This window comes from Argopecten irradians, chromosome 5 (genome assembly GCF_041381155.1).
Source record: "Argopecten irradians isolate NY chromosome 5, Ai_NY, whole genome shotgun sequence".
Lineage (NCBI taxonomy): Eukaryota > Metazoa > Mollusca > Bivalvia > Pectinida > Pectinidae > Argopecten > Argopecten irradians.
The window spans coordinates 18,284,369-18,351,019 of NC_091138.1; the positions used below are offsets into that span (position 1 = coordinate 18,284,369).

The 66,651-nt window shown below is 36.3% G+C and overlaps 2 protein-coding genes, 1 long non-coding RNA gene and 1 pseudogene across 3 annotated transcripts; 3 read left to right on the forward strand and 1 right to left on the reverse strand.

The window, feature by feature from the left end:
- Positions 1–7,134: 7,134 nt before the first annotated feature.
- On the reverse strand, positions 7,135–9,268 carry LOC138324299 (uncharacterized; annotated as a pseudogene).
- Positions 9,269–19,994: 10,726 nt separating this feature from the next.
- Positions 19,995–47,558, forward strand: LOC138323087 (nose resistant to fluoxetine protein 6-like). Its single transcript, XM_069267434.1, has 15 exons — positions 19,995–20,772; positions 27,543–27,691; positions 30,498–30,597; positions 31,404–31,500; positions 33,180–33,358; positions 34,872–35,039; positions 35,926–36,019; positions 42,523–42,615; positions 43,106–43,268; positions 44,154–44,233; positions 44,455–44,574; positions 45,110–45,236; positions 45,929–46,115; positions 46,703–46,845; positions 47,300–47,558. Exons 1-15 carry the CDS (start codon positions 20,133–20,135, stop codon positions 47,417–47,419), a joined length of 2,460 nt encoding a protein of 819 aa, XP_069123535.1. The 5' UTR covers positions 19,995–20,132; the 3' UTR covers positions 47,420–47,558.
- LOC138323093 (uncharacterized) lies at positions 36,026–42,476 on the forward strand. Its single transcript, XM_069267441.1, is given in 4 exon segments — positions 36,026–37,963; positions 38,447–38,596; positions 38,924–39,124; positions 39,638–42,476. Coding segments are annotated over 4 exon segments (2,127 nt in total). The 5' UTR covers positions 36,026–36,834; the 3' UTR covers positions 40,285–42,476.
- A 2,210-nt stretch (positions 47,559–49,768) lies between the features above and the next one.
- Positions 49,769–51,594, forward strand: LOC138323094 (uncharacterized). Its single transcript, XR_011208523.1, has 2 exons — positions 49,769–50,721; positions 51,391–51,594. It is a non-coding gene; the product is annotated as an uncharacterized lncRNA (long non-coding RNA).
- The last annotated feature ends 15,057 nt before the right edge of the window (positions 51,595–66,651 follow it).

The window sequence follows — 66,651 nt, forward strand, 5'->3', positions numbered from 1 at the left end:
AACTTGAAGTAAAATTAGAAGCTCAAACTTTTCAATGGTGGTAATGGTGTAAAGTAAGTAACTTCTGTAACTGAAGAAAAATACTAAATCGTCTGTTCCTGCTTTTGATAGTGAAAAAATACTATTTGTCAGCGGTGGAGCATCTTTAACTGACGCTTAGGTTTTCATAATTCTTATACATGTAATATAAATATATATATATATAAGCTTTTGACTATACCTAAATTAGCCAGTTGTCTCCCTTCCATCAGGTTCATACAATGCCTGTTGCTCTTCTGGACAACCTGTTATTGTACATGTTAGAAAAGTGACTATCAATATCGCCTTCCATGAACAGCTCTCAGACAACAAAACAGACTTAGCTCATTTGCATATGATAAGCATGTTTATACTTAATACTGTGAATAAAGTTACTGAAGATAGAATAAATTATCCACATTTCTGTTAAATATAAGTTAAAGGGTTTTGAGATCACATTTTAACTTGAACTGGATTATGTATTATTGCCTTGTACTTCGCCTTATCACTCTGTTCGAAACAAGGACAACATATATAATAATTGTATTGAACTTAATAAGAACAGATCTACAACAATTTGAAGACTTTGAAATTTAAAATAAAAAAAAATTAATATGAGAATTGATTTTTGCTTCAAGGTTGCCCAAGTACTTGTGTTCCATTTTTCTGATGCATGCACACAGTGATTAAAGCAGTCATTCATTTATCAATAATAATTAAACAAAATACTAATACAATCATGTTTTGTGTAATAACAAGCTGAATTAAGACACATTTTTCAGTTCTTCAGAAGGTTGGGGCCTGCAATAATGAAATAAAATAGTATGTATTATACATCACAATAATATAGTAATAATACAAACTCATAGTTTGCCAGGTACAGTACTGTATCAGGGATCAAGCCTCTCTTGTGTAAACATACATACCCTACATGACGTACTTGAAAGTGAAGGGAATGGGTGTTTTTTTTTAATAGTTAGGACATGGTTGCGTACAATATGTAGATATGTCAGTACACCTGAGATCCATATATATATACATTTGTAGAAGAAAATAGAAAATGTATACATAGCGGCCAGACAGGGATTCAAACTTGGAACCTCCCAACAATAGCTGACTGAGCAACTTGTAATTGGTCACCGACTATCGATCCAGTCTTATCCTGCTACACATGTGCCTGATCATTGTTGATGCTTATGAGATTTGTATAATGACTGTATAATTATGTATGTCTGCAGTTCAAATAGTTATAAGACAAAATTATCAAAAGTTCCCAGTTTGCTCTTGCTTGTGTGAGATTTAATCTACTATTTTTTAGCCCACCATCATCAGATGGTGGGCTATTCAAATCGCCCTGCGTCCGTGGTCCGTCGTCCGCCGTCCGTCCGTAAACAATGCTTGTTATCACTATTTCTTAAAAAGTACTGCAGGGATTTTGTTCAAACTTCACATGGAGGTTACCCTTGGTCCCTAGTTGTGCCTGCAGGTAGGGCGTTAGAATTGTACCTGCTGCCCCTATTGCATGATCGTAAAAGGCGACTAAATTTAGGATCTTATCTTTTCTCTTCTTCCTAACTGACTTTATCTTTCCTAATGCCTCCCTTGGCACCGCCTCACTTTTGGCCTTGAGTTGAGCGTTCGCCCCAGTGAGGAAGGCTCTGGGTTCTGTCCCCTGGCCGAGACACACCAAAGTCTATAAAAGTGGTAGTTTCTGCTCCTGCTTAGCGTTCAGCATACAGGGAGTGGGACGACTGGTTCGCCCGTTGTCAGTATAATGTGACCGGGTGGGGTGTGTTGCTTGGTGTCTTCGGCGGCATGCTTCAGTGATATAGCACTATAAAAAGGGCAACAGTTCCACTATACAAGAAGACACAACACAAACATACCGCAGTCTCCCAGTACACTCACCTCGCACAACATACACACAACACACCGCATACATGGGAGGCCGTCCTTACATGGCCATAGCTGTTAATAGGACGTTAATAAATCAAACAAACAAAATAGTTGTGCCATACAGATTTTGAGGCTGATCGAAAAAACAAGATGGCCGCCAGAGAGCCATCTTTGATTTTGGCAGTTAAAGTTTGTTATCGAAATTTCTTGAGAACTACTAAAGAGATTTTGTTCAAACTTCACATGAAGGTTACCCTTGGTCCCTAGTTTTGCCATACAGATTTTGAGGCTGATCGAAAAAACAAGATGGCCGCCAGACAGCCATCTTTGATTTTGGCAGTTGAAGTTTGTTATCGATAATTCTTGAGATCTACTGAAGGGATTTTGTTCAAACTTCACATGGAGGGTACCCTTGGTCCCTAGTTGTGCCATACAGATTTTGAGGCTGATCGAAAAACAAGATGGCCGCCAGACAGCCATCTTTGATTTTGGCAGTTAAAGTTTGTTATCGAAATTTCTTGAGAACTACTAAAGGGATTTTGTTCAAACTTCACATGAAGGTTACCCTTGGTCCCTAGTTGTGCCATACAGATTTTGAGGCTGATCGAAAAAACAAGATGGCCGCCAGACAGCCATTTTTGATTTTGGCAGTTGAAGTTTGTTATCGATATTTCTTGAGATCTACTGAATAGATTTTGTTCAAACTTCACATGGAGGGTACCCTTGGTCCCTAGTTGTGCCATACAGATTTTGAGGCTGATCAGAAAAACAAGATGTCCGCCAGACAGCCATGTTGGAAATGGTTAAAGATGCTCCACCGCTGACAAATGGTATTTTTTCACTATCAAAAACAGGAGCAGACGATTTAGTATATTTCTTCAGTTACAAAAGTTACTTACTTTACACGATAACAACCCATGAAAAGTTTGAGCTTCTATTTTTACTTCAAGTTAAAAACACGAAAAATAATTAATTGCATCCCGAAAAAATTCTGTGGCACTATATTTCTAAATGGAATGAAGTACTGATTGCACATGCACGCCACCACAGGCGAAATAAATTATTTTACATTATTTTTTGTGTTAATTTGGCATATTTATACACGATTAAGCACCAAATATTGTTCAAATGATGAATATCATTTCTACTCTGTCGGCGGTGGAGCATCTTTAAAGTTTGCTATCGATACTTCTTGAGAACTTGTAAAGGGATTTTTTCAAACTTCATATGGAGGTTACCCTTGGTCCCTAGTTGTGCCATACAGATTTTGAGGCTGATCGGAAAAACAAGATGGCCGCCAGGCAGCCATTTTTTATTTTGGCAGTTGAAATTTGTTATCGATATTTCTTGAGATCTACTGAAGGGATTTTGTTCAAACTTCACATGGAGGGTACCTTTGGTCCCTAGTTATGCCATACAGATTTTGAGGCTGATCGGAAAAACAAGATGTCCGCCTGGCAGCCATCTTTGATTTTGGCAGTTGAAGTTTGTTATCATTATTTCTTGTGAACTACTGAAGGGATTTTGTTCAAACTTCACATGGAGGTTACCCTTGGTCCCTAGTTGTGCCATACAGATTTTGAGGCTGATAGAAAAAACAAAATGGCTGCCAGGCCGCCATCTTGGATTTTGATAGTTAAGGTTTGATATCCCTATTTCTCAAAAAGTACTGAAGGGATCTGTCTCAAATTTAATATGTAGGTTCCCCTAGGGCCCACGTTGTGCATATTGCATTTTTGGACCAATCGGTCAACAAGATGGCCGCCAGGCAGCCATCTTGGATTTTGTTATTCAAAGTTTGTTATCGCTATTTATCAGAAAGTACTGAAGGGATCTATCTCAAAATTCATATGTAGGTTCCCCTAGGGACCTAGTTGTGCATATTGTAATTTGGGACCGATCGGTCAACAAGATTGCTGCCAGGCAGCCATCTTGGATTTTAATATTCAAAGTTTGTTATCGCATATATTTCTCAGAAGGCGTCAGAAAGTACTGAAGGGATCTGTCTCAAATTTCAAATTTAGGTTCCCCTGTGACCTAGTTGTGCATATTGCATTTTGGGACCGATTGATCAACAAGATGGCCGCCAAGGAGTCATCTTGGATTTTGATAGTTGAAGTTTGTTACCGCTATGTCTTAAAAGGTACTGAAGCGATCTGTCTCAAATTTTATATGTAGTATGTTGAAAAAGTTTAAAAAGTAGAGGAAAGATCCATCTTTCCTTTGTCAGATATAGATCATTCTTTGGTGGGCGCCAAGATCCCTCTGGGATCTCTTGTTTTCTATTAATTTCACAAATTAAATTTTAATTAATCACTAAAAGGCAGCAAGATTTACATTATAATTTAAAATGGGTTACCAAAATATTTTATATGTAAATATAAATAAAAACAATAATTGATAGTTATTCATTTGATGCATGTTACATTTTAAAGAAAGAATTTTACCAAAGTGCACTGTATGTATTTCAGTTGTTGATGTTACATGTTGTCGCACAATCTACTGATTTTGTTATGTGGAAGATCGACAGTAAATAAACTTGAATTGAGACCCCATCAGGATTCGAAAAAAAAAAACAACTACGAAAATGTTGTTATACACTTTGAGAGACATAGGGTAAAATGGTTAATTTCTCAATTAAAGCATAAAATCATTTAATTGTTGCAGCTAAACAATAATAAATATCGACCAATTATCATTTTCGTCAATCTAACAATGCGCACCTGTTCGATTTGTCAACCAGAAATTGAAACCGTCATGCGGTCGATCATGTTATGAATATGAAAGGCTCAATAAAACACTAAAAAATGACTGTGACGCACAAAATTACTGATCAATCTTGTCAATAGTAGTGATATTTATCGTAAATACCAATTATTTAACTATATAATGCATAAAATATTACTATTTAGGGTTATATCTCTCGCTGATCCGATTTGGGTACTCTTCTGTTGAAATACCGGAAGTTCATCTGTCAATGTTTGTGACGTCATAATTCACGCGCGCACGCGACTATGACAGTGTGGAGCTGTCTGAACTTCGTCACGCATACCCTTTTTATGAAAAAACACGATATGTAAAAGTTCAGTTGTAATATTCAATTTGCCTTCATGACATAACTAAAACAAGAGGCCCAGAGGGCCTGTATCGCTCACCTGGTTTGTAATGCCAAGTAATGTTCTGAATACAGGTTCATTGTTTCTTTTCTTAAGGAATTTTAATATTAACCTCTAAATCCCCTATTGGGCCCCACCCCTCCTGCGCCCAGGGGGTCAGAGCCAAAATTTATACAAGTTCTGTTCCCCTTCTCCCAAGGGTGTTTATGGCCAAATTTGGTCACAATCCCAGCAAAACTCCAGGACAAGTAGCGATTTATAGGATTTACCTCTATTTCCCCTATTGGGCCCCACCCGTCCTGCCCCCGGGGGATCAGAGCCAAAATTTATACAAGTTCTGTTCCCCTTCCCCCAAGGATGTTTGTGGCCAAATTTGGTTACATACCATTCAGAACTCTATGACTAGTAGCGATTTAAAGGATTTACCTCTATTTCCCCTATTGGGCCCCACCCCTCCTGCCCCCGGGGGGTCAGAGCCAAAATTTATACAAGTTCTGTTCCCCCTCCCCCAAGGATGTTTGTGGCCAAATTTGGTTACAATCCATGCAGAACTCTATGACTAGTAGCGATTTAAAGGAAATGTTGACGGACAGACGGACGACGACGGACGCCGACGGACGACGGACGACGGACGCCGCGCCATGACATAAGCTCACCGGCCCCTGCGGTTTAGAAAGAAAAAAAAATGTTGTTTTGGTGATTCGATTTGGGTACTGTGACCTTAATGTGCCAAAATAATTTCGTGGTCATATGACCAAATCAACGTTTCCTATCGCCTTCCCAGAAGAGTTCAGAAATTGTATCCCGAAATCGGCGTATTGCATGATCGTAAAAGGCGACTAAATTAAGGATCTAACTAATTTTCTGATTCCTTACGTCTGCCTTGACGCCATTTCAGTGAGCGTTCGCTTTTGTTTGTTTGTTTGATTAATTAACGTCCTATTAACAGCTGTGGTCATGTAAGGACGGCATCCCATGTATGCGGTGTGTTGCGTGTATGTTGTGCGAGGTGCGTGTTTTGGGAGACTGCAGTATATTCATGTAGCGTCTTCTTGTATAGTGGAACTGTTGCCCTTTTTATAGTGCTATATCACTGAAGCATGCCGCCGAAGACACCAAACAACCCCCCCCCCGGTCACATTACACTGACAACGGGCGAACCAGTCGTCCTACTCCCTGTATGCTGAGCGCTAAGCAGGAGCAGAAACTACCACTTTTTGTGTCGCCTGCAACGCAAGGACGACACTTAGGTATCACTATGTCGGCGTCCGGGAAACGGTTTCCGTGCGATAACTTAAGTATTTATTGTCCGATTTCAACCAAATTAGGTTAATAGCTTTTATATAAATAAGATTTATATAAATATATAATATATATTATATATATTATATATAATAAGATTTTTTTAATAAGATCTCGGATGAGTTCGATAATGGTCAAAATCCGTCAATATTTGCAAGAGTTACGGGACTTTAAAATCGTCAAAACGGAAAAATCCATGGTTTCCGCTCGATAACTTAAATACTTATTGTCCGAATTCAACCAAATTTGGTATGTTGCTTTATATTAATGAGATCTTAGATGGGTTCGATACTGGTCAAAATCTGCCAATATTTGCAAGAGTTACGGGACCTTAAAATAGTCAAAACATGGCTTCCGCTTGAAAACTTTAGTATTTATTGTCCGATTTCAACCAAATTTGGTATGTTGCTATTTATCAATGAGATCTTAGATGGGTTCGATACTTTTCAAAATCTATCAACATTTGCAAGAGATATGGAACTTGATTACTTCACCTAAATTATTAACAATATTTTCAACTGTAAATAACTATTTTTTGTGATGCTGTGCAGGCGACACTCCACTTCCGTGGAATTCTGGTAGAGACTTTGGTGAGTCTCGGCCAGGGCACAGAACCTTCCTCACAGGGGCGAACGCTCAACTCAAGGCCAAAAATGAGGCGGTGCCAAGGGAGGCATTAGGAGATCCAGTCAGTTAGGAAGAAGAGAAAAGATAAGATCCTAAATTTAGTCGCCTTTTACGATCATGCAATAGGGGCAGCAGGTACAATTCTAACGCCCTACCTGCAGGGCCATCCCTTGTGAGGTAGACTTTTCGCCCGTTGTCAGTACAATCTGACCGAGTGGGTACTTTGTGTCTTCCGCGGCATGTTTCAGTGATATAGTACTAAATTTAAGAAAAAGGCAACAGTTCCACTATACAACACGAACATACAAGCAACACACCGCATATATGGGATGTCGTCCTTGGATGACCCTGCCTGTAAATAGCACGTTAATTTAATCAAACCAAGAAATCATGATGCATTTACACATAAATGTAAATATATAGACATGTTATAAAAAATATCAAAAACACACTTTCAAGTGTTCTGTCTTTTTCTTATCAATAGAACTTACCTTTTCCATGGAAAGTTTCAAATTCCTCCTGAAGAGTGTGTATCCATAATTCGTGCAGCTGTTGCTGAGGTCCCCAAAGCAATGTCGGCTTCTATATTTAGAAGCATATCCGTCCGGGAATTCATGAATAGTGACCACATGGCAAGCTATTTTTTTAAGGTACCTGGCCCGAAGGGCCGGTGAGCTTATGTCATGGCGCGGCGTCCGTCCGTCGTCCGTCGTCCGTCCGTCAACATTTCCTTTAAATCGCTACTAGTCATAGAGTTCTGCATGGATTGTAACCAAATTTGGCCACAAACATCCTTGGGGGTAGGGGAACAGAACTTGTATAAAGTTAGGCTCTGACCCCCGGGGGCATGAGGGGCGGGGCCCAATAGGGGAAATAGAGGTAAATCCTATAAATCGCTACTTGTCCTAGAGTTCTGCATGGATTGTAACCAAATTTGGCCACAAACATCCTTGGGGGTAGGGGAACAGAACTTGTATAAAGTTTGGCTCTGACCCCCGGGGGCATGAGGGGCGGGGGCCCAATAGGGGAAATAGAGGTAAATCCTATAAATCGCTACTTGTCCTAGAGTTCTGCATGGATTGTGACCAAATTTGGCCACAAACATCCTTGGGGGAAGGGGAACAGAACTTCTATAAATGTTGGCTCTGACCCCCGGGGGCAGGAGGGGTGGGGCCCAATAGGGGAAATAGAGGTAAATCCTATAAATCGCTACTTGTCCTAGAGTTCTGCATGGATTGTAACCAAATTTGGCCACAAACATCCTTGGGGGAAGGGGAACAGAACTTGTATAAATTTTGGCTCTGACCCCCCCGGGGGCAGGAGGGGCGGGGCCCAATAGGGGAAATAGAGGTAAATCCTATAAATCGCTACTTGTCCTAGAGTTCTGCATGGATTGTAACCAAATTTGGCCACAAACATCCTTGGGGGAAGGGGAACAGAACTTGTATAAAGTTTGGCTCTGACCCCCCGGGGGCAGGAGGGGCGGGGCCCAATAGGGGAAATAGAGGTAAATCCTATAAATCGCTACTTGTCCTAGAGTTCTGCATGGATTGTAACCAAATTTGGCCACAAACATCCTTGGGGGAAGGGGAACAGAACTTGTATAAATTTTGGCTCTGACCCCCCGGGGGCAGGAGGGGCGGGGCCCAATAGGGGAAATAGAGGTAAATCCTATAAATCGCTACTTGTCCTAGAGTTCTGCATGGATTGTAACCAAATTTGGCCACAAACATCCTTGGGGGAAGGGGAACAGAACTTGTATAAAGTTTGGCTCTGACCCCCTGGGGGCAGGAGGGGCGGGGCCCAATAGGGGAAATAGAGGTAAATCCTATAAATCGCTACTTGTCCTAGAGTTCTGCATGGATTGTGACCAAATTTGGCCACAAACATCCATGGGGGAAGGGGAACAGAACTTCTATAAATGTTGGCTCTGACCCCCCGGGGGCAGGATGGGTAGGGCCCAGTAGGTGAATTAGAGGTAAATATTCGAATTCCTTCAGAAAAGAAACAATGAACCTGTATTTAGAACATTACTTGGCATTACAAACCAGGTGAGCGATACAGGCCCTCTGGGCCTCTATTTTTTTAAGGTAGTTGGCAATCTCTGTCCGAGCATGGTGTACAAAATATTGATCGTGTTGTTGGTCTGGACTTGAACAAAGAAATGTTACGTAATTATTTCAGAATTTTTCTCTGTTTTGGATACGCAATCGTACTCAAAGACCGCATGGCAGTAGATAATGAAAACATGAATTGGCATTTCCTGTCTTTAAACTGCTTTCATGATTTTCTACATTTAGTTTTCTGAGAAATCGGGTACGCGCACGATATTTCCAACGGGCAAAATTCTGACTAAATGCACTATTAGTAATTTTCTGCTCTACCTCCAAAATAGTTATTTTTGTATAAATTATTGACATAATATTAATATTTACAAAAAGTATGTCTTAACATGTTTCACGGGTTTTTGCCTAGCAACGGCCCTAAGTAACCAGGAAGTGTTGGTATGCGATTTTCGCAAATTTCACAGTTTAAATCATGAGTAATATTTTACAATGCAGTTAAGTATCTTATACATATTTATCAAGTATCTTTGTTGTGATCATCATTTCAAAACGTACTATTTACAAGAAAAATCCTAGCAACTCTTTGATTACCTAGCAACCATCTTTATATTTCATTAAGGAATCAATATGAACATCACATTCAATAACTAAAACCCGCAAATGACAAATAAAGAATCAACTTGTCAATGCATGCATTCCCTGAACCCTAAATGACAATAATATACACCTGGATTTAAACAAGACTGTCTGCTATTGTTAATATACCCTGAAATCTCGATACACACCCGCACTTCATACACGCAACACACCGCATACATGGGGGGCTGTCCTTACATGACCCTTGTTGTTAATAAACAAACATACCGCAGTCTTCCAAAACACACACCTTGCACTTCACACACGCTACACACTGCAAACATGGGAGGCGGTCCTTACATGACTTTGGCTATTAATAGGACGTTAAAATAATCAAACTAATAAACAAACATCCTATTAACAGCCAGGTGTATGCAAGAACGTGTAAGGTTTGTTGGTGGTGGAAACCCAGAGTACTCGGAGAGAAACCACCGACCAGCAGTCAATAGCGGAACTTTTCGGGAACCGTGGCCCTGAAGGTAGACGTTAGAATTGTACCTACTGTCCCTATTGCATGATCTTAAAAGGCGACTAAATTTAGGATCTTATCTTTTCTCTTCCTTACTGACTATCTTTCCTAATGCCTCTGTTAGTACCGCCTCACTTTTGACCTTGAGTTGAACGTTCTGGGTTCTGTCCCTTGACCGAGAAACACCATAGTCTATAATAGTGGTAGTTTCTGCTCCTGCTTAGCGCTCAGCAAACAGGGAGCGGGACGACTGGTTCGCCCGTTTATAGTATAATGTGACTTGGTGTCTTCGGCGGCATGCTTCAGTGATATAGCACTATAAAAAGGGCAACAGTTACACTATACAAGAACATGAATATACCGCAGTCTCCCAAAACACGCACCTCGCACTATATCACGCAACACACCGCATACATGGAAGGCCGTACTTACATGACCATAGCTGTTGATAGGACGTTAATTAATCAAACAAACAAATTATAGTGCTATATCACTGAAGCATGCCGACAAAGACACCAAGCAACACACCCCACCCGGTCACATTATACTGACAACGGGCGAACTAGTCGTCCCACTCCCTGTTTGCTGAGCGCATTGCAGGAGCAGAAACTACCGCTATGATAGACCTTGGTGTGTCTCAGACAGGAAACAACCCAGAGCCTTCCTCACAGGGGTGAATGCTCGACTCAAGGCCAAAATTGAGGCGTAGCCAAGGGAGGCATTAGCAAACAAAGTCAGTAAGGAAGAAGAGAAAAGATAAGATCTTAAAATTAGTCGCCTTTTACGATCATGCAATAGAATAGGGGCAGCAGGTACAATTCTAACGCCCTACCCACACAACATACACACCGCATACAAGGGAGGCCGTCCTTACATGACCATAGCTGTTAATAGGACGTTAATTAATCAAACAATGAAGGCAAGACCATACCAATCTATACTGGGGTGACGTGACCTTAAAGTATACATCTTCAAGGAAGTACTGTGATTATGATCTCGGAATAAAGTTTTCTGGAGTCTTACAATTTGTAGTTGTTTAGTTCACTAGTCACATTTAAGGCATGGATGATGGTCCATATTTTGTTCTCTCTTAGAACATTAAATGTCATACGGAAAATAGAGAAAATTAGTATCATGATTTAAAATTGTTTCCAGAGGAATGGAGAGGAAAGGATATCTTTGCCAATAGCGGGAAGCTGTGCTGGATCACTAATAAGAATGTTTTCCTCCAAATGACAAACTTATTTTTTGCTATATTCAATCAAATGTTGTTTATGGCATGGAAGATCTTCTGCTCCAGGAGGGAAAATTCATCAATGATGATGAGGTTGGTATTGACCAATGTAGTACACTGCAGTTCCTTTTTCAAGGTATGAATGACAGCTAATATCTATTTTGGAGAAAATAAAACAGTTTCTTCATTAATGAGAAACGCTGCCACGCCAGTTGCAGCAAACTTTTTTAGTTATGACATGTTGATGTTTGGTCATTTCAACAACTGCATCCAAAAGGTATGATTTGCCAGTACCAGCAGGCCAAACAGTACAGGCCAGTACTTACTGGTTTGGCAAGTGATCCTTAAGCCAGTTAAGTGCCTTCAACTGTGTAAAGGAAAAGGTAGTCAGTATCTAGGATAGATCCATTGGGATATGATTTGGTTTCAAGTCGCCAAGGTCTGTCTCGGGGTTTGATTCATTATGTCCAAAACTTCATTTCTATATAAAGCTTAAGGTTTGCCCTCAGCTACTTCATTCTAAAAGATATCTGCCTCTTCGGAGTCTATCCATCCTGAAGAGACTAATTTTTTGGCGATGTCTTTTACTTTTTCCATATTAAGCCCTGTTGTTTGGCTACCTGAAGGCTTTTTATTAAATCTTCGTTATTTGTAGCATTTCTCTATAAGCACATTCCTCAGTGAAAGAGCGAGTTTCATTTTCGAGAGAAACGATGTTTTCTGCTGTTTCTCTGGTCAAGGATAAGTTGAGGACAAGCTTTTGTTCATAAAACTTCTCTTGTTGATCGCTAAAGGGAATGAGTAATCTCCACCGGGGAACAACTTTTTTACCTTCTTTCGTTTCAGAAGATGTCTTCCTTTTTTGTCGCAAAATTTTGTATTTGTTGTAGGTTTATTACCTTCATCCTCTGTCCGCTGGTTTCCCAAAATTGTATCTGTATTGCCTACGAAATCTGGATAAATTCATGCCGCAGTCTCCCAAGGCATGCACCTCGCACAACACACCGCATATATGGGAGGCCGTCCTTACATGACCATAGCTGTTAATAGGACGTTAAATAATCAAACAAACAAGCAAATAAATTGATGGCTACTCTCTTATTAGATGAAGATTAATCTGGATCAAGGTGGGAGGCCGTCCATACATGACTCTGGCTGTTAAAAGGACATTTATATAGTAAACTACACCAAACCAATATCATTAACTATATTTCTATAAACCTTGTAGAAAGATCATTCTTGACGCTGCACAATACCCATAATAGGACGATCAGTTTGTTTGTTTGATTAAATTTAACCTCCTAAAGCCAGGGTCATGTAAGGACGGCCATGTAAAGACACCAAGCTACACACACACACGGTCACATTATACTGACAACGGGCGAACCAGTCGTCCCACCCACTCCCTTAATGTTGAGTGGTAAGCATGAGCATAAACCACCACTTTTATATGGTGGGTCTCGGTCCTATAGGGCGAGCACTCAACAGAAGGCCAAAAGTGAGGTGGTGTCAAAGGGAGATGTTAGGAAAAAGAAAAAGAGGTAAAAAGAGCATCAGTTCCTGAATAACTTGAAGATACAAAATGAAAGTACCGCAGTCTCCCAAATTACGCGCCACATACGTTTATATACATACGCTAAACACCGTATACGTGGAAGGCCATCTTAACATGATCCTAGTTGTTAATATGACGTTATTTTTAGGTTTTTTTGTTTGTTTGTTTGAGTTTTACGGCCCATCGACAACTAAGGTCATTTAGGGCCAAACTACAAGTCATGCATTAATATCAGGATAAAAGATCAGGGTAAGAAAAGGCAAGTAAGGACTAAAACACAGATTGTAAACGTTTATTTGATAAAAAAAAAAAGGTTTGCATGGGATAAAATAGTTTTGGCTAAAACACATGAGAAAACTCATGCACAATGTTGATGAAACGATGAAATGTTGAGTTGATACGATGATATGATGAGAAAACGTTCATATTTTGTTTAAAATACCTATCTCTTTGAGATAATTGAAAATACGATTATGTCTCACGGCATGAAACAAAGTGTACATGTCGGAGACATCATAGTACTTATCTCGTATGTGTTTAAAATCAATACAATGCAATAAAACATGCTCCACTGTGAGAGGAGAATCACATGCATGGCATGTAGGAGGATCCTCCCCTCTCAATAGATAGGAGTGTGTAAAATATGTGTGTCCAATTCGGAGCCGAGAGAGAACAACTTCCTCTCTGCGGTCTCTCCGACTGGACAGGTTAGGATTAAGTGTAGGTTGTATTTTAAACAGTTTATTGTTTGTTTCGGTAGACCACCTTTGTTGCCAATGGTGTTTAATGGCTGACTGAATGTAAGGTTTGATGTCGGTGTATGGTAGTTTCAAATGTGTTTGTGCTAGGCGAAGAGCAGTCTTAGCTGCTTTATCGGCCTTTTCATTTCCCTTTATACCCACATGGCTGGGAATCCAGAGATAAGTAATTTGAGTTTTAGAAGACAATCGAAATGTTCGGATCAAAAGATTTTGGATTAATGTGTTTCTAATTGCCTTTTCAATGCGGTGTTCTTCGATATGGTCAGGCGCCAGACCGATAGCACATGCTTCCGCAGAGAAAATGGAGGCAACATCCGGGAGTCGGATATAGGAGCAGTGATTAGATGTACAGCATGCTGCCGCAACATTATCACCATCTTTTGATCCGTCAGTGTAGATCTGAACATGGTCAGGGAAAGCCCTAATGCACTCCGAAAGGAGGATTTGTGTTCTTCGGGTAATGCACTGGATTTTGCCCTCTAATGTAGAGATAAATTGATATCAGGTGTTTGAATGAGCCATGGTGGTACATCCGATACGGTGTACTCGTCAATGGTGTCGAAATTTACATTTAGTTCCAGCAACAATTTTGAAATTCTGATGCCAAATGTTGGTGTGAGCTTTTGATTTTGTGTAAATATTTCTTGATGTTGTGGATTGAATACAAGGTTAAATGCGGGATTTTGGGGGTTGGATTTCAGTTGAGCTGCATACTGTAAGGATAATTTATTTCGTCGATCGTCTAGAGATGGCTCATTAGCTTCCACATGGAGACTCTTTATTTAATTAGGAAAACAAACAAATAAGCATGGGTGACTAGCTGATAATAGTTAAATAGATTTATTGACTTAAATACCCAAAAAGTGTTTCAAACATAGCCTTCTATTTTGCAGGTGATGTTTTTTATTGCGAGCGTAAAATCACACATCCTTACGTAAGAGAAACAAAAAAATACCCCAGAAAGGCGTTCAAGCATGGCACAGGTAAGTCACCACGTGCACAGAGACTGGACAGTGTTCTAATGGACGATTATTCTGAATATCGAATCAAGTCTATTGTAACAATAACAATATAATAATAAACATCCTTATATTTAACAATGAACACGCTTAATAAAGTCCAAAGTAATTTCACATTTAATGTATTTATTGAAAGTATTTATTACAATACACCAAGGGCGTAAACCATCTCCTTGCAATAGTCCAAAGGATAATGAGCGGAAGTGCTACATACACGGGGACACCTGTTGCCGAGGATGATGGAAATTAAGGTTAGGAAGTAGTAAGCGAGCACTTTATGTCTAACAGACATACAATGTATATCTAGTTTACTAGTGTGTTCTGTATAATGTGACATGGTGGGGTGTGTTGCTTGGTATCTTCGACGGCATTCTTCAGTGATATAGCACTATAAAAAGGGCAATAGTTCCACTATACAAGAAGACACAACATTAATATACCGCAGCCACATTGCACAATATACACGCAACTCACCGCATACATGGGATACCATCCTTACTTGACCCTGGCTGTTAATAGGATGTTAATTTATGAAACAAACAATCTGAAGACCGTATGATTATTGTGTGATCGGGAGCCATTGTCCATCTACTGAAGCAGACTATTAAATACACCGAACAACACACACCACCAGGTCAAATGGACAAACCAGTCATTTTTCTACAGTCATTTTTCTACATTACTGTTTAACGGTATTCAAGGAAAAACATTTTATAGACTGTTGTGTCCTGACAAGGGGGCATAACCAAAATCCCACTCGCCGACGCACACCCAATTAATGAATAAAAGTAAGACGATTACAAATTCTTTGTACGCATTACTTGTCATATTTTCAACAATGATTCATTCCCTTCGACCATACAAAACGTATTTGCTATTACGGTAGTCAAAATAAACACTAATTATTCGAATTATTAGCCTAAAAACTTATTTTTAAAGGTTTCGCGATTAATTAATAATAAACTTAAATCATATCCTTTCACAAAAGTTATATTATGTCGAGGTCATTGCCTCCAGTCATATGATAAACACGTGCCCTCTTGTTTACGTAGTCATATGATAAACACGTGCCCTCTTGTTTACGTAGGGCTTTATCCCATTCCTACGTTGTCAACTTAGCCAACATTCGGAACAGTATTGGGTTTGCTTCATCACAATATACTTACACACAAGAAAATACGACAGTCGAGCAGGGAAAAGCAACAATCCAAAATTGTCAAAGGAAAGATATGTATTTATTACCTACTTCTACTTTATTTGATCTTGATTTTGTATATCAACGTATTCTATTATTTTTATGAAACCAGTGATGGTCCATGGCCAAAACCATGGCATTTTGACATGAAACCTGTGAACTGTGAAAGTACCATCTATTTGAAGTAAAACTCGTCTCGAATAGCATGTAAATCAGTCAAAATTATAATTCGATCAGGACAGAAGCACAAAGGCGGAAACGATAAAAACAGATAACAAACAATAGGATGTAATTATTTTCCGCTTTATTGATATATAATTCTTTTTAAATCCGCTTTATTAATATATAATTCTTTTTAAATCTGGGTAAGTCACACCCTAAAAATAATGAAAGAGTGATCAAAATGGCTACATGTAATAAACGTCTATACATGAAGACACTCCATATTACACCAAGACATACACTGGAGGTTTGATTGCACTGAAATTCCTAAAAAATGTTATACAAAATTTAACTATAAATAAGATATTAAAACAATCTAGCTAGTGTTAACATTATAGTTATGCTATGGAAAATTATCATGTTTAAAATATATGAAAGAGACGACCACCTGAACCCAATATAGTAAACTAACGTACAAAAGCAAGTGGTGGTTGTCATTCCATTTTGAAGTCAAGGGTTATCTCGACCTGACGCCTCAAGTAGTTTTATCACGTGAATAAGGTGTAATTTTAGTGATACAGTTCTCCGCCGCCATATAAGGACATCAGATATATCAGATATATCCCTTATCTAAAAGTTGTTTATACAAATGTAAAGTATGACTCAATCGACCAAATAAAGCAATGTCCTATTCTATCTGTTTCTTTATAAGGACATATGTACCTAGACACCTTCGTCTAAATTTTTTTTTTATTTCTAACATAATTTCTTTTTCTTTACGTGTTGCTTGGTGTCTTTGGCGGCATGCTTCAGTTATATAGAACTATAAAGAGCACGAGTTGCTCTATACAAGAGGACACTACACGAATAATACCACAGTCTTCCAAAACATGCACCTCGCTCGTCAAACACGCAAGATACTACATACAGGGAAGGAAGTTCTTAAAGGATCATGAGTGTTAACAGGACGTAAACACGATAAACCAAACAAAATAATAAAGGAACAAAGTAAACAGCTCAAGTGAAGATCACAAGGACAACACGAATACATCAAAGTAATACTGCAAACACCTATAATACCGCAATATACATTTTTAGCCCACCATCATCAGATGATGATGGTGGGCTATTCAAATCGCCCTGCGTCCGTGGTCCGTCGTCCGTCCGTAAACAATGCTTGTTATCACTATTTCTTAAAAACTGCTTCAGGGATTTTGTTCAAACTTCACATGGAGGGACCCCTTGGTCCATATTTGTGCCATACAGATTTTGAGGCTGATCGGAAAAACAAGATGGCCGCCAGGCAGCCATCTTTGATTTTGGCAGTTGAAGTTTGTTATCGATATTTCTTGAGAACTACTGAAGGGACTTTGTTCAAACTTCACATGGAGGGTACCCTTGGTCCCTAGTTGTGCCATACAGATTTTGCGGCTGATCGGAAAAACAAGATGGCCGCCAGGCAGCCATTTTTGATTTTGGCAGTTGAAGTTTGTTATCGATATTTCTTGAGAACTACTGAAGGAATTTTGTTCAAACTTCACGTGGAGGTTACCCTTGGTCCCTAGTTGTGCCATACAGATTTGGAGGCTGATAGGAAAAACAAGATGGCCGCCAAGCGGCCATCTTTGATTTTGATAGTTAAGTTTTGATATCCCCATTTCTCAAAAAGTGCTGAAGGGATCTTTCTCAAATTTAATATGTAGGTTCCCCTAGGGCCCTTGTTGTGCATATTGCATTTTTGGACCAATCGATGAACAAGATGGCCGCGAGGCCGCCATCTTTGATTTCGATAGTTAAAGTTTGTTATGACTATTTCTCAGATAGTACTGAAGGGATCTGTCTCAAATTTCATATGTAGGTTCCCCTAGGGACCTAGTTGTGCATATTGCATTTTGGGACCGTTCGGTTAACAAGATGGCCGCCAGGCAGCCATCTTGGATTTTGTTATTCAAAGTTTGTTATCGCTATTTTTCAGAAAGTACTGAAGGAATCTGTCTCAAAATTCATATGTAGGTTCCCCTAGGGCCCTAGTTGTGCATATTGTGATTTGGGACCGATCGGTCAACAAAATTGCTGCCAAGCAGCCATCCTGGATTTTTATATTCAAAGTTTGTTATCGCTATTTCTCAGAAAGTATTGAATGGATCTTTCTCAAATTTCACATGTAGGTTCCCCTAGGGCCCTAGTTGTGCATATGCATATTGTGATTTGGGACCGATTGATCAACAAGATGGCCGCCAAGGAGTCATCTTGGATTTTGATAGTTGAAGTTTGTTACCGCTATTTGTGATCCATCTTTCCTTTGTCAGATATAGATCATTCTTTGGTGGGCGCCAAGATCCCTCTGGGATATCTTGTTGTCGTCAATATAACGCATAAAACGTATACATTCGCAAAGGGGTCTTAATGTGCAATCATATATACGTTGTATGCGTTTGAGTTTCCCAGCTCGACTTTATAACTTCAGTGCAACAGCCGATTCTGGGCACTAGAAAGTGTAAAACGAGAGTCAGTTCACTGATTCGTATACCACGTCATTTTCCAGTGATGATAATAGAATATGAATGTTATAACTTTAAGTGTTGAACAGGCGTTTGTCATACAGGGTTATTGAAAATCTAAAAAAATTAGCTAAAGGTAATCATAAATAATGAGATAGACGTGAAGAGTATAAAAATAACGGTTTCCATCCGTTTTGTTAAACCACTGCATAGACTATGATAGTTTCCCGATGACTTAGTTCATGATTAGATACATAGAATGACGTCAGTATAAAGTGATTCATTTTTAAGTATAGTTTCCTCAGTGCCGAGGTCATTGCCTTTAATATCCGTCATATATACGTACCTTAAACTTCTATCTCATTCCTCCGTTGTCCGCTCTGACAACTGTCGGAACAGTTTTCGTCTTTAATTGTAATCTTTACTCCCACAGACAAAAAATGTACGGAAGCCGAATTATACCGAATATAGGTTTACATACAATAAATACCACTTTCATACTCGTTTTCAAGATCAATTTAGACCAATATGCGACTTTTGATAAGAATTTCTTTTAATTAATAGGAATTCCACCTGACTCGAGTTCGTTCCCTTGGCCGAGACACATTTTATTATATAAAAGTGGTAGTTTTTTTAATTTCGCTGAACGCTCAGCATGAATATAACCGCACGACTGGTTTACTAATTGCAATCTGACATTATCAAAGATCTAAATATGTCTCGATGATCTCTACGGTATGGCCATGGCGCTTAAGGGTGGGTGAATAAGAGAACATTTGACATAATTTGAAATGACTACGTATGGTTGGGCCTTTTTTGGTTTCCAAATCCATGAAATTTTCAAAAGTATTTTTCGTGATTAGTTTGTTGTAATTTAAACATTTATCAACTATAATGTTTGTAATGTAATTTTGCAGCTGAAGTTACCATGGTTACCATCTAAAATACGTTACAATTTGGACAATTTTGGCACTTTATGCCAATTATTTTGTTTATGAACCTATAGAGTGCTTCCTTGAATATACTTTAATAATTTAATTTTATAATATAATATTTAATGAGAATATGTATGCATTTCCAATACATCTTTAGGAGAAATAAAGTTAGTTAAGGATGCGCTCCATTGTTTCTATAACAAGAACAAATTTCCACATTTTCATAATTTATCCATATTTCGAGTGGTGACCATGGCAAGTGAAACTGATCTTTTATAACTAGATTAGGAAAGACAAATCCAACAATTTAAATACTGAATAACGGTTTTGAAAATAAAACACAACACAAATATAACATACCGGGTATCCTCCTGAACAATGGATACTTACACACACACACCATATTGCATAGAACCTGATAAACCAAACCCTACATGGTCATTTCTCGGCCATCGTACACCATGTAAATGTCATTTGAAGCGTTATCACCTCTGAGTTAGTTCATATTTAAATATAGATATATGTAACCGTACTTGTTGTCTCATTGCCTGTTGGTGCAGACGGCTGTAACCGGAGTACATCAACAACCGTCGTTTATCCGATCATGGTAATTGTACCCGAAGAATAAAATATTGGGAAAATGACATTACATGTAAGAACCATATTCGCTTGTTTTCTAGTGTCAGTACTAAGTAGTGTCGTTAACGGCATAGGAACAAGTGATGGAAGTACAAGTAAATCTGGACGTGTAGTCAGCCAAAGTACTTTTCCTAGTACAGCACCAGTGATACCAACGAATACGGGAACAACATACCAGGCTGCTGCATCTTCAGCAAATAAAGGAACCACAAACCCGGCTGCCGCGTCTTCAGCGAATACAGGAACAACCTACCTCCCGACTCCGGGGATTTCCCAGGCAACTGTGAATAATGACACATCAAACCCCTCAGTTTTTGTCGAAAATATACAAAAATTTCTTGAAAATTTTCAGGTCTCCAACACGATTCAGAAACAAATAGGTAGCTTCATTAAGGCTAACAATGTGTCGTTCCCTATATCAATTATGACACCAGAAAATCTACAGAATGTACTTAAGTTTCTAGGCCCTGCTTCCAGCAACCTTCAAGGCCTTTCTCAGTTTGCCGGACAGCTCGTGAACATTCCCAATGAACTACGGAATTCCACTAATGATTTGGAACATGACATCTCTCCTCAATGTTACGATCATCTACAGTTCATTGTCTCGGAGCTAATGAAAAGGGAACAATGGGCGATCAAAAGTAAGTATTTCCACAAAACAATGTCAATCCACATAAATTTACCTATTAGTGATCGTTTACATGTTCCGTGTTCAACAGAGGAGAATCTTATGTAGAATGTTAATAATATTGTTTAAGGTTTACCTGTTTGCCTGTTGTCACTATAATGTATGCTACGCATACTTTGTTGTCTATGACGGCATGCTGCAAGAAGATAGCAACACAAAGGGCAATACAAGTAAATATACATAAAATAAAACAAGAATGTTTACAGTGCAAAAACGCTGGTAACGTGAAAAGGTAAGGGGTCACCTGCTCCAATAGGCCCTGCAGGTAGGGCGTTAGAATTGTACCTGCTGCCCCTATTGCATGATCGTAAAAGGCGACTAAATTTAGGATCTTATCTTTTCTCTTCTTCCTAACTGACTTTATCTTTCCTAATGCCTCCCTTGGCACCGCCTCACTTTTGGCCTTGAGTTGAGCGTTCGCCCATGTGAGGAAGGCTCTGGGTTCTGTCCCCTAGCCGAGACACACCAAAGTCTATAAAAGTGGTAGTTTCTGCTCCTGCTTAGCGTTCAGCATACAGGGAGTGGGACGACTGGTTTGCCCGTTGTCAGTATAATGTGACCGGGTGGGGTGTGTTGCTTGGTGTCTTCGGCGGCATGCTTCAGTGATATAGCACTATAAAAAGGGCAACAGTTCCACTATACAAGACACAACATGAATATACCGCAGTCTCCCAAAACACGCACCTCGCACAACATACACGCAACACACCCGCATACATGGGAGGCCGTCCTTACATGACCATAGCTGTTAATAGGACGTTAATAAATCAAACAAACAAACAAATCCAATGTATGCAGTGTGTAGCGTGTGTAAAGTGCGAGGTGCGTGTTTTGGGAGACTGGTATTTTCGTGCTGTGTCTTTTATAGTGGAACTATTGCCCTTTTATAGTGCTATATCACTGAACAATGCCGTCGAACACACCAAGCAGCACACCCCACCCGGTCACATTATACTGACAACGGGCGAACCAATCGTCGCACTCCCTGTATGCTGAGCGTAAAGCAGGAGCACAAACTACCACTTTTAAGACTTTGGTGTGTCTCGGCAAGGGGACAGAACTGGTTCGCCCATTGTCAGTATAATGTGACCGGGTGGTCACCCATCTTAATTTAACTTTGTATGTAGATTAACATTGGAAAGATATCGGACTTAATTTCGGAGTTATTGCCCTTTGTGATAATAAATATGGAACCTTAAATATGTGAACAAGATAGTGTGAGTTAGTATGCACCAATCTTAATGCAACTGTGTATGTAGACCTATTAGATCTATGTTCCTATTTCATGAACAAAAGACATCAGTTGGCTAGTAAATGACAACCAATTTGTATCAAATATCAGGTGACAGTTAAGGTCCATGGGCTTCTTGTTTATATATATACCCGTCACATTTACATGGTAAAAAATAGTACTTTTCGTAGTACTCCTTTATACTTGCCTATATTTCGCTATAAAAATTAGGAAAAGGGGGGTTAGGTGAGTCTCGAAATAATCTATACCCACATAGTTCTAAGAATGGCACTAGAATAAGTCGCACTGGGTGTAAAGTAAACGTCGCGTTTTGCTTTTGATACCATGCTCTTATCGGGTAAAGTCATCATATAACAATCACAGAACGAAGGAACGGTAATTGGAATATGGATTCAGCGGATTTTAGGTCACCTGAGACGAAGTGACCTATTCTAATCGCCTTTTGACCGTTGTCATCCGTTATGTGTTTGTAAACAATTTACATTTTCGACTTCTTCTCTAAAACAGCTGAAGCAATTTCAATGAAACTTTGTAGAAACCTTCTAAGGTATAAGGCCAATCAAAATTGTGAATTATATGACCCCAAGGGGGCTGTGGGAGGGACCAAAAGGGGTAAAATTGACTAAAATTTCAAAAATCTTCTTCTCCACTCACAGATTTGGTAGAATCAAAACCTCTTCATAGAAAGAAAGGTCTCGAGGCCCTCCACAAAATTTGTGAATTATATGACCCTGGGGTCTCATGTTTCCCCCTGGGGAGGTGGTCAAGTTTACTATAGTTTATATAGGAAACACACATTTATGAACTTTATTTGCTTATTTTTCATTGGAAATAAGTCAAACTGGGTTAGAATTATTAGCCAGAAGGGCGGGGCCAAAACTGGTCATATTGGGTTACTATTCAAATATCTTTCTTCTGATTTCTTTTTTCAAAAATATTATTTTATTCAGTAATACATGTAAATAACAATACATTTCCCATTCACATATCTAGGGCTCTCATTCAATTTCCATATTTGTTATATTTTAGATCAAATTTATCTCGCTCTTCTCTCTTACCTAATAACAGATGTATTAAGAATGTGCGCTTGCATACATTTCAATCATTCGTCTCATCCACTCAAAAAAATTATATGCAATGAAGTCAATTTAATTAACTTCCACAACAGTTTAAAAATATATCAAGAGAGACAACTCTTACATAAAATGGTCAGAAGGGAGACTTTCATTCCGTTTCATTCGGGAAAAAACCAAACACATTTACTCATAAGGAACACCATATTCACCTAACTTGCACCACTCTCTGCTCTTTTATGAGGATATTTTCAACATTCACACATAATAACAATACTTATTGTTACAGTAATACTGCATAGTAAATTGGATTGTTTGCGTAATTAAATAATAATAATGATGATCAATATAGAAGGACATATGAAATCATTATTTGAAGGATATTTTATAATAATAATGATAATAATTACAGGAGGACACAAAAATCATTCTTTGAAGGACATTATGGTAAAAATATATTCCAAATTAAAATGACATACTGAGTATAGAAAAGGTAAACCTTTCAAAAATTAAAAGTTATAGTCCTATTTTGAAAGAAAAAAATTGTGCAAAATTCACAGTATGTTATATTCTTCTGAATTCACAGATTCGTTAGAACCAAATACTCTTCATAGATTGAAAGGTCTTAAGGCCCTTTACAAAACGTGTGAATTTCATGGCCCTGGGATCTCAGATTTTCCTGACCGACCCCGTTGGGGCAGAGGGGCGGGGCCAAAATAGCTAAAAGGACCTCTTTCACGAACAATGGAATTTTGCCCATGAACCAATTTTATTGAAATTAAATGTAATATGTAGCAATATAAATACAAACCCTTGAAATACGTTAAAAAATTCAAAAGGTCCCAGGGGCCTGTGCTATGGCCAAATTAATGTTGCCCAGTAGAGGTGTATGATAGGGTTCCCTTTTTGATCCAAAATGGTATAAAAAATAATGTTTTATGTCATAAAACTGTATTATTTTCTGAAGAGTATAAATAATTACATATTATGATCACAAATATGTAGGCAATATGGGACAAATAAAATTTTGGGTGTTATTTTCGGCCATGTCAATTATTAACAATGGTGATTCACCCACTTCCAGTTTGAGTGCACCAAAAATATTTTCTAAAAAATTGGCTCATTACCTGAAGTGAATATTATGAAAATTTCAGAAAAATTGTGGACCGGTAAATTTGTTGTTTAAAGGTTATAATATAGCATGGTCTATTTTTAGTAACGTTACATAATGTTAAGAATATGCTTATTTTGGATCATTTATCACGAATCTAACGGTGTCAACATTAATGTATAATCCAATACTCATCTGTAACGCTTGATATGATTTCAAATTGATTTATTTAGTGATACTTTGTAGAAAAATTAAGTTTTACATAATCAAAATTACAAAACATTTGGGTGTTTTATGACACCAATGAGCTGTTTTGCATTTGAAGTAGCTTCACTAATATGTCCTGTTCTAATGATTTAATTTGTTATTATAAAGCATATTTACAGTGAAGAGAGTGATTAAAATGGGATTCTGTAACTGTGTGGTTTGAGAGGGAAGAGTTACCAGGTTACACGGGTCATGTTACAAACCTACAGTAGTTCAATTATTTGTAGGGCTAACACTTCTGATTAACATTTATGTTGATTCATGCTAAAAATGTAAATCTCATCACTTTAACATATCGTTTTAGATTTTAAGTTTATTTTTTTTCGGGAAACTCATTGATGTATCATTTCAGATTTAGATACATTAATGGCAAATACTTCTTTAATCATGCAAAAAAACTAACTGAATGTAGCAGTTTTAATAATGAAAATAGACATTACCTGTAAGTAGATCATCAAAACTTGATTTATCTTTATTGTCAATAATCATATTTGAATTCCATGTTAGTATTATTATATAATTAGAAAATTAAACAGCTTTACTGAGTAATAAGACACAAAAGAAAGGCTTCGATCACAGTACATGAACATGGTGTATATCACCGTGGTAAAGAGTGTGTGGCGATGAAACCGTTTTATTCAATACTATATAAACTGACCTTGAGTTTAGAATTATATGAGTTTTATAAGTAATTGTAAAGTAATCCGTATGGACAAAAACATCTCTAAAAATCTTAATTGGCGGATATGGTATTAATCGTACAGAGATAATGGAGAAACAGTCAAACAGGAAATGAGAGTGTCTGATCAAACTGGAAATCATTTAAACGCATGTATTGCATATACTTTATGTTACTTAGCTTTGTGTCACGTATAAATTTATTTATTTGGATCCCCCTGACATGTATAATTCATGTTGTGATAACCAAATTTCTTATAAAATCATTTTTTACCTGAAATGATAAACCTTATGCCATTTTGATTGATAGTATGATGTGTTTACGATACACAAAGCTAATTATGAAAAATAAAACTGTGGACCTCAAAAACTTTTGACTGTTTCATTAACCATAATAGATGCTGTTATTTTTTCAACTGAAAAAAATCTTAGTTAACTTTTATGGAATTCATGAAAATTCTATAGAAAATTAAAAAAAAAAACTCGAAATCAAACTTCAGTTGATTGATCACAAAATGTTCTGAACAATCTAAATATTAAACTGCTAAGAAATACTTATATGGTAAAATTAATACATTTTTGAACGAAAAAAAATCATATATCAATTTGTCTATGTTTTTTTAAACAAAAACTTGTAATGGTGTGATTTGGTGCCATTGCCAACACTTTGAAAGCACAATATTTTGAAGAAAAAAAACACAACAATATACTACATATATGCACTAATATACGGGATGTGTGAAAATTGGTAAAAACTTAATTCTCTTACTTAATAATCTACTCCCACCCATTTTTTTCTAGATTTTGTTATTATTTTACTTTACATGCCTTTCAGCTGTAAATAAAAATAACATTTCTGAGAATGCAGTTGCAATCATCATCTAGCTTGAAAAGTGAATGATAATGCCCTAAATATTCCGAAATACTTTGTTACTGTGATTCAATATTTTGATTATTCTACAATATATAGGTTATAAAATCATATATTAATTTAAATCTAATGTAACTAATGAGTATTAAATAAGATTAAGAAATTAGTTTCTTTGTTTTCTCAATTTTATGATTGAAAAGGGCCGTGGTGCAACCACGGTGTAATACTGCTAAAAAAGACCTTGCCTCATTAAGACCTTTAAACGACAAATTTACCGGTCCACAATTTTTCTGAAATTTTCACAATATTTACTTCAGGTAATGAGCCAACTTTTAAAAAAAAATATTTTTGGTGCACTCAAACACGAAGTTGGTGAATCACCATTGTTAATAATTGACATGGCCGAAAATAATACCCAAAGTTTCGATATTTTCGATCTTTAAAATTTAGCCAAAATTTTATTTGTCCCATTTTGCCTACATATTTGTGATCATAATATGTAATTATTTATACTCTTCAGAAAATAATACAGTTTAATGACATAAAACATTATTTTGATAACTTTTTGGATCAAAAAGGGAACCCTGTCATACACCTATACTGGACAACATTAATTTGGCCACAGCACAGGCCCCTGGGACCTTTTGAATTTTTAAACGTATTTCAAGGGTTTGCTTTAATGTTGCTACATGTAACATTTAGTTTTAATAAAATTGGTTCGTGGGCAAATTTCCATTGTTCGTGAAAGAGGTCCTTTCAAAAATCTTCTGAATTCACAGGTTTGATGGAACCAAATAATCTTCAAAGATTAAAAAGTGAATTTATAAAATCACTGACACTGACTGACTTCTAGTTTGGTTTTGTTGTTTAATGTTGGCAAAGCAATTTGGAATTTTAAGCATAAGGTTCGGTAACATAATACACTAACTGTCAAAATTATAAACAAAAAATGAAAATTCTAATACGAAGGTTCAACTTTAAAGTTTATTCAAATTAGTAAATACGTTTTACAGATTTGAACCAACTTTGCAATGTTCTTTCTGTATCAGTACTCAGGTTACCGTCAAGGCCTCTTGGGCATCTTGTTAATCATAACAATAGGTTTCCGTCAACAAAATATTTACGTACATTTTTTGTTGACGAAAACGTACTACATGTACTATAGCATCCTTATAACAACAGGTTTTTGATGCAAAATTTGTACGTACATATTTTGCTGACGAAAACGTGTTACTAGTAACACAATTTCGTCAGTGCGCTTTCGGCCATCATCTCATATATATTGCATGAACCTAATTAAATTCTGGAAACGACTGATACTATAAAGCACCTTTTGTATGTGGCGTTCCTACGAATTTCGCGTTCAAAGGATATTCCAGGACATTTAGCTTCTTGAAAAAAAGCATGTCCTTCCTGATGTATCTCCTGATTGTACGTCAATTAGTGAGATACCAAATATTTCCTGTTACAGTGATAGATGCCACAGGGAAACTGTCGTCTGGATTGATGGACGGGAACCTGTTCTGGTCAGGTTCATATGACGAGTGTCTGAGTGTGAATGCTGCCGAGAAGTTTGATGGACAATACTGTACAGCTACTATCTCCCTCGCATCCATTTTGGTAAGTGATAAATAACCGTTATAAAGCGCTGAATTTGTACTTGTACACAAAACATTTATTTCGCTGCGTATACTTTTTTGTTTGATTTATTAACGTCCTATTAACAGCTAAGGTCATGTAAGGACGGCCTCCCATGTATGCGGTGTGTTGCTTGTATGTTGTGCGAGGTGAGTGTACTGGGAGACTGCGGTATGTTCGTGTTGTGTCTTCTTGTACAGTGGAACTGTTGCCCTTTTTATAGTGCTATATCACTGAAGCATGCCGCCGAAGACACCAAGCAACACACCCCACCCGGTCACATTATACTGACAACGGGCGAACCAGTCGTCCCACTCCCTGTATGCTGAACGCTAAGCAGGAGCAGAAACTACCACTTTTATAGACTTTGGTGTGTCTCGGCCAGGGGACAGAACCCAGAGCCTTCCTCACAGGGGCGAACGCTCAACTCAAGGCCAAAAGTGAGGCGGTGCCAAGGGAGGCATTAGGAAAGATAAGTCAGTTAGGAAGAAGAGAAAAGATAAGATCCTAAATTTAGTCGCCTTTTACGATCATGCAATAGGGGCAGCAGGTACAATTCTAACGCCCTACCTATACGTCTTCAATAACTAATTAATACACATAAAGAATCTCGTGAACACTAGTTACTTCCTCTTTTCACCTGCAATGTTGACTTATCCTGTAACAAACACTGACATTTTCAGAAATACACCTACCACAGATGTATTTTGCAGTATTAAGAATTTTAGCACGATTCGACGGACTCACTCCGAGATGTAATCAATTAATCATATTACTTCTATTCGCGAGTATTGACTCGCATAACAAAATGCATTAAACGAAGACAGTAAAAATTTCACGCATTTTTCCATAGATTACAAAGAAATAATTAATAATCATACAAACAAGAGGCCCATGGGCCTTAACGGTCACCTGAGTTAGAATTTATAATGAAACAAATAACGAAACAAATTAAAGACATATAAACACCATATGCTGGGCCTTGAAGTTGGTCAGTGATTTATAAATTTGAATTTTAGACTATGAAGAGTATTTGCTTCCATCAAACCTGTGAACTTAGAGGTATTTTTTGAAATTTTAATCATTTTTACCCCTTTTTAGCCCCGCCCCTCTGCCCCCAGGAGGTCGGCCAGGACAAAAGTGGATATGATATTAAAATGCTATCTCAGGCTAATAATTCTAACCAAGTTTGACTCATTTCCTATGAAAATTGAGCAAAAAATGTTCATTAATGTGTTTTTCCTATATAAACTATAGTGAACTTGACCCCCTCCCCAAGGGGAAACAGGACATTCCAGGGTCATATAATTAACAATTTTTATAAACAAACTTTAAGACCTTTTCATCTATAAAGTGTATTTGATTATACCATTTCAAGAATTTTAAAAGAATATTTTTGAAGTTTTAGCCTATTTGACCTTTTTTGGCCCCGCCTCTCTGCCCCCAGGGGGTCGGCCTGGACCAATATGGATATGATATTAAAATGCTATCTCAGGCTAATAATTCTAACCAAGTTTGACTCGTTTCCAATGAAAATTGAGCAAAAAATGCTCATAAATGTGTTTTCCCTATATAAACTATTGTAAACTTGACCCCCTCCCCAGGGGGAAACGTGAGACATCAGGGTCATATAATTCACAATTTTTGTAAAGGACCTTAAGACCTTTCTATTTATGAAAAGTATTTGATTCTACCATTTCCAGAATTTCAGAAGAAGATTTTTGAAGTTTTAGCCTATTTGACCCTTTTTTTAGCCCCGCCCTTCTGCCACCAGGGGGTCGGCCAGGACCAATGTGGATATGATATTAAAATGCTATCTCAGGCGAATAATTCTAACCAAGTTTGACTCGTTTCCAATGAAAATTGAGCAAAACATGCTCATAAATGTGTTTTCCCTATATAAACTATAGTAAACTTGACCCCCTCCCCAGGGAGGAAAAGTGAGACCCCAGGGTCATATAATTCACAATTTTTGTAAAGGACCTTAAGACCTTTCTATTGATGAAAAGTATTTGATTCTACTATTTCCAGAATTTCAGAAGATTTTTGAAGTTTTAGCCTATTTGACCCATTTTGACCCCGCACCTAAGGCCCCTGGGGGTCAGTCATTGAAAATTTGTTAATAGGATTAAATGGCCTTCTCATACTGATAATTCTGACAACATTTGACTCATTTCCTATTACAAATGACCAAATAATGCGCAAAAATGTGTTTTCCCAATATAAAATACAGTAAAATTAACCCCCTCCCCAGGGGGAAACTAGAGACCCCAGGGTCATATAATTCACAATTTTTGTAAAGGACCTTAAGACCTTTCTATTTATGAAAAGTATTTGATTCTACATCTATGAGTAGAGAAGAAGATTTTTGAAATTTTACTCAATTTTACCCCTTTTGGCCTCTCCCACAGCCCCCTGGGGGTGGGGACCATATAATTCACAATTTTGATTGGCCTTATACCTTAGAAGGTTTGTGCAAAATTTCATTGAAATTGATTCAGCAGTTTTGGAGAAGAAGTCGAAAATGTAAATTGTTTACGGACATACGACGCACGACGACGGACAAAAGGCGATTAGAATAGGTCACTTGAGACTTCGTCTCAGGTGACCTAAAAAGTTACTGCAATAATGTTATTGTTATGAAATGTCATACTGTTTCTGTAATTACCCACTAAAAACCTTTAACCTCAGCATTTTAATCATGTAAGCAGGTGTATTGAGTATGTATATTATAATCGCCTCCTAAAAATTCATAACTTTGTTATTTTACAATTTTACAATCAAATAGGGGGACCTATTCCCGATGGCGGCGGCAGCGAACTTACATCTGGGCGTGTGTATGCCGGATAGCTGTACTGCTATGGAAATCAACACCGTTTTGAATACCAGTAAGTCCGTTTAGCTACAACTATGCAAGGCGTATGGCTTTAAAAAAATTTAAAAAAAAACTTTTCTCTCACCGATCAAAGTATTCTATGTGGCGTATGCACTTAATACGAATAATGCAGTCAATATCAGAATTTTTATGTTAAAATATATATTAAATGTTTCACCTTTCTTAATTTTGATAAGTCCACTTTGGTAGAACGTGTTTTTTAGCTCGCCTATTCGAAGAATAGGGGGAGCTAATGTTGTCACCCGGGCGTCAGCGTTGGCGTCCCATTTCACGTTAAAGTTTTTGAGCAAGTTTCTCTTTCGTCAATTGTTTAGGCTTAAGTCATCATAAATGTTTATGATTTTATTTTCCTAATGTGTATGGATGCTGAACGTGATAATACAACCAATTTGGGGCCCTTTAGGGTTTTTTTGAGTCTGTTAATTTGTCATATTTCCACGTTAAAGTTTTTGAGCAAGTTTCTATTTTGTCTATTGTTTAAGCTTAAGTCATCATAAATGTTTATGATTTTATTTTCCTAATGTGTATGGATGCTGAACGTGATAATACAACCAATTTGGGACCAAACTATTTCCATGTTTAAATAGTAAATACTTGAACATCAACTTCTTCTGGATAGGCGAGCTTTGCTGTTCTCCAACAGCTCTTGTTTCATTTCATTTCAACAAATTTTATTGACAAAGATGTTACAAGTCAAATGGATTAAATAACAGGCAAAGCCTATATAAATTCTCTCCAATCAATCAGCTCTTGTTACTGTTAGATATTGTCTGAGTTATATTTGGTATTATTTTTTAGCTCTGGGTTTATTGCCTCTGGGAGAGAATAGCCTCCAAACTTCCGCAACTGTATGTTCAGAACGTGCCGAGTACGACGATTTGGCTATAGGAGGATTGTAAGACTTATATTCATATATATATATATAAACAAAATAAGTCAAATGTCCATAAAAACCACCCAATGAACGGGTGGAATGTGGTCTTTTTTTAGTCAGGTGGTTTTTAAACATAGGGAAGATTGTGTTGAAATTGTACCATTTTGGCACCTTGCAAGGCGGGAGTGTCCTTAATTCGTAGTTGCCTTGATACAGAGCTGGTCGAATGGCAGATTTGACCGTATATGTGTAAGTCATCGTACAACAAACCAATCTTGTTAGTGAATACAACTTACAACAGTTATTATCAATAAGTATGCATAGTTACCAATATAGGTTCATAGAAAATCAAATACTATCCAACAAGTATACAATTAATTGTCGATAATGGAAAATCTGCCAAAGAAAACATTTTTGCCGACTTGAAATTTGTGAGTTAGCATGGTAACTACGTTGATTTGGGGTGCAATTGGGTGAGTTGGCCTATGCCTTTAATTAACGTAGTTTCATTAACTCTTTAGCGAAATTTTATTTTGTTATAACAAATTATTTCTTCTGGTCCATGGAGTTTGTTATAGCAATATATCACTGTATCACAGAAGCAAGCCATCGAAAACGCCAAGTCAACGGACGAATATTTGTCTCATACAATACATTGTGCTAATCACTGATATATTTGTCCTCAAACATTACAATGTACTAATCTCTGTGATATATTTGCCCCCCTATGGCAAAATGTACTAATCTTTGTAATATATTTGTTCACCTACAGTACAATGTATTAATCTTTGTGATATATTTGTCCCCCCTACAGTACAATGTGCTTATCTCTCTGACCTGATATTTGTCCCCATACAGTAAAACGTCCTATCTTTATGATCCCATGTTTGTCTCTATACAGTACAATGTGCTAATCTCTCTGACCTGATATTTGTCCCCCTACAGTACAATGTGCTAATCTCTGTGATCTGATATTTGTCCCCCTACAGTACAATTTACTAATCTCTGTGATCTAATATTTGTCCCCCCCCCTACAGCACAATGTGGTAATCTCTGTGATCCGATATTTGTCCCCGTACAGTACAATGTACTAATCTCTGATATGATATTTGTCCCCGTACAGTACAATTTATTAATCTCTGTGATCCGATATATGTCTCCCTACAGTACAATTTACAAATATCTGTGATCCGATATTTGTCCTCGTACATTACAATGTACTAATCTCTGTGATCTGATATTTGTCCCCGTACAGTACAATGTACTAATCTCTGTGATCTGATATATGTCTCCCTACAGTACAATTTACTAATCTCTGTGATCTGATATATGTCTCCCTACAGTACAATTTACTAATCTCTGTGATCTGATATTTGTCCCCCTACAGTACAATGTGCTAATCTCTGTGATCTGATATTTGTCCCCGTACAGTACAATGTACTAATCTTTTGTGATATATTTGTTCCCCTGCAGTACAATTTGTTTATCTCTCTGATCTGATATTTGTCCCCGTACAGTACAATGAACTAATCTCTCTGGTCTGATATTTGTACTAATCTCTCTGATCTTACATTTGTCCCCGTACAGTACAATGTACTAATCTCCATGATCTGATATTTTTACTAATCTCTGTAACCTGATATTTGTCCTCGTACAGTACGATGTACTAATCTCTGTTATTTGACATGTGTCTCCTATAGTACAGTATGTGGTGTGTTTGGTGTCCTGATGCTCCTATCGACTCTGTTCGATGTTTTGTACAATCACCACCAGAGGAAATCTACCAAGACAGTCCCGCATGAGAATGGAACTTCTCCGGAGAGTAAATACCAGGTTAATGGAGATGTGGCTGAGAAACCAAAAACACCAACACAACCAGGTAATAGATACATTTCTGACTGCATGATATGTAAACCAGATAACCGTAACACGTATGATAAATGATAACAACAATGGCACTTGTTATACGGTGACAACAGAAATGTTGTTTTACATTAACGTTTTCCTGAACATTAAGATATAGACATGTTTTATTTTTTCTGATGGGGTGCATTACAGTATCCACACGCCTCGCTGTCTTACTCCGTTAGCACCACTATTGAATGGCATTAAATAATGCTCATATTTCAATCAATCAAGCTGGTCTTCCATTATCCGTTTTTCCAAAAGGTGTTAAATTTAATTTGAATTTTACATGGCATACCTAAAATATTTTACAGATATTTCGTTAAAACTGAAAAAAAAGACATATCTTCACTTGTGGAGAGGCAACGAATAGTAGCCATTTTGTTATTATGACTTCGCGAAACAATTTTCTTACAAATTAACGCATTCAGCCACATCGCTAATATGACTTTTCATGGTAATTAGATTTATAGTTGAAACAAAACCCATTCTTTTCACAAAGAAAACAGGGAAGAAAAATACGAAGAATAACACGACGCTGGTTAAAATATTAAATTATATATCAAATAGAGAGAGATAAAGGGGCTGATCGCCTCGAAAATTTGACAATTTTTGTCCACACAGTTGGAATTACTTCTTTGTCTCAAATAGAAAAGGAAAAGATAATAAAGGAGAAAAAATTTTTTTTGAAAGTTTAGTGAATTTGGCTCTTTTTGTCCCTGGTTCGGTGTCGTGAGAGTTATACTGACCATTTTGTGTTCACCTGTGCATTTTGAAAATTAGGTCAATATCAGTTTTGGAGAAGAAGTTAAAAATGTACCAGCAAATCATAGGAGTAATATTTAAAATGAAAATAAAATCATTTGCCTTAAAGATGCTCCACCGCCGACAGAGCATAGATGGTACCCGTCATTTGAACAATAATTGATGTTTAATCATGTATATATATATGTCTAATCAACTCAAAAAATTATATAAAATAAATGATTTTGCTTTCGGTGCATGCGCAATCAGTATTGCATTCCAAATAGGATATAGTGCCACGGAAGTTTTTCGGGATGCAATTAATTATTTTTAATATTTTTATCTTGAAGTAAAATAAAAAGCTCAGACTTTTCAATGGTGGTAATGGTATAAAGTAAGTAACTTTTATACCTGAAGAAAAATACGAAATCGTCTGGTCTTGTTTTTGATAGAAAAAAATATCATTTGTCAGCGGTGGAGCATCTTTAAAACCATGATTCTTTTTAAAAATCATTGTCTTTACCTTTGTTGGGACAAGCTACATGTATTTGGGAATGTGCTAACTCTACTAACCATTACTAAGTAAGGAATGTTATCCTATATTATTCCAAAATCGAGTAACTATATATATTAAGCAGTCTGCGGGAAATTAACAAGAGGAATAGAACGAGATGTTCTGTAAGGAGAAATCGTTCTGTGGTCCGGACTCAAATAATCATCCATTTAATTATTTTATTTTTAAGGAATCCTGGCGAAACTTGCCATGACATTTTCTGTGTACACCAATGGTAAGAAGCTGATCAGCACAGAACAAGGAGGTGGAGCTCTCAGTGCCATCAACGGTATCCGATTCATCAGTATCACATGGGTAGTTCTAGGACATTCATTTTCTTCTGCTCTAAACACTATGCGTAAGTATTGGTTTTGAATAAGACAACAACTAAAATAGCAATTAACTGAAATTGGTTATAAAGTATTAAACTTTCAACAGTATCACATGTTCAAAAAAGGCTATATGTATCATTTAATTCATGTTCAAATAAAGACCGAGAGCAGTGCAGTGGAAAAAAGGACTTTTTTTTATATAACTATACTAATGAAAAAGTTAAAAATAGTAATACATTGACACCAGGATGACTGATTTTGTTTAAAATTTGAGAGATTTTGGTTTGAAGTGGCTGATCTAACATATCTATTGTACAAGCAGGTAGGGCGTTAGGATTGTACCTGCTGCCCCTATTGCATGATCGTAAAAGGCGACTAAATTTAGGATCTTATCTTTACTCTTCTTTCTATCGGACTTTATCTTTCCTAATGCCTCCCTTGGCACCGTCTCACATTTGGCCTCGAGTTGAGCGCTCAAGGAGTGGGACTACTGGTTCGCCCGTTGTCAGGATTATGCGACCGGGTGGGGTGTGTTGCTTGGTGTCCTCGGAGGCATGCTTCAGTGATATAGCACTATAAAAAGGGCAACAGTTCCACTGTAGAAGAATACACAACATGAATATACCACAGTCTCCCAAAACACGCACCTCGCACAACTTGCACGCAACACACCGCATACATGGGATACCGACCTTACATGGCCATAGCTGTTAATAGGACGTTAATTAATCAAACAAACAAGTACAAGTAACCTAGAATTTCCTGACCAGTATATTACACAATTATTCTACATTAGCTAATGACTGTTTATTTTTATCATATCACCTATTTACAGAGAATCCTACTTTTATAAGAGAACTTTTGAGCAATTCTACATATTGACTTTATTTTAATCATATCACCTCTTTACAGAGAATCCTACTTTTATAAGAGAATTCATAAGCAATTGGTCGTCAATGCCAATGGTCAATGCCCTCCTATCTGTGGACTCATTTTTTACTCTAAGGTAGGTCGTATATGTGACGGCGACTGCGAAAATGGGTACAGATGCGGCAAGCCTCATTCTGAGAAAAAGCCGTCTAAAATCACGAGACATTTTGCTGTATTTTTCTGTGACGTGATCGAAGACTTTTTATTATTTTTTTTCACACAATATATTGACTAGTCTAGCAACACATAAGCTTGGACACCATGAAATGTACAATATAATTAAAGTCAATTTATTACTTTGTTTATCAACAGTAATAAACAACTGTTTGATCTCGTAAATTCTTTTATTCTTCGATCGGCAGATCCAATTATCTTTGCTTCTTGCCGACAAACTTGATAACTGCTGTGAAGACATGATGTGTTAAATAAAATACGACACTGAATTAAATGTGTTACTTATTATATTGGCTCATGAGTTAATTGTTTTGTTTCAAAATAATAAATGTGCATTGTTAATATACTGGAATCCCAAAGATGACACAAGCTTACGCATATTTATAGAAGCACGGACCCGAACGCACCCGGTGTTTACGGGAGATCACTCTAGTTAGTTTCTTAGTGGCGTAATGACAACAACACGTACGTTTACATCTCTCTGAATTGTCATAGTGTGTAATCTGCAATGATGATTACTTGATCAATGAAAACCAAGCCCGGTAGGTGAGATACGATGTTATATTAATGAAGGAACGTTCAAACTGAGTAGTTAAAGTAGTATCACTTTATACTTCGCGATGTTGTGAAACGCGTATCATACGTAAGCTTATACGTATTCGACAGTTTGAATTAATGTACCATGGCACGAAATCATGTTAGACTTGAATCATTAAAATGAGTCAACTATCTACTGCAACGAACAATAGTTGTTGTAGCATTCCAGCAGAAATTATTTTGAATCAGGATAAACCATTTATAGATGAAATAGAGACTGTTGATCAACTTTATTATTCAAGACTGTACACATCATCCGAGGGTAGCGCCGATGCTTTCAGAGAACTTTCGTCAGATTCCAGTGAAGACGAGTGTAATTACGAGTCCGATAAGTCATCAGATGATAATGATGTTGTATTTGTTTCAACAGATCCCACTGAATGTGACACTATTGAATATATAGCACAGGCAAAATTTCGTAATGACACATGTGGCTGTAAAGTGTATGGTGGAGAAGCATGTAGTGTAAAAATAGACTTAGAATCGGCATTTTAATTTAGAGAACATTGTCACCAATTAACACATGATGAACTAGATATTACTGTTAAGGCTGAGCTATTTGCTCATCATAAATCTGGCAGTCATACCCAATCTAAGAAACACAAGATAAAGGAACGAGAGCGACCATATCAGGAGTTTTATTTCAATGGAATCCGTGTTTGTAGAACTACATTTTGTTTTATTCATGGCATCAGCAAGAACAAATTACAGGCAATTAGTAAGTCACTAGATACTGTTGGTTTGATGCCACGAAAACATGGAAATTCTGGAAAAGCTCCGCATAATGCTCTCTCTGTACAAGACAGACAGAATATCAAGACATTCTTGTCAAAATTTGCTAGAGACAATGCATTGCCTATTCCGGGAAGATTACCAAATTACAGGTCTGAAAAAGTGCTTCTTCTTCCCTCGGATACAACTGCCATGGACATTTTTGAAAAGTTTGATTCACTGGCCGGCAAAATGAATTATAGACGAGTGAGTCTACGCACCTTCCAAAGAGTATGGCATGATCTATGCCCATATATCACAGTCATGAAACCATGTACAGACTTGTGTAACTCTTGCCAAATTTTTTCATTGAAATTATCTGCTACTGGTTCAATAAATGATGATGAAAAGAAACAAGTCTTGGAGGAATACTGTACTCATATAAGTCAGGCAAAACAACAGAGAGATGTATACAGAAAGCAGTGCACAGAGAGTAAAGAAAAGTTCAAGTTATTGTCAGAAGCAGAGAAGACAACAGGTAATTAATAATAATGAAATACAAATTAATATTTACATTTTTTGCTGAGCAATAGATTCTTCAGATAGACATCTTTAAATAAAGCATATCAGAATTATTCAAAGTTTATATAGATTATTATTTTAAACAGGTTCCAAGTCTGCTATTACAGCTTTTCAGCCTAGCTTTCAGTAGACTAGAATGTTAAGATAAAGACCACTCGTGTATACATACCGGGGTATATAATATTACATGAAATGCCTTTCAATTTTTTTTACATAAAAAACCTTTAAATTTTTATTCATGAATTGGGAAAAAATCTGAATGTTCATAATGAAATCTTATTTGATTTCAATTAAACTTAACTACATGTACAATGTATTTGATTTTTAAGAACAAATGTATTTATCAAATTAATTATATATAAAAAAAAAACAAATATACTTGATGTAGTAATGCTCATGTTATGTAGAAATGTATACGGTTGTCTTTATTTCTTTGTAGGCAATTCACTCTGTACAGTTGATGGTGCTTTCCACTATTCCTGGGATTTCGCACAAGTTCATTTTCCCCATCATGCTCAACAAGTTGGTCCAATCTTCTTTAAGACACCAAGGAAATGCAGTGTCTTTGGAATCTGCTCGGAAGGTTCAGGTAATTAACCCCCGAGTTTTACTTTAATAAGCTTAAGATAATCATAAAACCAATTAATTAATTGATCTTTAAAATACATCAGTTTTATGATTTGCAAATTAAATCAAATCAAACATAATCAATTATTGGTAATCTAAATTACATGTATATCATTTACCTTAAACACCTTTTTATTGAAAATTTCCTTTAATGATATGAGATTTCAATTAAAAATTGAGTGACAGTGATGATTCCAGTGGTACACATTTGTTGATATTGCCAATGAAACTGGTAGGAATTAACTACAGTACTCCTTTACTTGATCAATACATTGTAATTATTCAACAGGACAGCTAGTTTTCTATTTGGTGGATGAGGCTGAAAGTTCAGGAGTAGGAAAGGGAGCTAACTCAGTTATCAGCATGGTCCATCACTATTTTCATCATCATGGACATGGAGAAGAGATCGCCAACATCCATTTTGACAACTGCAGTGGACAGAATAAAAACAACATTGTGTTGTGGTATGCCCTTTGGAGGGTGATAGTTGGTAAGTCCCCTTCATAGGTTTGTTAGGCTTCATCCACAATTTTGTATGTATATATGCTGATCTTAAAATTTTCATTTCTCCATATATAGAATTATGACATTTTCCTGTTTTAATAAACCAAATTGTGCAATACAATGATGGAATTTCATATTTCAGACATTTGAGATTTAAAAGTCAATACCACATCATGACCTGATTAATTTGTAGCATTAGAACTACATGAATACCTTGAGATTGGGTGGGGAGGTTTAATATATGTATAGATTAGTCACTGACTTTCAGTTTTTACTATTTTAGTCATCAATCAGTCTACAATTTAAATAGTTTGTTTCTCAAAAGATCAAATTAAAATATTCAAATTTGGAACTTATTATAGATTTGCAACAATTAATTATAAATATTTTTTTTATATTGATATTGTATAGCAGTAGTACCTATAATTTCCTTCTAATGGTAATTTTTAAAGTTTTTTGTAGAACAATGAACTCATTTTTTGTTTTATTGTATAAACAGGTCTTCATGTTGGTATCCAGTACTCGATGATGATTGCTGGCCATACAAAGTTTGATCCTGACTGGCATTTTGGTGTGTGGAAATTGCGCTGGAGATCTAGTAATGCTGAAAGTTTAGAGGAGGTTGCTCGCACAGTTACAACTTCATCACGGAGTGGACACAATATTCCACAGTTGGTTCAAGATGAGGAAAAACCAGTCATCTTTAGGGACTGGAAGTGTTACCTGAAACAATACTTCAAGCCATTGAAAAACCTGACAAAATACCACCATTTTCTTGTGGAATCTACAAAGCCAGGTGAAGTGTTGTGTAAGGAAGTCGGTGACTCACTTCCAGTGTCAGTCAATCTACTTAAGAGAAAGGAAATCCTTCCATCTGCAGAAGATGAACCAGAGGAAATTGTGTCAAAAGGACTAGATCCTTCTAGACAATGGTACTTATATGACAATATTAGGGAATTTTGTAAAAGTGAAAGTTCAAAAAACATTACCTGTCCAAAACCCACTGTACCAAAGTCAGAAATGGATCTGACAGAAAGCAACCAAGTACCAAATGTTCCATGCTACTGTTACTTTTACGATGAAAATGACTGCTATATTACATTGTTCACATTTGTAAGGCGTGTCTTGTCTTCAAAAGATCTGTAGTGATGGAAATAAGTTTATTTTATGTAGGAATTTGTGAGCGGATATTCCTTTTGACAACAGAACTTTTTGTCTTTAGATGTATATGTATATATACACATAACCTTTGATTCTACCACCTAGTGTTGGACTGATTATTGTTTTTAATTGATGATCGATCGATTATGATTTTCCTAAAGACTATCGATTATGAAATTCAATAATCAATTATTAAAATGGGAGATAACTTGTGCTTATTTTATATTGTTCTGAACCTTTATTATTTGTATATTGGTGTAAAACAAATTTTCTCAAAATGTCTTAGACATGTTAGATAAACAATAATTTGAATTAAAAAAAACACTTCGTTGAACCGTTGCCACAAGATATCTTTCTAAAATTCTTCAGAGAAAATAAAAGGTTGAATACATAAATATAAAAAAAGTTTTCTATAAATGTAATCCAAATTCAAAATTGATAATTAGTAGGTTGTCCTAAACCGATCATTGAATGTGATTTTACAACCGATTATTAACACTAAGTAGCCTTCACTGTTTGTTTTTATTGACTGTCTCCCAATTTTTATCTATTCCTAGTGGATATACTAGTACTATTAAACTTAGACTGATTTTAAAGTTGGAAATTAAAAGTAATTGAGGATCAATATTACTAATATATTAGACACAAAATTAGTACTGATGTAGGGAAGTGAAGTAAGGCTGTGTGCATATGAATTTTACATGTATATATATAAATCGGTGTGATTTAAACGGCCCCCTCCCACTTCCTTTTCCATTTTTACCTGACTTTTCCAGCCTATTTCTACCAATTCTCAGTAATTATTCCAATATTTTACTGAATGTTATTATTTTGCTAGCTTCATGATCTATCAAACATTTAAGAAGTGTGATCATTTCAATATTTATGGCTTTGGAGTTAATATTTAGATTTTGAATTCTTTCAAAAATTTTGACATTAGATTATCTCCCTTTGATGTATATACATTTGTACGTGTAACGACGTTTTAAAATGATATGGACAATTTATTTTTCGTAATTAAGAAGGGATAACATAAAATATTTGTTTGGTTTTGAAATATATGTTGTATTTCAAAAGTATTGACATGTCAATATATCCCTTTTGTTATGTGTTGCAAATATTATACTTTTATGACGTTATTTGACTTTTGTGTTTTCTGTGTTCAGTGAAGTGATACAGGTAAACAAACAAATTTTTCTCCATAACCGTACCACATAGAGACCTAATTTTTTGGATTTACATAATTTATAATGTAAGCTTGCAAAAAATGTATAAAACTCAATTTGTCAATTTTCCTCATCTGACCCCATTTTCGCCGTCGCCGTCACATATAACTTATGTAATGGGACTTGTTGTCAGTGTATTTCACCGGGTCGCGAATATATGTCCAAATCAAATACAATTAGATTACTCATAAACCGTAAAGATCTGTAAGAAGGGTATTATGTATTAAGTTAATTGTATGTACAAGCGATTAAAAAATCAGTCTGGAAATGATGTTTGTGGTATGTTATATGTAAAAATAACACAATGACACAGTCTAATTTGTCCTTTTTGGCCCTTAAACGAAATTGTCAAGTTTTCAAAACTGTTATTTATTGATTCAATTGAAAAATTGTCAAGTTTTCAAAACTGTTATTTATTGATTCAATTGAAAAATTGTCAAGTTTTCAAAACTGTTATTTATTGATTCAATTGAAATTGAGAATGACGAATAAATCTTTGATATGTTAGGTATGGTTGTTGTTTACCATTGAAGTTGCTATGGTAACCAACCTAAATATACATACAGTATGAAATGTGGAAATTGTCGATTTGTAAAGAACATGGAGCGTATCTTCATATTGATTTTGCATGTTATTGATTCTTAGATTACAATTACAATATTTTCTTACGCAATGCATATTTCGGATAGTTATCATGGAAAATAAGGCAGCAAAATCAGAAAACAGTCATAATAATTGAATTAGAGATAAACTTAATATATAAAATACAACAATTTATTTTCTTAATACTTCAAAATAGCGATAGATGTGTGGGCCATGAAGAGCCCAAACTATACATAGTCCTTTGTTGTATACGTTACTGAGAACATAGTCTGACGACGATATTTCTATCCGCGACTTAAGCTCAAATTTTCAAAAAAGTACCATAGAATATTTAACAAATTTAATTTCTGTTACGTACGTCATTTTCAATTGTCAGTTTTTCACTTGGTTACAGTGGACTACTGGTATCTTACCTGTTTATGAAGGAGATGAAGAGGGAGAAGGGACGAATCAACTGGTTCATGTTCTACTTCCACCGTTTTTGGAGGTCAGTAACTTTTGATATATCATGTATTGTGGACATATGGATGATATTAGGAGTGAGACATTTTGATAACATGCACATAAAATTCCAGCTTCTAGTACCAAACTGATAGGAATTTCTTTTGAGAATAGTAAGTATATATTGTATATTGAGTTTTTCCACCTGTCCTATGTAATAATTAATTTTTTTGTATTCAATTGTAACAAACAGTCCTAATAAAAGATTAGAACAATCACTCTAACACATTATCAGAACAAAAAAGTATTATCTATCGGCAAAGGAAGACATAAAACAAAAATTCATAGTCAAATTATTTGATCTCACCAAATGGCAAAATAGCTGCATAGAGGTCTGTGATAGCAATCGAAATCATTTGGAACAATTAAGTTTTATCATATTGCTAATAAAGCCCCATCTGTCGTATCTACAGTTAAATCTTGATTGGCTTTGTGATATGATTTGTATTGACCTTTGGTCTTTCTATATTTAAAAGGCTTACGCCGGCGTATATGTTGGTGCTATTTTTGGACATGTCCCTATTCCGGTACCTGGGCGATGGACCTTTCTGGGCTAAAGAAGGAATAGAACCATTTTGTAAAGATACTTGGTGGACGAACCTTCTCTATATCAACAATTTATATAGAAATAAAGAAATGGTAAATACATAAAACGAGGAATACCACAACATACGTAGGTGGTTATTTTCGCGGGTCAAAATTTTCGGCATTTGAACTAAAACGATGAAATAATTTCTCGCAATTAGGCTTTAAGGGTCTAGATGATTCAACCATTTCTCACTATTCCGCGTACCAAATAAGGGGTATCACTTTGGGCCGTTTAACGGCAACTCAGTGATAAGCAAAATATTTTGCATGAAGATACCTTAGGGTCAGCTGCATATTGTTTGCTAGTCAGAATATCCTATTTTTTCTGCGCTCATGGTCATTTCAGAGGTCAAATGATAGATTCTTAATTCACATTTTCATTGTGTAAGTCCTAATTAATTAAATGTTAGAATAGAAATAATATTATTCTGCAGTTTTTGCATGTAAATATTGGGTTTGTTACGTTCAGTTCAGAAAATTTATTAGAATTTTTAAAACGTAGGTCACAGTGGTGGCTAAGTTAAGTATCTGTTCTATTTTAGCAATAAAAGCTTTCATATATTTTGCTAAAAGAAAACAAAAACAAAAGGTGATTGACAAACCATATTTAGCACAATGTACAAAACTAAACCGACCCGATCCTTTTTACACTATACCTCTGCCTGAGACCCTCAAACCACCTGTCGTGGTTTGGCGCCAATGTAGAAGAACAGGGAAAATTAAGCATTTCTGTCGTGTGCCCCGAAAGGAATCAATGTAGAAAACTACGGCTGTACCGATTGAGCCAATTAAGCATGCTGCGTCAGCTGAGTGACAGAGGCTGTGTTTAAAACTGCACACAAACCCGCTCCTTTACAATTGAAGTCTGCTCTTTACTAGATTGATGACAGTCATAATTATATAGATACTGAAAAACGAAATATGTCTTTTTTTCAGTGTTTTGGTTGGGCCTGGTATCTGGCCAACGACATGCAGTTCTACGTGGTGAGCCCACTCCTTCTGGTGCCGTTATACTTGTAAGTGACCTGTGGTTAATAATGGTGTGTAGGAATCATATACAATTATAAATATAACAAGATCGTTCTCATTTCATTCATTAGTGTTTCTTTAAACTTATTCATTTTTATTACTTTTTTAAGTCAAATCATATCATATCATATACCTTATGTGTCAAAGCTATATTTATCATACCTGTTTCACAGAATGTCAGTTCTGGTTCTCTATATTATCATTTCAGCTCCAAGAAGATAGGACTTTTTGTCAACAGTTTAGCCTTGTTGGGGATCACTATAGCAACTGCCGTAGTATCGAGCCGTTACGAGCTGGATGTGGCTTCGTTCTCGGCTGATAATTTAATGTAAGTTGTAATATCAGTAATATACTTCACGTAACTGCTACTGTGTGGATGCTGTTTGGAAAGAAAAATTTTACCAGCTTGTCATTTTCACAAGGATATTTGTATATATAATTGATTATGTTCACAAGGATCATTTTGATAATACTTGATTGATAAGAGAAATAAAACACCCACAAAATCACTCGTATCAATATTTCGAGAATTTACCTCCATCATCCTAGAGTTACCAACATATAGAGGTTGGAAATGAATAATTTGAATTTATAGGTAAATTATTAATTCCATTGCCATACCTATAAAGTAGGATTACCGATGTCTGTAATCAACATAAAGTGATGATCAAGGTTGTTGTTTATTACCTACCGTATACTAACATACATTAGCATAACATTAATTAGCGCTTTCCCGTATAATATGGTGCGTTAAAATAAGATAAGCATTCATATAATAAGCAATAATAAAATGTAATATTACAAAATAAAGTACATTTTCAGAATCCGAATACTTACAATGATTTTCTTTTTTAATTATCTAGGGCAGATATGACCCATTACTTTTACGACTACTACGTAGTTCCTTGGTGTCGTATGGGACCGTACATCGTCGGTATAGTAACCGGGTACATCATCTACCGGACTAACGGACAGTACAAAATACCGAAGGTAAAATTTTGTTTGTTTGTTTGATTAATTAACGTCCTATTAACAGCTATGGTCATGTAAGGACGGCCTCCCATGTATGCAGTGCTTGTGTGTATGTTGTGCGAGGTGCGTGTTTTGGGAGACTGCGGTATATTCGTGTTGTCTTCTTGTATAGTGGAACTGTTGCCCTTTTTATAGTGCTATATCACTGAAGCATGCCGCCGAAGACACCAAGCAACACACCCCACCCGGTCACATTATACTGACAACGGGCGAACCACTCGTCCCACTCCCGTTATGCTGAGCGCTAAGCAGGAGCAGACACTACCACTTTTATAGACTTTAGTGTGTCTCGGCCAGGGGACATAACCCAGAGCCTTCCTCACAGGGGCGAGCGCTCAACTAAAGGCCAAAATCCTCAATTCAGAAATTTGTTGTGTTTCCCGGTTTCGATAATATTTCAAACTGTAACTAATTAAAAAACTGGAAACATTTGAGATTGGCCTTGACATTCCTCATAAAACGGAAGTGCCTAAATGTTGCAGTAGTCTAGAATACATATACTAACACTACGTAATAAAGTTTGTATTAATTACACAAGGAAAAATGACAATAAAAATAGTGTAAATTTTCACTGCATTATGGGCTTCAAATTCAAATATTTTCATGATTCTGATATTTTACTACTATATTGCAATTTATGACTCCATCAGGGAATCAACTTATTGATATGGATAGCTTTTGCCGTGACAGCCTGTCTGGTGGTGTATGGTATCAATGGCCCCGTCCATGGTCATACCTGGAGTAATGGTGTTAACGCCCTGTATAACGCCGTACACCGCTCTGTGTGGGGAATGTGTGTCTGCTGGGTTATCTTCGCCTGTGTCACCGGTAATGGAGGTAAGTTTTCTGACAAAGTTGTTTTATTTGTATTTTAACCATATGACACGATGGAAAATCATTTTTTACAAACCAATATGAACATAGTACGTCCTTGAAATTATGTTTTTCATAATTGCATTATGATAACGCTAATTAATAGAAATTCGGTATTCACCACAGTGTAATAGTTGAATATTACGCAAACGCCACATGCAAATACAAATCAGGATTTTTTCAATCACAATGTATAATGTTACATATAGAACAATCATCTAACGACAAATATGAAAACTGTGATTAAAATTGATGAATTATGTTTTTTTTTCTGTAGAAATATTTACTTTTGTAAAAGTGAAATACTCATGTGCCTTATTTTAGACCGTGTGCATTTGACGAATTCCTGACTGAACAATGGGAGAAACGTTTTTATAATGTGAAAAATCTTACGTTCGTTTTTCTTAATATGAAATTGAGTCCTATACAAAATACAAAAAATCGTTTAATTTTTTCATGGCATGAATAATGAATTGGCACTTATCTTTGTATTCAATGTCGCTATAAAGTCGTTTGGCCATGTGATTAAAGAATTACACCTGTTTTTCAAGGCATCATAAACGACTTTCTCTCGTGGAAGCTGTTCGTCCCTCTTGGTAGACTCAGCTACTGTATTTATCTGACACATCTACTCGTCATTTCGTATTACATACAGACCCTACGACAACCACTTTACGCAACAACTTTACAATTCGTAAGTAGTTTTAAACAGTATATCGAGATCAACTTCAATTCCTTATTCGTTTCGAAGTTAAGAACAAATGCAAATACAACTATTGTAAATATTTGCTTGTATTTCATTGTCGGGTATATCCATGTTCATTCTGGATACTGTCACAGCTTATTACATCTAGAATGTCTAAAATTGCAACATTTTATATATTGTATAATTACGTTTTACATTTCTATGTAACATTAATACACTTATTATAGTGCAATAAAGATATCACTGAACTATGTGATTTTATGAAAATTATGACTTACCGTTTATACTAGTCTTCTACAACACGCATTCAGCACACTTTATAGGGGGATAGGGCTATCATTTAATGACATTCACTGTAGATATGACGCAACAGGTAATACAAATCTTTCACACAATATATTTCTCTTGATAGTAACAACTTTTTTTGTGTTTTATTTTCCAGACTTTCATATTCCTTGGATCATTGATGTTATCTATCCCTGTGTCCATCGTAGCCTCTTTGGCATTTGAAGCTCCAATGATGGCTCTTGAAAAAATCATCTTCAGGCGAAGCAAAAAATAAAATTTCTAAATGAATGTCTTGTATGACATTGTAGGATGATGGATGGACATGGATGTTTGGGATTACAAAGTAAATCTTTCTACAGATTTTTTTTTTCTATTCCATTGTGCTCTAGAATAAAATTTAATTTCCTAATATGTTCACCTTTTCCTTTATATTTCACGAAAATATTTGTTTAAGGTCATTTGACTTTTATCACAACGTATACAGTAGAAAACAAACTAAAAAACGTCTTTGGTGAAATACAAAAAAATCTTAAGCTGTCAGTTAAGACATTGTATAGTACGAAGTAGAAAATGTCATGTTCTGATATATTTATTACCACTGTGACCAAGCTAATCCTAGTTATATAAACAATTACACCTTTTCTATTTAGCATAAACTTTATGGTATTGCCTCCCTTACCACATTTGAATCTGGTAAGTAGAGTGACCATAGGTAGCAAAATGGGTTGAACAGATTTTATTATTTTTGCGAATGGTTAAATGTCTCAGGGTCTTGGACAAGTGCAATTGGATACCAGATGTTTTGGACCTTATTTCGCGGAGTTATGGGCCTTTCATTAACGAAAGCGGAGAATATGAATTCCACCGAATTGCTTGCTTTGAGGTCACCTGAGACGAAGTCTCAAGTGGGCTATTCTAATCGCCTTTTTCCGTCGTCGTGCGTTTCTGCACAAACCTTCTAAGGCATAATGCCAATCAAACCTGTTAATTATATGGTCCCGTCCCCAAGGGGCTGTGGGAGAGGAAAGTATAATTAACTAAAAATTCAAAAATCTTCTTCTCCACTCACAAATGTAGTAGAATAAAAACTTTTCATAAATAGAAAGGTCTAAAGATTCTTTACAAAATTGGGTGATTTATATGAACCTAGGGTTTCTTGTTTTCCCCTGGGGATGGGGGTAAGTTCACTAAAGTTTATATAGGGAAAACATACTTTTGAACATTATTTGGTCATTTGTTACAAGAAATGAGTCGAATGTTGCCAGAATTATCAGTATGGGATGACCATTGAATCCTATTAACACATTTTCCAAAAGTGGTCAAATAGGCTTAAACTTCAAAAATCTTCTTCTGGAATTCTGGAAATGTTAGAAATACATACTTTTCATAGATAAAAAGGTCTTAGGTCCTTTACAAAAACTGTGAATTATATGCTAAACTGAGTATCATGACCCCCCCCCCCCCCGGGGAGGGGGTCAAGTTTACTAGTTTATATAGGGAAACACATTTATGGGCATTTTTTGCTCAATTTTCGTTGGAAATGAGTCAAACTTGGTTAGAATTATTACCTGAGATAATAGTTTAACATGATATATCCATATTTGTCCTGGCCGACCCACTGGGGGCAGAGGGGCGCGGCCAATAATGGATCAAATAGGCTAAAACTTCTAAAATTATTGAAATGGTAGAATGATATACTTTTTATAGATGGAAAGGTCTTAAGGTGTTTTATAAAAAAAATATGTATTATATATGACCATGGGGTTTTACATATCCTCTTGGGGATGAAGTCAAATTTACTATAGTTTATATTGACAACGGACGAACCAGTCGTCCTACTCCCTGTATGCTGAGCGCTAAGCAGGAGCAGAAACTACCACTTTTATAGACTTTGGTGTGTCTCGGCCAGGGGACAGAACCCACAGCCTTCCTCACAGGGGCGAACGCTCAACTCAAGGCCAAAAGTGAGGCGATGCCAAGGGAGGCATTAGGAAAGATAAAGTCAGTTAGGAAGAAGAGAAAAGATAAGATCCTAAATTTAGTCGCCTTTTACGATCATGCAATAGGGGCAGCAGGTACAATTCTAACGCCCTACCTGCAGGGCCATCATAGTGAAGAATTCTCAACATGCATTAGTACTATAGTAGTGAACGATACCTTGATGGATGTTGAGGATTCTTATTATGGCACAGAAAGTGAATGTTACCTTGCCCTGCAGTGGTTGGAGATAAACCTGATGGAACTGGATCTATATCCACATGTTTCATTTAGAATGGATACATTCTCTGCCCTGTAGGTAGGGCGTTATAATTATACCTGCTGCCCCTATCACATGGTCGCAAAAGGCGACTAAATTTAGAATCTTGTCTTTTCTTTCTTTCTCACTTACTGACACCACCTCACTTTTGGCCTTCTTACTAGTTGCTTAGCGCATAGCATACAGGGATTATATAACTGGTTCGCGCGTTGTCAATATAATATGACTAATTGAGACGTGTTGCTTGGTGTCTTCGGTGGCATTCTTCAGTGAACATGAAGATACAACACGAATATATCAGTCTCCCAAACCACGCACTTAACACACCCCATACATGTTAATAGGACGTAAATTTGATTAAATAAACCAGGGAGGCCGTCCTTACATATAACCATGATTGTTAAAAGGACGTTTAGCCTGTCGAAAAAGGCGACTAAATTTAGAATCTTATCTTATTTCTATTACCTAACTTCCTTTATAGGTGTCGCAGACTCACTTTTGTACGGTGGCTGATTTATGCCATTTCGTCTTTTCGTCTTAAAGATGCTCCACCGCTAACAAATGGTATTTTTTCACTATCAAAAACAGGAGCAGACGATTTAGTATTTTTCTTCAGTTACAAAAGTTACTCACTTTACACCATTGAACAGTTTGAGCTTCTAATTTTACTTCAAGTTAAATATATGAAAAATAATTAATTGCATCTACTGATTGCGCATGCACCAAAGGCGAAATAAATTATTTCATATTATTTTTTGTGTTAATTAGGCATATATATACACGATTAAACATCCATTATTGTTCAAAGGATGAATATCATTTATGCTCTCTTGGCGGTGGAGCATCTTTAATAGATGATTTGCATTTCTCAATGATATAAGCGGCAAATTTGTAATGACGTAAGGAACACCTGACAAAATCGCGTGCCTGACAGCTGTTGTCAAAATGGCGAAGCACTGTCGTTTGGACAACTTACGAAGCGACAATCGCTTGAAGAATTTGGATTTTATGTAAAGCGTGATATTACATATTTTCCTCAGTGTAAAATATATGAAGATTGATGCAGATTATGCATGGATATTCTTATACGGGCGAAAAAACTAGTGTTGGCAATGTAAACAATCGCACGTTCAACAGGTCAATGTACAGCTGATACGTCTGCAGCATGCATGTTGTCTGTTGGTTCATCGAATAACTACATTAACCCTTTGTCAGCAACATGTTCAGCTTTTAGGACTTGAAAGGAATTGAGTAAGACCACATCCGAAGAATGCTATACAGAACCAGTGACGAAGAAACGTAATATAATGTACATGTAAGTTACTGTACTGTATACATGTATATGTATTTAGTGCTAACATGGCGGAGACGTCAAGCATAGACGTTTATAACCAGATATAGGAAAAAGTTTGCTGTTTCACAAATGACTTGAAATATGATAAATGAAGTAAATTATGCATGTAGGCAAGCCAATACTGTCAAATTTGTATTAGGCATAGAATTTTATTAATCATTAACTATTTCTTAGAAATCATCTGATTATCATTTAGGTTCAAACAATTATCATAAAAATTCCAGGTAAATATAAGATACTGCCATCTCCAAACAATTACTTTGACCAGTGTAAATTCCAAACTTTTCTTAGAGTAATGAGAAGTATCCAATATTATACATGTAGTCAATAGTAATTATTTAAAATTAAAAAAAAAATATGCATGTAATTGTGGCAGAAATATTTTATATTGTTACAGATGAAACATAAAAGCACCTGCAAGAGTATAAGACAAGTTAAAGCTTTTAAAGTTTAATATTTTGTGTAGATTGTCAAGTCCAGTTTTTATCAATAACAATACTATTATATTTACTTGTATACTACAGAACTAAAGATCATTTGTATTAAATGACAAATGAGCTTCTGTCAATAAATGACATATTACCTTAGTCAAAGTGTAACAATTAATCACATGCTTATTTTTAATTACATGAAGCTAATCATAGAAAACTTTGACGTGATAGAAGTTCTTAAATCATAAGGACATACATGCATATGAGGAAAGGACTGGATTAAAAGAATGGACATCATAACTTATGGACAGAGAGAAATTTTATACAAATGCATTGTAGATACACTACAAATGTAATCCAGTATTTTTATTAAAATGTGTTTAAAGTGAAAAATACAAGTTATGACAGCACTTTGTTGTTTTATTTGTATTCCAAACTTTATGAGCTACATGTAGCCTGTATTCCCTTCATTTGAGTCAGTCGAAATGTCCCGGATTCCAGCTCCTTGTCCCTTTCCTACCCAAGAAATGGAAACAGTGTCCATTGACACTGATAGTGATAGTGATAATTGTCTTTATGTAGTTCCCTTGCATCAGATGTGTATACAGTAATAACTGAACAGTCTTTAAACAGAAATGCAATGTTCAGGGTTTCTTTCAAAAGAATAATATGGACAGTCTATACAAATGTATAAGCATCTTTTAAAGGTATTATTGAAATTTACACCCTGCCACCCTCGATACTCCAGGGTTTCCTATCCACCCCTGAACTATCCCATTATAAACAGGAGGCAGTTCATGAGAATAAAACTGGCCAATCACAGGTCTGCAGAGAAATCCTTTTAGATTTCAGAGAGTGAGTGATGTCCAACTTCAAAGCCACAGTCAACCACAGTGTACCATTATTAGATTATTTTGATGTACAAGATCATCAAAGGATCAAATTACCTGTGTCTTCTGTTGCCTTCATTTTTGCTATGCCATAGCCCAAGGGTGGATATAATGTCAGTAGATAGTAACCCCTGGAGTATTGAGGATACACCTCTGCAGGATCATTTAGTTTGTTACAAAATATATTTCATATTAAGATAATTTAAGATAACTAATAACAGATTTCTATGAAGTGGCACACATGCTTTTGAGAGCAACATTGAACATGCAACCATTGATAGTGTGGTTTTTATTCAGTTTTTATAATGGTAAAATTACTGCCATAACCTTTATTCTCTTCTTGAGAATAAATTATTAATAAATAGATTTAACACACATAAGAAATTCTAATAATTTTATTTGCTAAAAGTGTTCAATTTTGCATGGTGCAGCACTGCAGGACAAAAAGCACTCACAGTCTGACCTGCAAACACAAGAGTTTCTTCAATATTCTCTAGATGCAAAAATATATTTTGAGATTAATGAAATATCATTTAAATTTCTTGTCATAATTTTCCATTCAGCTTTAAGTGTTCAACAGTTTCTAGTGGATATAATGACAGTGAAAATAACCTCTGGAGTATCAAGGATGCAGTCTCCCATGTTATGAATATGTCATTGTTCTGTAGTAGAAGGGGACATATACATGGCTAGTAAGAGGCTGAACTTAATACATCTACCACCTCAGTTAAGGTTCACTGATCTGGACCTGGACCATCCAAAAACATACAATCATTTTATTACAATAAAAAGAATAGTGATGATGCATTTGTGTTTCTTCAGATGTGAACAGGTAACAAGACATTCAAACCTAATACAGGTGAAGATCTGATTTAATGTAAAGTATATACATGTAACATGTGTATATACAAAAAAAGTCTGGAGTTATTCTTTTTTTATTGCACTGTTTAAATATTAGAGTTAAAATCTATCTTTTTTACCTCATTTAATAAATATGTTATTCACAAATAGATTTTGTTATAGGTTGACTGCTTTGCAATCTTAAGATTTAGTGGTAACTATTTTATCAAACAGCTGCAATGATATCAAAAGTCAAGTTCTGACATCTTATTCTTAATCTCTGTTAAATCTTAAAATCTTTGAAAAGAGAGTATGAAATATTAAATAAATGGAAAGCCTGAATGTAACTAGAATGATTGTTTGTTTCAATGTTAGCATATTAAAGCTTTGATCATACCCTATTGCTTTCTTACCAAAATCCAAAAAGGAAGGGATTGATCATTACATGTATTTTGCCTTATGTTTGTTTGCAGATTTACATGGAGAAAACTGAATGTACAGTATATTATTTGGTTTGTTAAAGGCCCACTACCTTTCCGAAACGGCTTTTAATTTTTAAGATGGCAATGTAAAACAAGATCGATAATTTTGTAGAGTCTTAAAAATTATTAACTTACCGCTAATACTACATTTATCATCACCTTCTGAACGATTTGATTAAAATAAATAAAATATTTATTTTCATAACGCGGGTCGTATTATGTTTCCCGCCGTCGTCCTATATACCGCGCGGTAGTTGACTATCACTGCGCCAGACGGCAAAACAGCGAATTGACTCTCCACTGTTTTCATATGTTACGCAGGAAATCTTGCATATGTTTGGTGTGGTAACCTTATTTTAGGTAATCGGTATGCATTTTCTGATGTTATTAATGTTTTTTAAGAAACCTTTATATTTTGCTCCGGAAAGGTAATGAGCCTTTAATAAAATTGAATATTTAGTCTCAAATAAATCCATCAGTTTTTCAAATTCAATAAATGTTATTGACTCATAGATATTAGCCATTGGCCTATGGCTGTCAAGAAAAAGCTTTATCCTCTCCAATTTGTATAATTGTGGTTTTCTTTTTTTCATTGCTGCTCACAAGAAACATTTGAACGGATCATCAAATAGAAAACGAGAAGACTGATATAGACAACCAGAAGACTGATTTCTCTTCTTAAAACATTTGAAGTGTCATCATAATTGTCCCAAGTAAACCAAATAAGATTCATGTATATTTACATGTACATACATTCTATATACATGGTACATGTATAAATATTTAATGTTTCATAAAATGAAAGGACGACAAGTAGATTTCTTTAAATATCTGCTGAATACTCCCTCTCATTCTACAGAGTACTCCCTTAATGTGAAACTCATGTGTAACTCACCAGAGCAAACTTAGTACACTTTACTTATACTGACTAAAGTAGACCTAGTGCATTAGCAATCTGTTTCTATTTGCAAAGAAATGTTCATCATATTTGAATTGACTGTGTTGTCAAAACATGTACTTAATGTTTCTGGTGTTAAATAGGTATTAAATACACCGGACATGTACATTATATATAATTTTAATGTTCATATGTATACATGTACATTGCCTCCAGTAATGTAGGGGGGCTGCAAGTTTACGTGTTGTACATGTACTTTTGATCAATGAATTTATTATTTTTATTTCAATGGCGGTAACTACGCACACAGAGATTGGTCCACAATTATTTCTCAATAATCTTTCATATATAAACTGTCAGTATAATCAGGTTTCATAATTCATATGGAAAATTGAGGATTTTTAACATTTTTCAATCTGCGTTCCGTACAAACAGCTGACAAATGGATGATCAGAGTGTGTAATATAACGTTGCATTGAAGCGACGAGTTACCCTTATATTTCATCTGTGACTGTTTCAGAAATAAGAAAATAGTATAAAAATACCTTATTCAAGCAATTATTATCTTATCATGAGTTGCCACGCCGATATTTACACCAAAAACAACGCGTTTCGTCGTGTTGACATCGGTAACAAATGTGTCAGGTAATAGACAGGAAGTGCCGTTTTTGTCAGGTGTTCCTTACGTCATTACAAAATATGCCGCTTACATCACTGAGAAATGCAAATGGTCTATTAGATATCTTAATTCTCGTATTTTCGCCTCGAAGAGACGAAAATTAACAAATTGAAATTTCGTCTTTTCGCGGCGAAAAGTCAAACACGAAAAGACAAAAGTGATGCACGCTAATTAGCGCCTTTATTTTTGGAGATTTAAGAAACCTTAAATTTCGTCTTTTCGCTATTTAAATTCGTTCTTTTCGTTCCGAAAAACGGAAATTAACGAACCTTTATTCTCGTCTTTTCCCTGAAAAGAAGCGAAAAGACGAAAATTGACAAACCTTAAATTTCATCTTTTCGGGGCGAAACATAATAGATGCTGAGTATCTTACAATACAATGTTAATTTTATCATCAGTCTCCTCTCGTCAAAATATCATGTTCAATGTATACTGCAGATATATCTTCTAGTGTGATTTCAGAAACTACACTATATCTGTAATATGATCTCTGCAACGTTCACGTAGAATCACTCGATGGCCTATCTTTTCAATCCCCAACAACTCGAACTCGTCATCCTTTAGGTTGATGACTACCTTTGGTGTGATCTAAAGTTAAGAATGCCATTACAATGCAAATTGGTTGGACTTTGATAAAACTATGTTTGATTTTTATACAAATTTTAAGTTAAGTAGACTACACCGCAAAAAACTGTAGGCAATGTGATCTTCGAACGATTATTGGTATATTATACAAATGTAATACCAAAGGCAGTAACTCATCCAATCAATGTGGATTTAAGGACATGATACGTTATTACCATGGTTGTTAAATCTACTAAATTTGATAAATACTGAAAGAAAACTAAAGAAGATATCGGCGCAAACATGTTTCGTGCCGTACGAACTTATAACGACATACCAGACTACGTTACATATTTCAAATCGCTGTTTTAGATGAGCCAACCCCAACTCTTCCAAAATGTCATCCATTGTAAGCTGTAAAACAAAGCAGTCTCACCCGTATATTTTTGCAGTATACCACACATATGTATATAAGTATTTTTTTGTTTGTATAAGTATATGCATGCACTTTGTATTATATTGTCTGTTTTATATTGTCTGTTTTCCTTCTTTTCTATGGTTTGTTTGTTTGTTTGTTTAATTAACGTCCTATTAGCAGATATGGTCATGTAAGGACCATTCAGGGAGTGGGACGACTGGTTCGCCCTTTGTCAGTATAATGTGACCGGGTGGGGTGTGTTGCTTGGTGTCTTCGGCGGCATGCTCCAGTGATATAGCACTATAAAAAGGGCAACAGTTCCACTATACAAGAAGACACAACATGAACATACCGCAGTCTCCCAAAACACGCACCTCGCACAACATACACGCAACACATCGCATACATGGGAGGCCGTCCTTACATGACCATAGCTGTTAATAGGACGTTAATTAATCAAACAAACAAACAAATCTTTTTATCCATCCATTTTGTAATGGCTTCAGTGATATAGCACTATAAAAAGGGCAACAGTTCCATTATACAAGAAGACACAACATGAATATATTGCAGTCTCCCAAAACACTCACCTCGCACAACATATACGCAACACACTGCATACATGGGAGACCGTCCTTACATGACCATAGCTGTTAATAAGACGTTAATTAATCAAACAAACAAATTGTAATGGCCACCGTCTTTGGGTTAGAAGTGTTGGAAAAACCACATCTCTGCATTTTCATCTTGAATCTTATCAGACTCATCATCAGTGATGGCAGTGTTTTGGAATGGATAAAGAGAAACATTCAATAACTCTGCTAACAGAGGACGTAGTTCGGATGGAGCACATTCCACTACAATACTGTAGCAAATTGAAGAGTATAGGAATGTTGCTGTGTAAACTTTGCCACACATTTGGGTTACATTTCACATCTTCACCCTTGACTAAAGAATTAATCAATTTGAAATTGTCATATGATGTATGTATATATCCACACACAGTGGGCTTAGATGATAAAGATGTGATTAAATCAAAAAGAAAAAAAGAAAAAAAACATCATGGGTAATCTCAACTACAATCGTCAACATATTTTTTATAATGTAGTAGCTCTGGATGAAATTCTAACAGACAGATCAATTTTTTTCTTAGTCATTTGACACAGAAGTGTTCTTGCTCCTGACAAAAAATCTACTCCAGAAGCAAATCTGTGCAGGAGATTTCTTGTCCTTTCCTCTTGTACATATGGAAGCTACAAAAATGAACATGACAGGTGAAATAGGGTAACAAAAACTGTTATTTTTACAGTTTTTAAATCACTTTAAATGATGAACTCTACTAGCCCTACATATCCTCAATTTAGTGTACCTGGTAGTATTTTTTCAACGAAGGTAATTTCTACATTCTAATTTGTACTCTGTCGGACTGCAGTCTTATATAAAATGACAGTTATTATCACAGTAAATGATTTAGTACTTGATTACTTTTACACCCGACTATCAATTGAAAAAAAAATGAGTTTACCTTAATTTATGTTTTGATGCGGATTTCTTTGGCATTCCCGTGCTATTCCAAGACCACATTCGGCGTTGAATTGACAAAGATGTACCATCACATATAACAATTGACGGATTGCCGGAGTCATCTCGACCAATCTCGAAACGCGTTACAAATGAGACACACCAAAGTCTATAGAAGTGGTAGTTTCTGCTCCTGCTTGGCGTTCAGCATCAAGGGAGTGTGCCGACTGGTTCGCCCGTTGTCAGTATAATGTTACCGTTTAGGGTGTGTTGCTTGGTGTCTTCGGTGGCATGCTTCAGTGATATAGCACTATAAAAAGGGCAACAGTTCCACTATACAAGAAGACACAACATGAATATACCGCAGTCTCCCAAAACACGCACCTCTCACAACATACACGCAACACACCGCATACATGGGAGGCCGTCCTCGCATGACCATAGCTGTTAATAGGACGTTAATTATTCAAACAAACAAAAATGGTCTTTTCTGGCCGAAAAGATGAGATTTTTGAAGGCGAAAAGACGAGAGTCAAAGTCACTAAATCACATTCATCACTTTCGTCTTTTCGTGTTTAATTTTTCGTCTTTTCGCCTCGAAAACACGAGATACAAAGATGGTTAAAATTTCGTATTATCGGGAGGAAAATACGAAATTTAAGGTTTCGTAATTCTCGTCTTTTCGCCCGAAAAGACGAAATGGCACAAATCAGCCACCGTAAAAGCCATTTAACACTCCTTGTAACAATGATGTGTGTCCTTGATGCTTTTTGTTACGTTAATGCATTGTCTTTTATCCATCCATTTTGTAATGGCTTCATAGCACTATAAAAAGGGCAACAGTTCCATTATACAAGAAGACACGACATGAATATATCGCAGTCTCCCAAAACACTCACCTCGCACAACATACACGCAACACACCGCATACCTGGGAGGCCGTCCTCGCATGACCATAGCTGTTAATAGGACGTTAATTATTCAAACAAACAAAAATGGTCTTTTCTGGCCGAAAAGATGAGATTTTTGAAGGCGAAAAGACGAGAGTCAAAGTCACTAAATCACATTCATCACTTTCGTCTTTTCGTGTTTTATTTTTCGTCTTTTCGCCTCGAAAACACGAGATACAAAGATGGTTAAAATTTCGTATTATCGGGAGGAAAATACGAAATTTAAGGTTTCGTAATTCTCGTCTTTTCGCCCGAAAAGACGAAATGGCACAAATCAGCCACCGTAAAAGCCATTTAACACTCCTTGTAACAATGATGTGTGTCCTTTATGCTTTTTGTTACGTTAATGCATTGTCTTTTATCCATCAATTTTGTAATGGCTTCAGTGATATAGCACTATAAAAAGGGCAACAGTTCCATTATACAAGAAAACACAACATGAATATATCGCAGTCTCCCAAAACACTCACCTCGCACAACATACACGCAACACACTGCATACATGGGAGGCCGTCCTTACATGACCATAGCTGTTAATTGGACGTTAATTAATCAAACAAACTAACAAATTGTAATGGCCACGGTCTTTGGGTTAGAAGTGTTGGAAAAACCACATCACTGCATTTTCATCTTGAATCTTATCAGACTCATCATCAGTGATGGCAGTGTTTTGGAATGGATAAAGAGAAACATTCCATAACTCTGCTAACAGAGGACGTAGTTCGGATGGAGCACATTCCACTACAATACTGTAGCAAATTGAAGAGTATAGGAATGTTGCTGTGTAAATTTTGCCATACATTTGGGTTACATTTCACATCTACACCCTTGATCTGTATCTGGTGGGTGAAGGTAATTTCCTCATGGCTGCTGCATTCTCATTTCTTTATTATTATACTTTATACTATATATAATCTCATTGATAATATCTCATATACTGTCATGACTTCTGAAACATATACTTAACAAATGCTTTCAAATACTCTTTCATGTCATTTATATATATATATATTTTGTTACCAGGGAGAGAACTTACATAGGCACGGCCTGTTGTTTGATCCCATTTCAATTGATTTGAAATAAAATTTTGTTGAAATTGACTAAAAAATTAATCAATTTGAAATTGTCATATGATGGATGTATATATCCACACACAGTGGGCTTAGATGATAAAGATGTTATAAAATCAAAAAATATCATGGGTAATATCAACTACAATCATCAACAGATTTTTTATAATGTAGTAGCTCTGGATGACATTCTAACAGACTAATCAATTTTTTCTTTGTCATTTGGCACAGAAGTGTTCTTGCTCCTGACAAAAATTCTACTCCAGAAGCAAATCTGTGCAGAAGATTTCTTGTCCTTTCCTCTTGTACATGTGGAAGCTACAAAAAAATGAACATTACAGGTGAAATATGGTAAAAAATTTGATATTTATACAGTTTTTAAATCACTTTAAATGATGAACTCTACTAGACCTACATATCCTCAATTTCGTATACCTGGTAGTATTTTTTTCAACAAAGGTAATTTCTACATGTTATGTACTCTGTCGGACTGCAGTCTTATATAAAATGACAATTAATATCACAGAAATGGTTTAGTACTTGGTTAATTTCACATCTGACTATCAATTGAAAAAAAATAGTTTACCTTAATTTATGTTTTGATGTGGATTTCTTTGGCATTCCCGTGCTATTCCAAGACCACATTCGGCGTTGGATTGACAAAGATGTACCACACATATCACAATTGACGGATCGCCGGAGTTTGATTGACAGGTCATTTCGACCAATTGCGTAACGCGTTATAAATGAGACACACCAAAGTCTATAGAAGTGGTAGTTTCTGCTCCTGCTTGGCGCTCAGCATAAAGGGAGTGTGCCGACTGGTTCGCCCGTTGTCAGTATAATGTGACCGTTTAGGGTGTGTTGCTTGGTGTATTCGGTGGCATGCTTCAGTGATATAGCACTTCCACTATACAAGAAGACATAAACACGCACCTACATGACCCTGTCTGTTAATAGGACGTTAAAATAATCAAACAAACTAGTTCAAGTGCATATCTGCTTGTCACTAATATTCATGAAGCTTGCATGCTCTGGTTTTGATGCTGCTGATTCCCGTATTTCTTTATATTCATTAAATTTGTGCTTCCATTGGTTAACATATTGTAGAAATTTAATATATCAACATCCTCATAAAAACTTGAATTACAAAAAATTGTATACTTGTTATGATCATGATTTATGAAACTGTACATGTATTTGAAAAAAAGGAACAAATATATGTCTGGGTAAATACATTTTTTTAGCTTTATTTGTATCCATGTCAGTGTTGAAACTACATGTATCTTTGAAATAAATGAACATCTGGCATTTTTTCGTTGTTTTTTGTTTTTATGATTTTTTTACAGAACTGAATCAATAGATATCTGATAGAAATCACTACTGGCAGGTGACCAGTTCTTGCCGAGTATCAATTCTCGCCATCGCATGCGTAGACTTGAATGATTGCAGACGAATTTTCAGACAATTAATTGTTTGTGGAAATCAGCATGGAAGTGTCTTCTATCAGAAGATGGTTTTTGACATAAATTTGTATCGAATATATACAGATGCGATGAAGAGAATCGGTACTCTGCGAGAACTAATCACCTGGCAGGGTTTGCCTACTTTTGTTTTGTTGAAACTGAAGTTAAAAACAAAAACAAAACGAAAAAAACACACACAAAACCAAAACGACTGTTTATTCCTATCCAGCTTTGCAGCTACAATGTGCGTCTATGACCTTGTGACCTAATATGTGCGGGTCTTCCGATTTTCTTTGGCATCTAAAAATCCTGGCAAATACACACATTTCACTGCTTGTTTCTCTATTTATAGTGACAGATTTAATGTAACTTCCTTTTGCAAAGGACAACGCTTTCTGCTTCTGCCTCAATGCCGGCGTGCAGGGAAGATATCCGACCAAAATGTCATCTGGGCCCGCTATGTTTGTTTACGTTTGATGACGGGCCTTTCCCACTTGACAACCGTCGCTAAGATGGGCGTGGTTAACGTCAATTTCTGGTCTTTGCATGGAAAACCATCAGTAAAGTCAATATCTAATAACTTTGAAATTTATAACCAGGCAGTCCTAAATTTGTGATATGTGAAGCACTCTTAAATACTGTTTCCATAGTCATGGTGGTCTTCAACAAACACGGTATAGAACGTGTATTGGTCCTGCATGTAGGGAAATTAGAATTGTACCTGCTGCCCCTATTGCATGATCGTGAAAGGCGACTAAATTTAGGATCTTATCTTTTCTCTTCTTCCTAACTAACTTTGTCTTTCCTTTTGGCCTTGAGTTGAGCGTTCGTCTCAGTGAGGAAGGCTCTGGGTTCTTTCCCCGGGCCGAGACACACCGAAGGCTATAAAAGTGATAGTTTCTGCTCCTGCTCAGCGCTCAGCATACAGGGAGTGAGACGACTGGTTAGCCCGCTTTGTCAGTACAATGTGACCGGGACGGATGTGTTGCTTGGTGTCTTTGGCGGTATGCTTCAGTGATATAGCACTATAAAAAGGGCAAGTTCCACTCTACAAAAAGACACAACACAAACACACCACAGTCTCCCAAAACACGCACCTAGCACTTCACACCAGGCATGGGGTAATCGTAATCGATTGTAAGTAATTACATTTTCTCAAGTAATCGACAGTAATCAGTAATTGAAGACTATTTCGATTACTTGTAATCGTAATCGATTACAGTGAAATTTTACTGTGTAATCGTAATTACATTTCAGTTACTTTTCAATTACATTATATCAATTATGAAGTTGAATTTCTGCTAAATTATGCAGTATATATTTGGTTTAGAAAGTGAAAAGTTCAACTTGTCTGTTGTAGTTCAACTAAAACTTAAGATAGATGTTACATTGTTCAGTATTGGTCTATACATAATATTTTATATTTAGTTTTCTGAACTGTAAGGCTAAAAGAAATAAAGAATTAAAATAAAATGTTTATACATGTACATTTTATAACTTATTTTAAGTTTCACCAATGTGCCCATGGACATAAGAGTATGTTGTATTTAACAATGGAAAGTATTGTTTTCATAAAAGCCAACAGGTGTTGACTAAGTTCAATTTAGTTGTATCAGGGAGTATCTCCTCAGATTTCCTTCAGATGAACGTGTTGTTTTAGGAAACAATGAGAAGTCAGTTAATACCGTGTTATATAATCTGTAGCTGTCCTTTTCACCTGTACAGTCAACCAAGTACCTGTTTAGCTCAGAAGCATAAGTCACATTTTTAGCTCACCTGGCCCGAAGGCGAGGCGGGGCCCAATAGGGGAAATAGAGGTAAATCCTATAAATCGCTACTAGTCATAGAGTTCTGCATGGATTGTAATCAAATTTGGCCACAAACATCCTTGGAGGAAGGGGAACAGAACTTGTTTAAATTTTGGCTCTGACCCCCTGGGGGCAGGAGGGGCGGGGCCCAATAGGGGAAATAGAGGTAAATCCTATAAATCGCTACTAGTCATAGAGTTCTGCTTGGATTGTAACCAAATTTGGCCACAAACATCCTTGGGGGAAGGGGAACAGAACTTGTATAAATTTTGGCTCTGACCCCCTGGGGGCAGGAGGGGTGGGGCCCAATAGGGGAAATAGAGGTAAATCCTATAAATCGCTACTAGTCATAGAGTTCTGCTTAGATTGTAACCAAATTTGGCCACAAACATCCTTGGGGGAAGGGGAACAGAACTTGTATAAATTTTGGCTCTGACCCCCTGTGGGCAGGAGGGGTGGGGCCCAATAGGGGATTTAGAGGTAAATATTCAAATTCTTTCAGAAAAGAAACAACGAAACTGTATTCAGAACATTCCATTACTTGGCATTACAAACCAGGTGAGCGATACAGGCCCTCTGGACCTCTTGTTTCTTTTAAAAAATCCTTTAAATTATATACTTTTTATATATTTGGCACCGCCTCACTTTTGGCCTTGAGTTGAGCGTTCGCCCCTGTGCGGAAGGCTCAGGGTTGTGTCCCCTGGCCGAGACACACCAAAGTCTATAAAAGTGGTAGTTTCTGCTCCTGCTTAGCGTTCAGCATACAGGGATTGGGACGACTGGTTCGCCCGTTGTCAGTATAATGTGACCGGGTGGGGTGTGTTGCTTGGTGTCTTCGGCGGCATGCTTCAGTGATATAGCACTATAAAAAGGGCAACAGTTCCACTATACAAGAAGATACAACATGAATATACCGCAGTCTCCCAAAACATGCACCTCGCACAACATACACGCAACACACCGCATACATGGGAGGCCGTCCTTACATGACCATAGCTGTTAATAGGACGTTAATTAATCAAACAAACAAACAAAAAAAAGCATGCATTACATTGAAAATTATAAATATAAGAAAAATTTCATGGCAACTGATTTCCTCTTTCTCATTAGAAAAATCAAGAATCAGATTTCAGGTTTAAAATATCTACTTGTTGTGCTTTTGAAAAAGCAGTAAATAAGTACAGTCTGTGATAGTCCTGCTGTCTGTTCAGTTGGTGAGACTACAGCCCGTCTTCCAATTGCTGCATTTGTACAATAACATAATGTAGATAAGAAACAGTCGTTATCCTGTTTACTCGTCAATGGTGTCGAAATTTATATTTAGTTCCTGCAAAAACTTTGAAATTCTGATGCCAAATGTTGGTATGAGCTTTTGATTTTGTCTGAATATGTCTTGGTGTTGTGGATTAAATACAAGATCGAATTCCTATCTATTGAGAGGGGAGGATCCTCCCACATGCCACGCATGTGATTCTCCTCTCACAGTGGAACATATTTTAGTGCACTGTATTGATTTTAAGCACATACGAGATAAGTACTACGATGTCTCCGACATGTACACTTTGTTTCATGCCGTGAGACATAATCGTATTTTTAATTATCTCAAAGAAATCGGTATTTTAAACAAAATATGAACGTTTTCTCATCATATCATATCATCGTATCATCTCAACATTTCATCGTTTCATCAACTTTGTGCATGAGTTTTCTCATGTGTTTTAGCAAAAACTATTTTATCCCATGCAAACTTTTTTTTTTTTATCAAATAAACGTTTACAATCTGTGTTTTAGTCCTTACCTGCCTTTTCTTACCCTGATCTTTTATCCTGATAATAATGCATGACTTGTAGTTTGGCCCTAAATGACCTTAGTTGTCGATGGGCCGTAAAACTCAAACAAACAAACAATTATCCTGTTTACTTAGTAGATTTATAGAAACTATACAACATTTCTGTCAAGTGTGGTCTCCACAGTTGACTTCGCGGTCTTTATATGTATTGTTTGTGATATATTAGACCATGATATTGAAGGTGACGTTACTGTTCTTAAATAAATTATTGTGATATATAACTTATAACCAGAAAGATATTGAAGGCAACAGTTGACGTTAACGGTCTTGAAGGCTTTATTTGAGATATAAGATAATGCTAGGTATAAAAGGTTAAAGTAACCAGCTACCATCACCAGATGTTTTTCTTTCTTTTTTCTTCTCCTTTTTTTTTGACTGATATCATATGGGATTTCCCCGGGGTCAATGCTTTCTCTGAGGTTTCTTCGTCAGTTTAACTATTCTGTTTAGAACTTCTTCCCTCCTCGCTATCGCAACATCGTCTTTCTTTGTCATTCGGAACACCTTCAATAATTCGGATCCAAAATTTCAAAAATGAACAGAAGTTCCGAAAGTACGGTGACGTCACTTTTTTAAGACCATGGTTTAAGGTCGTACACGGCAATATGTCTTCAGGTAAATTTGACCTGAAAAAATCTTGACCTGAAATTGACCTGAAGTTCACATGAAATTCACCTGAAATTGAGGTCAATTTCACATGAAGATTTGTTCAGGTCAATGTCTGGTCAATTGACCTGAAAAAATTTTCATGTGAATTTCAGGTCAATTTCACCTGAATTTTTTTTCATGTGAAATTCAGGTCAATCTGAAAAATTCTCCATATGAATTTCAGGTCGATTTCACCTGAAAAATTCTTCATGTGAAATTTAGGTAAATTTCAGGTCAAATTGACCTAAAAAAACTTCAGGTCAATTTCACCTGAAAAATTCTCCATGTGAAATGAGATTATATTTTTAGCCTAAAGATTGACACAATAAAATCTGAAGATGAACATAATCACCATAAAAGTTTAGTCAGTGATTTTTATTACAAGAACCCTTACATCGACTTATACCTTAGAAATACTCCTCTATATAACAATTAGGGCGTTACAATTGTACCTGCTGCCCCTATTGCATGATCGTAAAAGGCGACTAAATTTAGGATCTTATCTTTTCCTTTCTTCCTAACTGACTTCATCTTTCCTAATGCCTCCCTTGGCACCGCCTCACTTTTGGCCTTGAGGCTCTGGGTTCTGTCCCCTGGCCGAGACACACCGAAGTCTATAAACGTGGTAGTTACTGCTCCTGCTTAGCGCTCAGCATAACGGGAGTGGGACGACTGGTTTGCCCGTTATCAGTATAATGTGACCGGGTGGGTTGTGTTGCTTGGTGTCTTCGGCGGCATGCTTCAGTGATATAGCACTATAAAAAGGGCAACAGTTCCACTATACAAGAAGACACAACATGAACATACCGCAGTCTCCCCAAACACGCACGCACCTCGCACAACATACACGCAACACACCGCATACATGTGAGGCCGTCCTTTTCATGACCATAGCTGTTAATAGGACGTTAATTAATCAAACAAACTATATAACAGTGATCATAAATGTTAATCAAACAAATGCCAGTGTTGCTTTTACTAGATATCTACATGAAACCTGTACAATATGTACCTGTAATTTGTATCTTACAAGCTATTGAGAATTATACTGAAAACTGAGATGATGCAACAGGTAAAAGAGAGACATGTAGTATAAAACTCAATATGTGAAACACATAGGGTATACATCTCCATCATGATCTTGCATTAATTATTTTTATAGTATATTCATCTAATGAAGAGAGGTAAATACATGTATTCAATAAATAAATGTTCCTGTCAGGTAATTACAAGGAGAAATATTAATTTATTAATCAATTTGTCTTTCAACATGGTCTATAGCATAGATACTGGAATTTCGGAATTTCTATAGATAGATCTACAAGAATTTTTTAATCGCACACATACATTATTTTTTACATGTACGGTATGTCAGTATATA

What these genes read in the sequence shown, in the direction of transcription:
- LOC138323087 (XM_069267434.1), top strand. Translation starts at nt 20,133, where the DNA reads ATGACATTACATGTAAGAACCATATTCGCTTGTTTTCTAGTGTCAGTA. An exon ending in GATTTGGCTATAGGAGGATT is followed by an intron (nt 31,501 to 33,179) that starts GTAAGACTTATA and finishes TGTCTCCTATAG; the next exon opens with TACAGTATGTGGTGTGTTTG. An exon ending in TATATAGAAATAAAGAAATG is followed by an intron (nt 43,269 to 44,153) that starts GTAAATACATAA and finishes TCTTTTTTTCAG; the next exon opens with TGTTTTGGTTGGGCCTGGTA.